At 39.3% G+C, this 72,089-nt stretch overlaps 2 protein-coding genes across 4 annotated transcripts; one reads left to right on the top strand and one right to left on the bottom strand.

The window, feature by feature from the left end:
* Positions 1–15,330: 15,330 nt before the first annotated feature.
* islr2 (immunoglobulin superfamily containing leucine-rich repeat 2) lies at positions 15,331–20,040 on the top strand. The gene is made up of 2 exons (XM_041226851.1): positions 15,331–15,582; positions 16,936–20,040. Exon 2 carries the CDS (start codon positions 16,945–16,947, stop codon positions 19,009–19,011), a length of 2,067 nt encoding a protein of 688 aa, XP_041082785.1. The 5' UTR covers positions 15,331–15,582; positions 16,936–16,944; the 3' UTR covers positions 19,012–20,040.
* Positions 20,041–20,060: 20 nt separating this feature from the next.
* stra6 (signaling receptor and transporter of retinol STRA6) lies at positions 20,061–59,473 on the bottom strand. 3 transcript variants are annotated; one of them, XM_041226852.1, is made up of 19 exons: positions 59,396–59,473; positions 59,138–59,221; positions 50,964–51,236; positions 49,157–49,223; positions 46,484–46,569; positions 46,164–46,303; positions 45,357–45,523; positions 43,137–43,262; positions 40,810–40,877; positions 40,224–40,300; positions 39,830–39,891; positions 39,326–39,488; positions 38,471–38,546; positions 36,063–36,196; positions 35,099–35,216; positions 34,189–34,290; positions 33,326–33,489; positions 31,489–31,626; positions 20,061–25,387 (listed from the first exon to the last, which is right to left on the bottom strand). In XM_041226852.1, exons 3-19 carry the CDS (start codon positions 51,053–51,055, stop codon positions 25,158–25,160), a joined length of 2,010 nt encoding a protein of 669 aa, XP_041082786.1. In that variant the 5' UTR covers positions 51,056–51,236; positions 59,138–59,221; positions 59,396–59,473; the 3' UTR covers positions 20,061–25,157. The 3 variants fall into 3 exon arrangements, with proteins under 3 accessions (XP_041082786.1, XP_041082787.1, XP_041082789.1); XM_041226853.1 differs by lacking the exons at positions 59,138–59,221; positions 59,396–59,473 and adding an exon at positions 54,506–54,771; XM_041226855.1 differs by lacking the exons at positions 59,138–59,221; positions 59,396–59,473 and having other exon boundaries at positions 50,964–51,550.
* Positions 59,474–72,089: the final 12,616 nt, after the last annotated feature.

Below are 72,089 nucleotides of genomic sequence, written 5' to 3'. Positions count from 1 at the left end.
TTAATCAACTGACTTTCTAGTGAAGCGCTTTTAATAGGGTAATGACGGTGTGTTTTGGATGTGGCGACTTCATCATCTGTTTGCGTTAATAACAAGAAGAAAACATGTTCTTATCCAATCAGTTTTTAGCAAAAGAGGAGAAAGCCAAGCAGACCATCAGCTTTCCCCAGGGTGCTTTCTGAGTTCACTACAATCCTCATCTGAAAGGTTGCTGCTTATCTTTTCAGCACCTTGAGACTGTACATCTGCATTTTTAGTCCAATGTGGGAGTTAGTTACTAAGTCTAGCTTTCCGGCAGATGCAGCCTGTATGAAACAAGAGCTACATTACATTTGCTGAATAGACAACCACTTCTTTATATTTGAAATAGATAATAAAGGTCACGTATCTGAAATACACTTTCAATTATCTATTTAAAATTTGTGGGAAAAAAAAAAACGCTTCTATGAAACCCAGGTTGCTTCTTGCTAGTTTTATAACATTAAGATTAGTGGTGTGCTGCTGATACTCATCCTTGCCTTTGAGAAGTATTTATTGGCAGGCATTAAATAAATCCATGTGTGTTGATTTCAAAACAAGAAAAGCTGTCCTGCTGTCAGCTTTACAACCAAGTACCAGTCAATGGCAATTAACTAACACTTTCAGTGTTTTAAAAACCATTTGGGAGTGAAATTTCCTCATCGGGAGCACTGACTTATCCAAGTTTCATAGAAATGGACACTTTACCATAGAAATATCCATCTTGATTCACTGACAGTGAAATTTCACAATAAGAAAATGATTTCAGATAAAGATAAAGATTGCTCGGTTCGCCATACTCAACTGCATTTAATCTTGTGTTATGGTGTGTTTTCCTGAACAGACGTAGAAACCAAGAGGCAGTTCATATTGGCTGACATCCTTCAAAAATAAATTAAAAATAGCTATCAGAAGTTGACAGGATCAAATAAAATTTCTGTTGGCTGTCTTCAAATGTACTAAACTTCTTTCCTGTGCAGATTGCACCAAACATAATATTTTTGGAGTGTGAAGTGTTCACTTCATGCCTGAAAAGGCGTTGTTGGCCTACGTTTTCCTGGTGTGTCTCTAGGCCATGTGTACAGGAAAGAGAATGATGTGTCTCCTGTGGTTGCTTATTGAACTTATCAGGGAGGCAACCAAGCTAGTCATGACAAAGCCTTCAGATGAAAATGAACACATTCAGAAACCCAGCAGAGTGCCTACAAATCCACCCATCATGGACTCCTGAACAAAGCTCTTGTGTTGTCTGACGCATTGCCTCCAACCCTGCATTCATTCGCACACAACATTTGGACAAAGAAAAATCATTTTCAAATGTCATTTTAATTGCTGTTTATATTTCCACTTGTGGTTCTGTGTTCCGTTGCTATTGAATTACTACCATTGCCTGGCTCTGAGCTGGTCTGGAGAACCATAAGTGCTGTCATTAATGGATTTCCTCATTCCATTCCACTTATATGATCATGTAACCTTTCAACACTATCAGGCCAATCCATTCCCTTCATCTATATACTGTATATGTAGTAAGCGGGGCTAGCAGAGTTCACATTGTCATATGATTCAGGATACTCCAGACTAGATCAATGCAAGTTTCAAACCAGGTAAAGCCAGCAGGAACCAGAAGCACTCAGAATAACAGAAAGGTAAATGAAAAAGAAAAAAAGTATTGTGAAGCGTGTGACCACCGCATGTAGCTTTGATTCTACATGACAAGTGATCGGTGTGTTCCAAGAGTTCTGGAAGGATAAGTGACCATTCATTACTGCTTCGAGATTCTTCAGGGAAGCTGGGGTTGAAAATTGGAGTTATTACTTTGATGATGACTGTTTCTAATTAAACAGCAGCAGTTTGTGCAGTCCTAATTGAAGCAACCTGGCTATCAGCCCTCTCTCATAGTCTCATTTGCAGACCGTATGCAGTGGGAAATAGCTTTTTTCAAGCGCTTTGATCTTGTATACAGATGTTCTGCAGCTGTAATCATGTAGCTACTTAAACCAGCAAGCTATATAAACCTATAAAAAGCTATATAAAAAGAAAACCTATTTGTTAAATGCAACAACATTTCAATATATTTTAGGTTATAATGTTGTCTGTTCTTTGTTTCTGTTGCTTCTGCGGGGCCTACCAGCATCTTTACTGCTACTCTGATTAAACACTACCAACTTAAATCAAAGTCTTCATGTCCAAATGGGTCTGAATTCAATCCAACTTTATAGCACTGCCATAGCTATATCTAGTTATGTTTATGGCTGTGCTATAATTTAGATTGTAGGGAGGATTCATTTCATGTTGACTTCACCCCTTTCCCAGTGCAGTTAATTATGCAATGTCCCTCCTTCCTGACTTGTATCTAGCATTGATTCGTTCTGAGTACTTTAAACCCGCCCCAACTACTGAGTGGCAGCCAATTGCTACATTTCTATTGGAGACAGGGAGGATTGTACGTGCTTGTGAGATTTAACACTATGTTACAGTTAGATAGGGAGGACAGTAGACACTTGTGGGATTTGAAACAGAATAAAAAATTGTGGTGTCATTTAAAAAAAAAAATGTCTAGACACACACAAAAAAGAATATGCCCGTGACCTTAAGGATTTCGTTGTGCAAAACAGCAAAAGAAAGAAGGTAAAAATTAAGTGTGCAAGTACTGTTGAGTTACTATACATATTGGGCCAGAAAACAACACCCAAGAATTAGGAGGGTAACCAAAAATAATCACCTCGTACAGTATATAAACAGCGAAAGCCCAGAACAAAAAATAAATAAAAATGATTTGAGGGGTATGTACATAAAACTCAAAAAGAGCTAAAAATAAATACAGAAAAATGAAATTAATAAATTAATAAATACCAAAAAACAGAAGCTGTAAGCATGGGATCGTGTGAGAAATACATGGGGTGAATTAACTGAGTGTGTTAGATCCCAGGTTGTGAAAGCTGTGATGCGTAAGATTAAACTGTAAAGCACCCGTACCATAGTAATTATTATTAAATAGATACAAAAATAGCATGGAACCGCAACACTAACGCCTATCTTTGGTTACTACCAGACAAACAAATGCGAAAATACAGGCATGAATAAGGCACACATTGTAGCAGTTAGATATGTAGGTTATATACTGTATTTTGTCATAGATAATTAAACTAATTAACTACTAGTATTATTACTCCTTCAAATATTACTACTACTATTACTACAACTATTAATATACAATTTACCAAAATCATCAAATTATTTTTGACATTCCAGCCTCGTAATCTATAGTATAGAATTCAGTGCAATGACATCATTGTCCGATTAACTAGATGAGATGGATTCATTATATGTTGCCTGATATTTTATTATTGAGCATGTAAGGCAATTTCACAGATATGTGTGTCTCTCAATTCAGGTCCAAGGCTTGGGGTGTCTGTATGTGTCAGCACATAGCCTGCTTTTAAAGCTCCTAGAGACATGAGTCCCTGAATAGTCAAAGAGACGTCATTCATGTACACTTTGTAGTTCTTATTGTCTACTCTGGATACAACAACGTTTAATAGTGTAAGAGATCTGGATAGTTATAAAAAGCTGACTGATTAATATCAACAGCCTGGCTGTGCATAACACTGTGTAAGACATTCTCACGATATATCACGAGAGATTTGTGACATACACAGCCTCCCAAAAGAAAGAGATTACATTCATTATCTTGTGCTAAAGAAGGTCATTAGCACGTTTCATCTCTGACTCACTGTGTGATTGAGGAAGTCACTTAACCTCCTTGTGCTCCTTCTTTTGGGTGAGATCCTGTTGTAAGTGACTCTGAAGCTGATGCATAGTTCACACACCCTAGTTGCCTTAGATAAAGGCATCTGCTAAATAAAATCAAATAATAATAATAATAATAATAATAATAATAATAATAATAATAATAATAAGCATATGTATATAGATAACTTGGTTAAACCTGATCAAGGATCTGTTTAAACAGATCTTTACTCAAAAACCTACAGATATGCATCAGTATGTAAAATAACTTTGCCCAAATGCTTGTGAGAGCTTATTGAAATAACAGCAGAACACAAGGCAGCTCTGTTAGTTTAAATATGAGCATTTTGTTGTACTGTGGTTCCCAAAGATAAAACTGAGTTCCCAGTACGTGTGCATTTACATAATGTTTCACTTCTGTTTACAGTAAAGGGTAAGGATAGCAGGCGTGGTGATTCTGTCACTTCCTCACACATCATTTTGTTAAATTCTGAGTAAAAGGATGTAAACAGATTACCGGTATATACATAAATACATTGTACACAGTCACATGGTCACAGTGATTCTTTTCACAATAGTAAAACTTCCAAAATATACTTCTGTCACTGATGTCAGTGTAATCCCACTGCGTTGAATCTGAAACTAGAACTAGCATTTCCCTTTCAATTCGAATGACAACCATTACCGAATGGGAAGAGCCTCTCTGACCGTCAATCTCTGAGCAAATATACAAAAGCTGCCCTATCAGGGACCTGCTGTGAGGGGGAAGTCCCGCCCGCCTCCTGTTGAAGAGGGACATCCTCACAGTAGCACATCGCCATTTTCTCTCTCATCTCTCTGAGACAGGTCGTACACAGGTCTTGCTTTTGCTTTTATGTACCAAATTTGGCAAATTTGTTGGATTTATCCACAAACTAAAGATTAATTCACGGTAAAACCACGCTTCAACTGTGTCTAAAAGAGTGCCCTTGTTTTCTGACTTGAGCTGGTTTCAACCCCTCTGAAGAGATTAGCGAATGGCCATTGCTCTTTTCACTACACAAGGCCTTGTGTAGTTGTTACACCATGTGAGAGCTGTTGTGGTGCTGTAATCGGCCACAGCAACCAAAAAAAAAAAAAAAAAAAAGCACCCCTCTCAATCCTCGGGCTTTCTTAGCGCAGCTGTGTTTGCCCTCGACAACCACGGCAATTGAATCGGCTACATACCCCGGCATCAACCGCGGTTTATCCCGCCAATCGCGAGTTTGAGAAAACAGCGCCTACCCGGTACTGACTGACTTGGCACCGGTGTAAACATCTTCGGCATCGCCTAAAGCTGGGACCCGACCGTGCCTACCATCGGCACCAACCTTGGAACAGGTCCACTTGGCACCGATTGTCTCAGCATCGACAGCACTTTTCTCTGCGCCATTTCCGGCTCCGTTTGATTCAGCACCAGCGAACCTCTTCTACAGCCCGGCATCTACCCCAGCGCTGATTGATTCAGCACCGACCTCCTGGTACTGACCGCGCTCTTTTCGATGCCGATCCCAGTAGCTATTGATTCGGCACCTGGGAATAGCTTTGAGGCCGTCTACAGCCCGGCACCAACCGCGCTACACATCGGTATTGACATTGGCGCCGATCGACTCGGCACCGATCTCGTGGCACTGACCGCACGCCTCTCGACGTAGACAGCGCTCGCCTCGACGCTGATCCCGGCACCGACTGATTCGGCACCGGTGAAAAAAAAAACGCATCTGCAGGCTGCTCATTGAGCACAGCAGTTTAAAAAAAAAAAAAAACAACTGCAAACATGTCAGTGCAGTCAACTGGGTCTTCAGCTGGCTTCCACCAGTGTGACCGGTGCTCAACTAAGTTGCCCAGGCAGGACGAACATCGATCCTGCGCCAGGTGCCTAGGACCAGAACACTCGACCAAGGGACTGGCAGGTGAGCTGGACTGCTCTCCATGTCGGAAGTTCTCGAGGAGAACTAAGCGACGGGGAGCAGCCCTATCCCCAGCAGTCTCTCTCCTCCAACCGGGGGAGAATGAGATCAGTGGTCCAAGAGCCTCCACAGAGGTCATCCAGGACACCCCCTGCTATAGTGACCAGGGAGCTCTCACGCTCATCTGGGTCACCCTCCCCTACCCCACCACCAGCACAAAGGCTCAGACACCTCTCAAGGGAGGCAAGATGGTCACTGCCGAGGTGGTACCACTCAAGGGGATGCTCACCAGGGGACAGGACCCCTTCTCCACGCAGGCATAGATGTTCACCGTCACATTCGCCTCGAAGGCACCCAAGCTCGGCTGAGCAGCGCTTCGTGGAGCTGGCAGAGACTGTAAGGGCTCAGCAGACCATGCTGGAGACCTTATTGAAATCTCAGGGCAGGTTGCCCCCTACCACCGGGCAGCTTCAGCCCGCACAGTCTCGTTCCCCATCCCCTCTGCCTAGATCGTCCAGCCAAGGCGAACTGCCCTTGTCCGTGTCCAGATTGGATGTCTCGGACCCAGCCACCTCCATCTGGCAGGCCACAGTGGGAGGCTCCTTAACGCCCTTGCCACACGTGTCGCAAAGGGAAGAGTTCCGGGCCCTGATGTAGCATGAAGCTGCAGCCACGGATGTTCCCTGGCCGGCAGAACAAGAGGGAAAGGGGAATTGCTTCCGCCAACAGAAAGTGCACCCACAGCATGCCCTCCCCGTATGCCAGGACTTCCTGGAACTGGTGTGCTCCTCCTGGAGGATCCCATCATCTGCACCCTCAGCCTCCAGAACAGCAGAGTCTCTGCTTCTTACTGCAGGAGCCCAAGAAGCGGGCCTAGGCGTATTCTCCACTATTGAGGACACGGTCACGGTTTTGGTGCAAGGTTCCACCTTCACCAAGTGGGATAAGGACTCAAGCTGTCCCTCCAAGCCTTGCAGAACAACAGATGCGATGCTCAAAAAAGCTTATGCATTGGCAGCGCTGTCAGCCCAAGCAGCTCTTGCCATGGCCATACTGGTGCTCTACCAGAATCAGTTGGCAGAAAGGCTGCAGGTGAGGGTTACACAAACAGACATGGGGGAGCTCCAGGCATTGGCTAAGGCGATGACAGACCTAATAGGGGAGTTAGATCAGGCATCAGCAAGGTTGCTGGCAGTGCTGGTGGACGATTGTCTACCTGGACGATTGGCTAATTTGCGCTCACTCAAAAGCAAGTGCAGAGACGCACACAAAACAGGTCATAGATCATGTGACGAAGTTAAGGCTCAACAGAAGAGCAACTAAGTACCGTCTCAGTCAAACTGAACTCTGTGAGCATGCTTGTCTCACTGTCAGAAGACAGGATTTGGTCGTTGGAGGCATACCTGTTGGTATGAGTGTCCAAACAATGCCAGAAAACACTGGAGTGGTGGCTCTGTCCCGGCAATCTACACCTCGGGTCTCCCCTCGGATCCTCTCACAGAAGGGAAGTGATCACTACTGACACCTCCAGCCTGGGCTGGGGAGCGGTCTGGAACGGGAGAGGAATAAAAGGTCAATGGAAGGGACATTGGCAGCAAGCGCACATAAATGCGCAAGAGCTGGAAGCAGTGAACCTGCTGTTATCTCATTTTTGGCAGCAATTAGCGCAGCGCACAGACTCCTGTCCTGGACAAAAACTAGCTTTCCATTAGGCAGTTCACCTCTCAGGTGTGGACAACAAGGCAGCAGACCCCCTGTCCAGAAGAGCTCCAGACAGTTCGGAGAGGAGGCTGCATCCTCAAGTGGTGAAGCAGATTTGGGAGAGGTTTCGACCGGCACGAGTCGACCTCTTTGCCACAGCCGAGTCAACTCATTGCCCCATATGGTTCTCCGTGGAGAGAGACGGGGGCCCCCTGGGAGTAGATGAACTAGCTCACCCCTGGACACAGGGGCTATTGTATGCATTTACTCCACTACTATTATTACCCCTGACACTAGAGAGGATCAGTGTGGAGAGAGCACAGGTTTTTCTGGTTGCACCCAGATGGCCAAGACGCCCCTGGTTTGCTCTCCTCTCTGACATGTTGTCCGAGCAGCCGTGGCAGCTCCCGCTGCGCAAGGACCTCCTGAGCCAAGTGGAGGGGCTATTATGGCACCCGAACCCAGCCCAGCTCCAACTCTGGGTCTGGCCATTGAACAGAGCCATCTATTCAGACAAGGTTTGCCAGATGCAGTAGTAGAAACATTAAGGTCTGCTAGAGCGCCGAGCACTAGATCCCAGTACTCATATAAATGGAAAGTTTTCCAAGACTGGTGCCTTGCCAAAGGTCATGATTGAGATGATATTAACCTTCTTACAACACCTGTTTGATGCAGGAAAATCAGCATCCACTTTGAAGGTATGCCTGGCAGCAATATCAGTGTGCCATGGCAAAATTGACTCGATGTCCTCTGGGGCACATTTCCTGGCAGTGCAATTTCTTAAAGGGGCTCAGAGGCTTAATCCTACCATGAAAAGTATGGTCCCCAAGTGGGATCTAGAACCGGTATTGCGGGCCCTTATGGGTCCCCCATTTGAGCCCATGGTGTCAGCAGAACTGCGCCGTTGCATTAAAAGTGGCATTTTTAATAGCTACTACCTCTGCCAGACGAGTAAGTGAGCTTCATGCGTTGTCCATCGATGACATATGTATGGCTTTCACTGGAAGTGACTCCCAGGTAACATTAAGAACAAATCCATCCTTTTTGCCAAAGGTGGTATCCTCATTCCATATTAACCAATCAGTGGTTTTGGAAACTTTCAGACCTTCCCCGCACGAGTCAGAGGAGGACCATAGACAACACACGCTATGCCCAGTTCGGGTTCTGCGCTGTTATTTGGATAGGATGGAGTCCTAGAGACAGTCCAACCAGCTGTTTGTCTGCTACGGGTCCCGTTGTAGAGGTCAGGCTCTATTGAAGCAACATCTAGCACACAGAGTAACAGATGCGATACGCTTGGTGTATGAACAGACGGACTCCCCGTTACCGGGGGACATTACGGCCCATTCTACCAGGGGCCAGGCAACTTCATGGGCTTTCCTTCATGGCGCCTTCTTAGATGAGTTATGCAATGCTGCTACATGGATAGGTAGTCTCTGTTGCTATTGCCGTGGGGCTGTACTGTCGGTAATCTGGAGCCATTCGGTAATGGTTGTCATTCGAACTAACGTTAGGCTATTATCATAACGCTGGTTCCCTGAAAAGAGAATGATAACCATTACCCATTGAAGTCGTCAGAGAGGCTCTTCTCATTCGGTAATGGTTGTCATTCTCTTTTCAGGGAACCAGGGTTATGGTAATAACCTAACGTTTCATATGGAAGGCCAATATACTTGTAGTGACCTATCTGCTAGTGCCATTCCAACAATGACGCAACAGCGCCCCTTGTGTTGCATGATGACAACATCACTATTTTCTTCCCAACAGTCTGGTGTTGCTACCTGACAAGTTTAATTGTGCTACAGCGCTTGCTTGTTCCCATCAATATGTACATTGGTTTAAATTACCTGTATTCGTTAACATTTAAACACAGAACGCTAAACTGCAAATCACAGCCAACATTCTCGTCAAATTTAACCATGAACATGGGGGTTGATTAGTTTTTATATTGTAATATGATTTTGAAAGTACTAAATAAATACATACATAAACAGCACTGTACCATAGATCGATAATGAATATCTGAGTATTTGTATATTAAAACATTAATAAATACTTATTTTAGACTACCATTTCATGTTCCTATAATGTCTATAGTGTCGGTGCTAGCTGTGGTGCGTCCAATAGAGGGCATTACACAGTAATTGAAATACTATTTTCCAATTGGTTTCGCTTAAATCTGTAAATACATTTACTCTAAATAAACCTGAAAGCCTGAATACCCATATCCTCCAGATATCTTTCTATAATATTGTAAAACCAACCTTTTACAATATTATCTTTGTATTGATGATTACAGTACTAAAAGTTAATGGTCAAAAAAACAAGTTTCATAACAGTTCACTTAGTTAGACATGTTTGCGTGTAATGAAATGACGCGCTGAAATATTAAACAGCAAGAATACAACTCTTTTAAAACATATACTGTAGTGTAAACTATTTTAAAACGTGCAAATATAATATAAAACTCAATATTCTGTTTGACCACCATGTCTAACATTTTTTTATGAACTGTGAAACAACTGTGCTATCACTTGGTTTAGCCAAGTGCAAGAATTATACAGAACATTTTAGCTGTAACTCCCTTCATTATACGAACCTGGCCCCTGGACCCCAAATGAAAATTAAAAATATATATATTAAAAAAGATAATATAAACACACACTGTCAACATCCCGGTCTGGTAAAGTAAACTATTTTGTCTTAATAAAAACAGAGTGCCGTGTAACTGCCTCCGAAACGAAAATCATTTCACGTTTTAATAAAGCTGGAAACTATACTGACCGATTGAAAAAAGGAGTAACGCAGTCATATTGCTGTCGTGAATACAGGGTGTCAAAAAGCACTCCCCAAGCTAAGAGATACGCACTGTACGTGACCAAGCATCTTAGCAATTAGCACGGATTCTAATTCAATCCCCATCTGTATCCAGTGGCTGATACTACCATGGATATAGTAACCAAAACACCACAGGAGGTCGCAATGCCGAACAATGCTCAGACAGTGATGTTCATTGGACTAATTAAGCAAATTAGCTTGTTTAGACAGGCTGATCCACCTTGCAGCTACCCTTCTCAAGGAGTTCACTGACATACACCCGTTTCTTTTAATAATTGCTGTACATTTCAACATAATTATCTGAAATAATTGTGCGATTGTCACCTTAATAGATGCCTTTATTAGCATGACCAATAATGTAATAGTTTTTTTTTTTTTTTTTTTTAATGTATTATTGCAGATAATTATTATTATTAGAACAAAAAATAGATCCTAACTGCCAGCACTCCTTCACTTTGACTTTAGATGACTGTAATATGGTTACGTTTTGGGTTACCCACGTATCATATTGTCAAGTTTGATCGTAGGCATAGTGCACGAAAAATGTAACTGTTTCAGCAATTTACAAAACCGCGCTTGTCAACATGACAAAGCCTTATATCACAAATGGAGCCTAAATAGCTGTTACAGAAACAGCTTTATGTCAGAAGTGATAATGAAATGCACTGTTACAAAGGGCGGTGGTATAAATGCCTCTAAAATCAGAAGTGGAGACATGGAATGTCTTCAGGGATGGATTCGCCATTCCGAGCTGTAGTACGGTAAACAACCACACGATGGCAGTAGCATGCTAGTACACTGCTAGTATTGGTAAATCCAGAATAGTATTTCTTTCCGAGAATCAATTAACCCCACTAACCAGAGTCGAGACTGATTATCAGAATAAATGAATCAACCTCCATTCGCTGCAAAATTGTACATGGATATTTGCCTTTTCGTTGTTTTTTTTTGTTGTTTTTTTTGTTTTTTTTAAGCTATAGAGGTTACATTGGGTTGCAATGTACTGATAGTCTCTACAAATCTCTACAAATACTACTACTACTACTGTGTATTGAGAAATGCCTGACCAAAATACAAATCTGCTCAGAATAACGTAACGTTAAATAAAAGCTACAGTCCATTTATTGCATGGCTTTCCTGGTGGGCCTATAGCATGTCTACAGGGTCCTGCATCACGGGCTTCAACATTCCCTAAACTGAATACCGTGGACAGTAAACGGGAATGGGCTCTGCTTCAGGTTCTACAGTGTTACGATTTAAAAATACTTGACTTGAACGAACAGAAAATCCACCGGCAGCTTTTCTGGACTCCTTATTACCAGCACAAATCCTACTACTATAGGCAGGGGAGACTGGGGACAGATTTAATATTTTTACCTTTCTCTCCATTACGGGCACACGATTTGGAGCCAGTTTAACACAACTTACACCTGTCCTCTACCAATCCCCATAGTTATCCTGTTTTAAGAGCTGCTAAACATACAGCAAGAGCGCTTCAAAGGTAAAGTGTCTGATTTAACATTCTGTGAAGAATAGTTAAATAAATAATAACACGTGTTACAACTGGCCCCGACCCAGGGAGCCATTACTAAACCTCGTGTTTCAGTAAGAAACAACAAAACTAAGAGCAATCAATTATGATGATTATAAGTATAGCGATCAGGGATGAGAATGAAAAAAGCTTGGATCCATAAACCTGGTAACACACAGGTATATATCACAAAAGCAACAGTGGGGAAAAATGTACTCGACTAGATTTTTGGAGATAAAATCTCAGGGCTTTGCCACAGGCACAGGGAGACCTGAACTGAGGAAGTGACGAGTGATTGACGGCATCTAGATTGCTTCTGATTGGAGGCCAAGGTCCCGGTAACCCCCTAATGCAAAAACTACTGCTGCCAATATCAGGGCTGAAGATTTATATGTGGGATTTACCCTGAGAGAAAGGAAAAAGGCGAATAAAATGTGTTTTATGAAACTACTGGAAATAGCAAAATTAGCTGCTATAAAACAAAATTGCCAAAGTAATTCATAAGTGTGTGATTATTTTAAACAATAATTATGTTATATAGCAATATAACTATGTCGAATTTATTAAATATTGTTTGAAGTGACCCCCTTGCATTGAAATGTGTGTAATGCAGGCCTCATGTAGCTCATATCGAAGAAGGTCCTGGGGCATTTCATTGCGTGATAATCTTCCGTACATGACATTCCTTCAGCTACCATTAGGAAGCACGGATACATCTCTTGTGACATTTATAGCAACACAAGTACATGCACCGATTGTGGCGCACACATCAAAACGTCTTCAGGAGCGTTTTAAAAAGAGAGACATTGTGAATGGGCTTTCGCAATTTAATCAATCGCATAGTGCTGCGCTCCACAGCTGTCAAAACGCTTTTGAAATGGTCACCCTTCATTAGAACATGGCCCGTTGTTCTCGAGACGATCTCAGTTATGACAACAATGGGCCTCGTTATTTTGAAAGGATGTACTAAAAACGACAAATGTTGTATAGCAGCCTGAGAGGGATGTCGTTATTTAGTGTGTAGTAGATTAAGTTAGACTTTTGACTTTTAGCTGAGAGACCAGACCACAGCTGCAAGGGTGAATAGTGGCGCATCGGTGAGGTTTGGATTTACAGTGACCTGTATACGATTCAGTGGGTGTTTTTATCTTGACAATAGCTAAGAAAAAACAAACATCGATCAATCAATCAATAGAAGCAATCAAAAGGAATTCACACAAGACAGGGCAAATCTGCATGGTCATATGCCATCGTATTTTTCAGTGCTGTAGCACGTATTAAAAGAATACTGAGGGTCATACTAGTTAGAGGCAGGTCAAACCACACCTTTCACGCGTTTTACACGCTTTAGTAAAACGGCATTAGTAGTAGTCCTAGTATGAGGTAGGGAAAGAGAGGATATTCCTTGCTAAGGCTTTACAATTATCCAAGCACCTATTGAGCTAATATCCATTGCAATTTCTGATCAATGTTACAATTGTATATATTGTATAATTGCATATATTTCTGATAATTCTATTAATTGCTCAGATAACCTGCTCTGTTTGGTCATGATCACAAGAAACAGGGACTTGATATTTCAGGGATTTCATTTCACTTGGCAACCAATGCCTCTGGGGTTTCATTCACTTAATGTTGTAATAATGAACAGTATCCGGTTTTCCATTAATTGTTAACAAATATTGGCAAAACAAAAATGTAATAGAGTGTAATACAAATGATGCACATTAATTATATTGAAATGCACCTATGAATATTAAAACTGTTGCATTTGAATTAATCAAGTAAAACGTACTGTATTTTCTGTTGATTACAGTTCTTTACTAGAGCCTTTATTTTATTAGTACACAATGGATAGCCTACTCAACAACACTGGGTTGGATGTCGTGAGTTATAAATAGACCCAGAGGAGCCTAGCAGACATAATTAGGGGTTCTAATTTCTATTCATATTTGGAACCCTTAATTAGGAGTTCCACAAGTGAACACTATAGTTAAATATAGAAACCACATGAATCATTGTGTTATTGTGTGTGGGTGCGTACATACACGCAAACCTGTCAAGTATGTTTCCTTGCTGCCTAAGACGATACAATAACAATGCCTTAAAGTTTCCAGACATCCACGTGTCACGCAACTGTCTGTATAGATAAATGCAGGGCATACGACTTGCAGAGATCTGAAAGCTGTATATTTATTTATTTTAAATAAAGGTTTTCACAGTCCTTTAATTCTCAAATTATTTAAAGTTATTTTTAATTATATATATATATATATATATATATATATATATATATATATATATATATATATATATATATATATATATATAAAAGCAATGTAGAACACGTTTCGTGAACTCAGTAGAAAGCTATACAAAATCATAAACACGATTAAAAAAATTAAATAACTTATAGTCTGTGACTGGAGACTGCAGTGCAACACTGAGGCGCCCAGCTAATCAAATGCACATGTTTTTTTTTATTCATGCTTTTAATATTGTATTTCAAGAATCGATAACATGTGGAATGTGAAATATTTGGTTCTAAGTTGATTGTATTGAGGCTATTGCCTATCTTAAATATATTATTGTGAACACACAGAGGCTATGTTTCCGAGGTCCAATACTTACTCCGTAAGAACGTTACTGAAAAGAAAAAGCGCAACCTTTCCATCGACCCGTTCAGTCCAGATGTCTTACAGTGCGCAAAGTGAACCCATAAGTAAAGCCCCATGAGCCGCGTTCCCACATTAATAGCAGTTGTGCGTGACTTGCAGTGATCTCTACCGAGTAATTCGATTATTTTCTGCTTGCGCGTCTGCGCTTATGTTTTTCTTCATCCGTCATTAAGTGTACATACCAAATAAAACTCAGAGTTGATCAAATACAACATTTTATCATAATAACCATAAGCACCTAAGTGTTTGCTCTAGCAATTCAATTTAAAAATAAAATCACATTAAATAATCACTGATTTTGTTCCATTGTCTCGTGGTCCACTATGAAAGGCGCTTGATTGATTGATTGATTGATTGATCCCTTAGTATTTTTTTACTTTATTCCAAAAACAAATGGACCAGAGGATATAATATTGTACAGCACCAATCAACTACAGTGGAACGTTGCAACAACTTGAAACCATTGCAAAGATGATAACAAAGAGACTGCATGTCAATTAAAGCTGCTCTCATTCACTTTTACAGTATATTGAAAATAAAATGGTAAGTTATTTCAGCAGGTCTTAGTATTTCATTTAAAACAACTGGCTATCTAGCAAAAATAAAAACGACTAAACATATATTCAACTCCGTAGTCTAGTTATTTGTGCTGAGATATTCGACATTCTCTAATTAAACATGAAGGTTAATGATGGGGGAATCGGGATTGAATGGGATTCAATGTGAGCCGGTAAAATGTGGTAAAACATCAGCTCATCGATACAATAAATATTTCATGTTGAGCAGACAATGCCTGTAGCTTTAACTTTGAAACATATTCAGTAGATGGGTGAGGCTGCGCGCTCACAATCCCACCCCCCTTTCTCTATGGGGGGGGGGGGAGCGCGCGATGAATGCGAGCCAAACTCGCAAAGCAGAAAACATCTTCCGGACTGCTCGGCTTCAAACTGGGAGGAAAATGCCTCTTCCGACACCTATAATCAAAGAAATACCAATTTGCCAAAAAATATGTAAAACAATCAACTTTATCAAGAAAGAAGACAGCAATTGTTAGATATTGTTTTATTTTTTATAAGCGAATTCTGTAAACCACCTGGCAAGACTTGTAGAATATCTAAGGATTATTCATATCTCAGAGGTAAGCATGTGTTCAAATAAAAGGAACGTTTTCAGTAGTCGGTACTGGTCCGTTGGTTCTTTTTAAACAAACTAGATACAGCTGATATATTTGTACTTATATTAATGCAATAAAGTTGTGTAACAGTACATTTGATCATTTCTCTCTCTCTCTCTCTCTGTCTCTCTCTCTCTCTAGAGAAAGAAGAGATACACTATCTATCTATCAATCTATCTCTCTGTCAACCATAAGAAGACTAGGGGGGGGGGGGTTATTGTAAAGCACTATATAGATTTTGTATTGCATGTCCAACGTTTTGACTGGCTTTTCTTTTCTCGTAGTGGAGAACAGCAGGGATTAGATCATAATAGCAGAATAATTAATGTCAGCAGCACGTTGCCATTTCATCAATTAATATTTCATAAATATGTCCTTATCTCATTGCTGATATAGAAATATACGTGGTAAAATATGCGAAACTTGAAAGCAGATTGCTGTCGTGATTATAATATAAGTCGAAGCAGCAAGATTTTAAAACTTTTTTTTTTTTTAACGGTGACTTGTTTTCAGCACCATAGACAGCGAAATTCGCGATCGTATTCCAGCATTTGTATACACTGTAACTAACATACATCCGGACAGACACACAGACACATTTGTTATGCAGGAACCCAAACGATTGTTTTCATTTGAACTCGTATTTTCTTTTATTATTTCACATCGATGTAAAATGTTGGATATACTTACCTTATGTAACAAATCTGTTATTTTGTGGGGGGGGGGTTTAAAATATATAATTTGATGGTTTAATTAACAATTAGGGTTCACTCAGATCTCTTAGAAATGCAAAATATAGTTATTTTACAACGAGCATAGTGATAAAACACAGGTCAAAAACAATGAGTTGAATTTGTTGAATTGTTGTTGGTTTGTAGTTATATGAACTACCGGATCCCAGTTTGCTGTAGCCTTCTCGCCATAGGTTTAAAAAACACCTAGTGTTTTTTAAGTGTACTGAATAGAATACTATACACAATTAAACATGTCAAATAAATGTTGCAAGTTCATGTTGTGTATTTTAAATATCACATTAAAAGGTAAGAAAGTGTTTGAGGGCAGTTTATTAATGTTGAAAGCTACGTGATTGGATATGTAGATTTAATGCTTAAGAATTCCTTTACATTTCTTGTGCGCTACAGATATAAAATGTTTCGCTTGATCAAGATTGCAGTTTAATTGGATGCCGCCCTGCATTATTGCCAAGCTAATGGAAATGCTCGCCGGAACTGTCCTTTTTCAAATCTACAATAATAGTCACAGCCTGATATCTAAGCTGCACATAGACTAATCTAAGAATATATTTGTTTCTTTCAGGCAGCGAAGATGACGGTAATATACCTCCGTTACATTTCCTTGTGTACTGTTTTCATTGGAGTCGCCCAGACCTGCCCGGAGCCGTGCGTCTGTGTGGACAAGTACGCTCACCAGTTCGCAGATTGCGCCTACAAAGATCTGCAGGTGGTGCCCGTGGGCTTGCCTTCCAATGTAACGACCCTCAGTCTCTCTGCCAACAAAATCAAGACCCTTCTGAAGAATTCCTTCGTGAATGTTACCCAGGTCACCTCTCTATGGCTGGCCCATAACGAGATCGTCACCATAGAGAAAGGCACGTTGGCAGTGCTGGTTCAGCTCCGTAACCTGGACCTGAGCCACAACAAGGTTGTGCATTTCCCTTGGGGAGATCTCTACAATCTCACTTCTCTCCAACTGTTGAAAATAAACAATAATAACATGGTGGATCTTCCCAGAGATGCCTTTTCTAACCTCAAAGATCTGAGATCATTGCGCATAAATAACAACATGTTCACCACCATTGTGAAGGGGTCCTTTGACTCTCTAAGCTCCATGTCCCATCTTCAGATCTACAACAATCCATTTGACTGCACATGCACTTTACACTGGCTGAAAGACTGGGTAGCAAATGCTCTTATCTCTGTTCCAGAGCCAGACCTCATAACCTGCGAAACACCTGAAGACTTAAAGGGAATCCGTATTGTGCAACTGCCCAACTTGGAATGTGTGGCCCCGACTGTTCACATAATGTCCCAACCTAACCTTGAAAACAACCAAATCAATGAAGGTGTTATGATTATCATGCACTGTAATGTCACGGGAAGCCCGAAACCAGAGGTTAAGTGGAAAATTCGCACTGGAAACCAGGAAATTGAGTTCAATATGCCCATTACTGAGACCAAAAAGAATGATTTGCCTTTGGAGAATTCGAAGCAGACAGCAAATCGTTTCTTGATGTTTAAGAATGGTACGCTGGTCATCCCCCGCACAAGTAAACGTGAGGATGGTCGATACACATGCTTAGCCACCAATGAGCAGGGTAGTGTGGAGAGCTCGGTTAACGTGGTAGTGGCGGGCACCCAGAAATATACAATCAATGCCATACAAGACGCAATCCTTGACAAGACCCCCACCTCTGCACGTAAACCTGGGGTAAAGGTTCCTAAAAACAATGTCATTAACTGGGCCAAACCAGACGACACTGGCAAGATGACCTTCCCAACCAGGGCAACTTCTGGGTCCTTTGGTACTCAGCGTAGTGGCGTGGTGATCTCATCTGGGCAGCCAGCCTTTGGCAAGAAATGTGGTGTCAGTGACAGCACCCAGTACATTTCCAATCATGCCTTCAATCAGAGCTCGGATGAGCTCAAGCAACATACTTTTGATTTCGGGGTCATTGCCTTGGAAGTGTCTGAAACCGAAGCTAAAGTACAGCTCAATCCCTTCCAAGCACCCACAGAAAAGGCACATCTGGAAATGCTATACCTGTGTATAAATATGGGAAATGGGCACTCTGTGGTTCAATGGTCCAAGATAGAGGATGGTATTAACGCTTATCGATTCCAGGGATTGAACCCCGGTACCAATTACACCCTGTGTCTCACCTATACAGGGGAAAACTGCCAGGTTCAAGTTGTTTTCACTACGAGGAAGAAAATCCCTTCCTTGATGATCATAGTGGTAGTTAGCACCTTCTTGTTGGCTCTTGCCACTGTTCCACTACTGGGAGCCACCTGCTGCCACCTCCTTTACAAGTATCAAGGCAAGACTTACAAGCTGATCATGAAAGCACACAACCCAGATCAGATGGAAAAGCACATAACCACTGATTTCGACCCCAGGGCTTCTTATGTGGAATCGGAAAAGAACTACAACCCCAGTGATTCGGAAGAAGAGGAGGTTGAGAGGGAAGAGGGGGAAGGGGAGGGGGGAGTGGAGGGGAGTATAATAAATGAATCCATCCCTGGGTCGCAATCCAAAGCCAACCAAGAAGAATTCGAAGTGGGGTCCGAGTACAGTGATCGATTACCACTAGGGGCCGAGGCTGTCAATATCTCCGAAGAAATCAATGGCAACTACAGGCAGACGGCCCGCTGACTTCCTCACAGTCACCCTGTAATATAAATACTAACAAGTAGGTTAAACAAAGGAATTTTCTCAACCATTGCTTTATGTGAGCCCTAGTAAAGGAGATGCGTTTTTTTCAAACCCGTCGGACTATTTAGAATTGAGGGTATGAGAATAGAAACAAAATTAAAAGGTCCGACTAGGGTTTTGGGAGCTAAATTCCGCTAAATAATCGTGCTATGACATAAACTTCAGGGAAATAATTGGTTTATTTTTCAGATAAACAAATACACGACCCTTTTGTAATTATGTTTCTTATAACACGTAAAAGTACAGGACATTAAAGACATTAAACATCAGGCTACTAGTGAACGAGACACGATTTACTGCTAATGGCTGTGCAGAAAGTGTGCTCGTCTATTATAAGCGCCAGTTTCCTTTATTCAGGGCTCTGGCCAACATAACTCCATTGTGGTTTACGCGTGCCCTTGTTTCAGCCGTTTGAGGTACTGGACAGCGGCATCTCACCTGCGTTTGTTCATCGACTGTTTTCATGTTCTGGGAGATCTAAAGGGTTTTACTGTTAAACCGTAGACAGGCATGTGAAAGTGCTGGAAAAAACTCCATGTCACTTACAACCAGACAGTGTTAAATGTTCCGTCGAGTTCCGAAAATGTGTGACGTTACTCGTTCAGTATATGGGTGCTTAATACCCCTCGCTTTTCTGAAGCAGTGTCTAATCTCGTGTGCGCTTTTTATTGAATCTTGTCCATGGTATGTCACACATCGATATTTTAAATGTGTGTTTTCGATATATAGTGTATAGGACATGTTGAATATTCTTAATGTCAGTCAATGTGATGTAAATGGTGTGTAAGGTAAGTTTTTTTTTTTTTAAATTGAAATTAAATAGTTAATTTTGTCTACAAAGTTATGCATTTGAGCGCTTAACAGAATTCCGTGTTAAATCATTTAAAATAGTGGATTTTTTGGTGACTAAATGTCAAATGTTGTTATTAAAAAAAAAAAAAAAAAAAAAAAAACGGTTTTTTCTTATGTTTTTTATGTACTTGGAATTAATAAAAATATTGGGAAAAAAAGTGTGTTCTTTTTTTCTTTTTAAATTCAATGTTATTTAAATTACAATACAAGTGGCAATCATAGAAAATGCAATACTTAGAATGTGGAATACATATAGTCATTTTTTTTTTCTTAAGAAAAGCATAGCATCTTAATTTTAAATATATACAAGCATGAAACGAAACCAGTATTTAAAATGTGTCGGAAGCAAACCAGTATTAAAGTTGAATGCTGCAAACGAAAACCTTTTGGTTACGATCCTGTATATTTATACAGCATAAAGAAAAAAACACCACACCCTTTCCCACAGCATTGTTCTTGTCTTTGTTCATATGTGCAGTAGCCTATATGTTACAGAAAAAAAGTTTTAATGTAATGTTTTTTTTTTTTAACAATTGTGTTTAATTCTCTAAGCATTAGATACTATTATATTAGAGATCTGCTGCAGTTTGAAGTATTTTAAGATTCTGTAGGCCGATTATTTTGTTATGAAAAATAATGAAACGTTTTTGTAAAATAATACTGTTACTGTTTTGTTTTTTTTGTTTTTTGTTTTTTTTTACTGTCTAACAAATGTAATTTTTTTTCTATACCCCATTCCCTGTATTTTGGATCCACTTCTTTGGAATGTTTATATTTTTAATTCAGTTCTAATCTATCGCAGGACATACTATCTAAATGAATACTGCAACTTTTCATTTGATAACATGTTATCTATATATATTAAAACTAATACTCTCACTTCTCCTTAAATACAGATGTGCTAGTCTTCAATAAAGACTACACCGCCCTATTTCATTGAATGCATGCTATGCAAGAATAATACGCTTTAAAATGGTAAAGGACAAATCAACTTAATAATCTACCAGTCCAAAAGCATGCATAATATTAATAAATAAAAAATAATAATACGCGGTAGTGCTAGTGATAAAGATATTTTAGAAATTACCTGTTTGAAGTAAAAGTGATCTAACCTTCTCCAGTTTTAGATTCCATTTGCAAACTCTAATACTGTGCTGTATAGAACCATATGCTGTTTTACATATCTTTGGAATCCATAATTGTGTTAGGTTCTATAAAGAACAATTCCTATTATTCTGAATAAAATACATTTATATTTATTGGGTTCCAAATATAACAATTTTCCGCGGGAACCTTGAATTACCTTGAATTACTTGAACAGATACTCTTGTCATGTGAATGTGCATCTATTTGAAATAAAACAGTAGTACAAATGTACATTTAATTACTTTTAATTTTAACAATGTGGATGATGAAAAACGCGTAGCCGAGTAATATTGCATATACTCAACCCACGTATTATATCATTTTGCATAACGCCTATATATTTTATAGGCGTATCATTATTGTTCACATATATACACTCCTAATGCGATCTTAGCTGCTAATCAGCGGTCTATGAAACCTGCCAACTATCTTTGTAAACAATATGTTGCCAAAAACATTTTTAGTAGGAAGAATATGGGACCAAACGAGCTAACTACCCATTTTCCAGGATATTACAATATCTTATGAATCAGACCCTTGTTCAAAGCGTTTAGAAATTCTACCTATACACTGAAAATCGAAGATTTAATAAAACAAAAATCTTACGCAATAGTTTTTAAACACATCTTAGTATTAATAACACCATAAAGTGTATTTTAGCCAACTTTTTTTTGACGCTCAAATAATTCAAATAAACACCAACATTGTGTTGACAATTTTTTTTTATTTGGCTTTACATTATAACGTATATAAAATCAAACCAATCAAAGAACTGCTACTTTGCTTTAGCGGTTCTCTTGCCCAAATTGCACGAGATGACACAATAAGAGACATCTTACACACGACTTATTAACTTGTCTGAGAACCAGTTTAGGCCCGTCCTCTTTTGAGATACACCTTGCATGGGTCACGTTTAGAATAGGAACATGGGTTACACGAATACTCCACTATCTGCAATCAAGCAGGTACACATGGATCCAGATGCAGCATGTCACAGCAGAACGCTGTTAATGCAAGTGTTTTATACCACCAGCAAGCTTTACCGACAAACCCTAATCGGTCCAGGTTCCAGACAACGCAGACGTATTTTTCAAAAATCTCTTGATAGCTGGGCTACCACTATGTCCATTTAGGACGTTGCTATGTTACAAGAGATTTAGTTTACGTGTTACTATGGAAGAAGTGAAATGGAGTTCTCCGTCAGCAATACAGGTACAATAACAGGTAAAGTATATAACCCGCCTCAATATTTATAACATCACTTGGTTTATTTTTTAACACCACACACTATACAGGGAACTGCACTTATGTTAAAATAACTTATGGCAATTTTAATCTTTTTTCAAACCGACCTTGGTGTTTACCTTTGATATTGTAGCATTTCGTGTTGTTTTTTTCACACATGACATTAGACTCTTGGTTTGTATTAGAAACGCTGAACAATAACCTATTAAATCAGAGAACCTAGTTGGTATGATTCAAGACTAAACAGCATGTCTAACATTTCTAACAATACCACCAGTCTATCCGATTCACTGAACTGAACAACAGTTTCCTAAAAATGCTAATTCAAAGCAGACAGCCTAATTACACCGCCAGCTTATGAGTGCGGCTTTTATTTTAAGTGCTCTCTGACAAACATGGAAGAAATGTATTATTTTTCTTGCTATTAAGATTCCTCCTATTGTGCATCATTGTGGTCTATGGTCCCTGTTTGCTTATGGACTACCCTTGTGAAAATTGCTATTATCATTGTAATAAAACCGACTGCAACATAATGTTAGGAGATGGATAATGCCCACAATCAAAGTTGAATTAACCCATGCAGATACCAATGATGTTTACACCACTCAAACCAGTCCAGACCATCTGCAATGCTGTTCAAAAAAGTATTGACTCTATATATTAGTATATCACTTCACTGAGTAGCATGCAATTAATGAATCAATATGTTTGAACAATGGGGTGGAGGCATCACAGTTTATGTTGATAGCACAACTTATTCATCTCCAGTTCAATCACTGCTGGATCACATGAAACAGGGTGGTGAAATGCAGACATTTTCATGTATTGAGCCCTTGAAACGTGTTAGTTGAGAAGAGTGGCAAATTATATCCCACAGGCTTGTGCAAAAATCTTGTACATACAGTACTATGACAAGCTGTCTAGATGCTGCAATAAATCGAAAGGTAATTTTAAATTGTAATAAAGGTGAATGGGTGTATGACTTTTTCTGTACTATTTAAAGTTAATTAAGTATTTTATTCACAGGACCCATACTGCAATAAATTCTACAGTATAATTCAGACAACTATATCATTGATTAAATGAAACCATGGGGGTGGAGGTATTTTAATAATCTAAACAGCAAGGACTTTAATACCACCACCATAAAATTATATTTGACCTCTTCCCACTACATTGTTGTTGTGTGTAGTGGTCAATAATGGTGCTCAATACATCTCCCCTGAAGGAAAGCACAAGCTGGATTAATATAGAACTGCTATTTAGATTCACCCCGGTTTACATTATTAAAACAGACCTGTGGTGTCAATAGCAAAGTGTGTAAATAACTATGGGCCTCTATAGGTATTCAGGTGTAGGCACTTTTCTTTACAATCATCCTTGGATATTGCAAATGGCTAAAGAACATCCCTGGCAACAGACTAACATCAAAAAGGCATCCCATACTGAAAAGCAACATGTCTAGGATACATATATGCCATCTACATTTTCTTACATGTGATTTATAATTTATATTTCTTAGCTATGTGTGTTCTCTATATTCTTTAATGTTGTTTGTGATTAGAACATCATAATTACTAACGAACACCATTTTCCACCACTTAAAGCTGAATTTCTGAAGTGCGGTGGTTTTTAGAAATTACCACTAGGGGAATGCACTGTAAAAAATATATATATATATATATATATATATTTTAAATATACAAGATGTCCCTTCTGAAACTTAGAATTTGAATACACACATCTTTTAAGCCATCTCACCTTTTTGTTAGTTAACCTGGTGAACAATGATCTTGGCAAAAAGGACAATAAATAATGATAAAGAACACACATTATAGGACATTAAACAGGTAAGACATTACATATCAAAGAATAACCCACTTTAAAAAAAAGTTAGCATTTTCCTTACTATTGTATTGTGTTTGCTTGCATTATTCCCCAATATTGAGCCATTATAACCGTTCTCCAAATCTGTCTGTATCTGACTAAGTTTGTCTGGAGAATCCCAAGTGCTGGGCCTGAAGAGCCTTCTTCATTCCATTCCTGTCATGTGACATTAGGACCTTCTAACACGGCAAGCCCCCCCTGCTCTACTTATATATAGACAGAGGAAGTAGGAGGGACTGACAGCTGAAGGGTCCCAGTGCTCATTATTGGAATGGAATGTCGAATCTGTTCAGAGCAAGCATTTGATATTCTTCAGATTAACTCTAAGTAGCTCAAAGCCATGTAAGGCAGATTTAGAGAAAAATAATAACTATTTTTTAGGCATAAACCAGAACACTCAGAATGACAGCAAATACATTTGAGTAATAAGGGAAACGAAGAAAAGAAAATTTGAATCTACTTACTCTTTAAGTAATGTGGATGGGATCTTTTTTAATAAAGGTCTTGTAATCTTGAAGCCCTTCTTCAGTGTCCATACACAGTGTTCACAGCTTAAAACACTCTTACCTTAGGAGAACGTTCAAAAACACTCTCAATGAAAACAGTTCTTAAATAAAGCTTGAGCTGGTTTAGTGAATACAATCTGGCATCCCATATTTCAGGGATCCTTAAAGCTGTGCTTGTGGTCAAGTTCAATCCACAGTTTGGTGCCCATAACACTGATATACTTACACTGGAACACTAAAGTCACTTCAATACACTACTCACTGTTCTTGGGCCATTTGATAAAATCTGTACTTTAATGTAATTTCTTTTTTTTATTTAAATAAGCAGACTTTGAAGACCAAATTGACCTTAAAACATATATAAATCAAATACATTTGCAGTGCACTTTGAATATATGTATTTATTTTTCTTAAGTGCCGTTGCTTCAATATTCTTTTCATCTCAGTGTTTCACATGTAATTTGATTTTGGGTCTGTTTTCTCTGGTTCGGAGACGCTTTCCTTTGAGGTCTCATTCAGTGTCCCGTTCAGAAAGGCCTCGGAGCTCCGCGCCTGGAAGTGCTTTCGTGACGCCACCAGTGAGGGGTTGTTGACAAGGGTATAGATGAGCCACCACCTCTCTCGAGCCCTCCTGGAATTGGAGATCTTCTGCTTCTTGTCTTGCTGCACCAGTTGAATCCCTGTAGGCACAACATAAACATTACACCACCCCAGCAGCTTGCACAGTAAATCGACTCAAATGCCATTTCAAAGATGTTTTGTTCAACAGCTGAAATGTCTTATGGTGTGGTTACGTGAACAAATAATGATTGTGGTGGAAGTTTACCCTTTCTGGAGATATAACCAAATACATAGTGAAATTGTAATGGATAGTGTTGTGTGAAGCAGCGTCGTTGCAGGTTTTGACCTCTGTTGGTTGGTGAGATGCTATATTAAAAGCGCTAAAGCCACAAATGAAGATGAGCCTGGCTCTTTTGCAAAGTGGTTAAGGGCAACATGGGAACTGCATGCAACACATCCCATGCTCAGAATGGTAATGTAAAGAAGATGACAGTCACCATGCCCACCCATGTCAGTGAAAACTGAAGGAGTGCTGCACCACACTGTGTGGCTGGTGGTGCACTATGGTCGCATGTACCACCAATTTCATTTCACCAAATTCACTTAATGCAAATTCCAGCCCAGTGCTCCAGAGGTGAAACATCAATGCATTATTCCACTATACCACCTAGCCTGCAGTGGTTTCTGATCATTAAAAAAAAAAAAAAGGTTTTAAACTGGTAAAATACTTTGAATGGTTTTGTGGAGAATTTCATATGGGCAACAGCATGTCTGTTACAGTCAGTTTTCATGCTTGAACGACAGCAAAGACCCAGTCTCCTCAGCCATATCCCCAGACACACAATGAACATATTGGCTGCACAGACAACTCATTGATTTTGCCCTTTGGGCTCCAGGAACGGGAAGCACACTCAATTAGTGACACCCATCTGTGTACTAAAATGATCTACATAGTAATGTGTTTAAATACATCTCTCTCTAGTACAATAGAATGATTTCTTCATGTTAAAATAATCAGATGCATCTCTGTATCTATGTACAAATCTATGATTGTTCAGAGGCGATACATGAACATCCCTCAATGATTACCGGCTCCAATTACTTCAGGTGTGGAAATCTGCAGCAAAGTCTATTCTCCAAAACTGCTGACAGAGAAATCACTTTGGAGACTGTGCCTCATGATACATCTATGCCAGCAACTCTACTGTATATCACTCTTTCTTCATGTCTGTCATATCTGCTATCTTGCTCATTGTGACTGAAAGTAACCATTGGGAGATGCTACCAGAGACAATGCAGCGCTCCCTGTGGAATGTCCCGTGAAGACTGACAACTTTGCTCAGCCAGGATGTGAACCTACCGCTCTCCAGACTATAGGTCTCCCCCTGCACACGACACACCCCGCCTTTACCACTGAAGCCACTTTAGGGACCCTCATTCAACTGTTATACATTACAGAAACACACAGAAGGGTGGCCACTTGTTTAACAAAATAATCAGTCATGTTGGACTTTATTTTTTTTTTGTCCAACACCTGTTGCCTTGCTCCCAAAGGTCCTGAAAGAGCAGAAAGTACTTTGCGTTGCTAAGATGGCAAAAACTGTCACCTAAAGCAAGGATTGAAGTGGTGTGTTGCTAAGGCTCTGGATCTACATAACAACCTGTGTGAAAAAAAAACATAATAAAATACTAAAGCCTTATCACTGTATAAACTATTATAAAATACTATCACCTTTATTCTTAAAACTTTTTTTTTTATTTATAGGATAGCCTATGAAACAATCAAAAAATGTTTTGTTCCCATCACATCCCCTAGATTGGTTAAAAGGGGTTACAATCAGTAGCTGCTATCTATTATTCACTACATAGGTGCTGCATATATAAATCTTAATATTTAAATATAACAAACTTGCATGAATGAGGCTTAATGCATGCATGTATGTAGGGAATGTTTTATATGAAGCGTGTACTGTATCACAATATGCACAGTACAGTATGTATCATATTAAATACAAATACCCTACTACTACCTCGCTTTCCATATAGAAATGTATTCCGATCACTCCACAATTCCACGAGCAGTTCATAAAAGATGTTTAAGACAATGATATGTTTCAGTTTTCTTGATCTCTCTGTCCCCGCCCAGATCAGACGCATTATTGAGTGCCTTTGAATTCACCTATGGCACCTACAGCTCCCTTCTCCAGTCAAGCAGGAGAGCGAAGGGACCAAAGTATGAACACAGAACAAATGGCTTCTATTTTTGTTTTTCTCCTCACTAATCAAGCTGTCCAGACTGCCAAACCCTCGCCCCCTTAGAGTTTCTTTATGTGGGAATGCTGTCTGAGCCGAGTCTGTTTTCACTTCTGTTTTATAAAAGCTTAATTAGCTTACAGTTTAAACAGCCCATTTCAGGTCTGTCCTCACAGTGACCCGTGCTTCAAAGGCAACATAATGTATCTTCAACCATCTGAGAAGTCTGAATATCTCAGCATTACTGTCTAAAATCCATGAAGTGTACAGTATAGAAACATGTCTGTGTATTGGAATACAGGGAAAAAAATATAGGGCAGCTTTAAATTACCCTTAACCAATCAGATATAAACAGTCAAGTTCTGCTCTAATTCTTGAAGGTGAGTGTGTATTTGACAATAGTGACTTTTTTTTTTATTTTAATGTGAACAGTATTACTATATAAGGAAGCACCGGTTCTCTCTCAGAACTGGTTTAATGCATTTTAAATTTCAAGGTGGTGTTATTATAACCTGTCTCTGTTTAGATCTTTAAAACAGACCCCACCGTGTATGTATGCAATAATAACACTATGTAACACAATTTTTGTTCCTGGGTAGTAAGTGTTATTTCCTAATTGCTTATGCCTCAAAAGTATAGAAAATGGCTATTATTCCTCAAAAACGTTGCTTTTGTGACCAGGACAGTGATATTTCAAAATATCACTATTTCCAATGGGAAAACAGGCAAATGTGTGTCTTTTCGTTCGCATAACGTCAGAAAAAAACAACATATGAATCCAAATTAACATGTATTTATACTAAAGTAATACAAAAATGACTACAAAAGATTTAGAAGTGAGTAGTTTTTCGAGATTTACGATTATACTGTATTACTTTAGTATAATACATGTTAATTTGGATTCATATGTTGTTTTTTTCTGACTTTATGTGAATGAAAAGACACACATTTGCCCGTTTTCCCATTGGAAATAGTGATATTTTGAAATATCACTGTCCTGGTCAAAAAAGCAAAGTTTGTGGGAAATAATAGCCATTTTCTATACTTTTGAGGCATAAGCAATTAGGAAAAAACACTTACTACCCAGGAACAAAAAAATAATAATAATTGTTACACGGTGTAATAATAATAATAATAATAATAATAATAATAATAATAATAATAAATGGCTGGAAGTGTATTATAACGCTTACACTGTTGCGATCTTATCGAGAAAAAAATGAACTTCCTAAAGTTTCTACAATGATGAGGGTTAAGTATTCAGTTTGAGTTCAGATCAATCTAGATGTGCCCAATGACATTACCCGTTCCCTCAGACAATTTAGAAGGAAAGTAATGAGTCTGATGAGACACAAGAAGGAATCATACTGCTCTGGTATAGCAGTGCTGTTACAGTGCTGTCCTGGTATAGCAGTGCTGTTACAGTGCTGTTCTGGTATAGCAGTGCTGTTACAGTGCTGTTCTGGTATAGCAGTGCTGTTACAGTGCTGTTCTGGTGTAGCAGTGCTGTTCTGGTATAGCAGTGCTGTTACAGTGCTGTTCTGGTATAGCAGTGCTGTTACAGTGCTGTTCTGGTATAGCAGTGCTGTTACAGTGCTGTTCTGGTATAGCAGTGCTGTTACAGTGCTGTTCTGGTATAGCAGTGCTGTTACAGTGCTGTTCTGGTATAGCAGTGCTGTTCTGGTATAGCAGTGCTGTTACAGTGCTGTTCTGGTATAGCAGTGCTGTTACAGTGCTGTTCTGGTATAGCAGTGCTGTTACAGTGCTGTTCTGGTGTAGCAGTGCTGTTCTGGTATAGCAGTGCTGTTCTGGTATAGCAGTGCTGTTACAGTGCTGTTCTGGTATAGCAGTGCTGTTACAGTGCTGTTCTGGTATAGCAGTGCTGTTACAGTGCTGTTCTGGTATAGCAGTGTGTGCTGTCCTGGTATAGCAGTGCTGTTCTGATATAGCAGTACTGTTACAGTGCTGTTCTGGTATAGCAGTGCTGTTCTGGTATAGCAGTGCTGTTCTGGTATAGCAGTGCTGTTACAGTGGTATAGCTGTTCTATAGCAGTGCTGTTCTGGTATACAGTGCTGTTCTGGTATAGCAGTGCTGGTATAGCAGTGCTGTTCTGGTATAGCAGTGCTGTTACAGTGCTGTTCTGGTATAGCAGTGCTGTTACAGTGCTGTTCTGGTATAGCAGTGCTGTTCTGGTATAGCAGTGCTGTTACAGTGCTGTTCTGGTATAGCAGTGCTGTTACAGTGCTGTTCTGGTATAGCAGTGCTGTTCCTGTATAGCAGTGCTGTTACAGTGCTGTTCTGGTATAGCAGTGCTGTTACAGTGCTGTTCTGGTATAGCAGTGCTGTTACAGTGCTGTTCTGGTATAGCAGTGCTGTTACAGTGCTGTTCTGGTATAGCAGTGCTGTTACAGTGCTGTTCTGGTGTAGCAGTGCTGTTCTGGTATATCAGTGCTGTCCTGGTATAGCAGTGCTGTTACAGTGCTGTTCTGGTATAGCAGTGCTGTTACAGTGCTGTTCTGGTATAGCAGTGCTGTTCTGGTATAGCAGTGCTGTTACAGTGCTGTTCTGGTATAGCAGTGCTGTTCTGGTATAGCAGTGCTGTTACAGTGCTGTTCTGGTGTTACAGTGCTGTTCTGGTATAGCAGTGCTGTTACAGTGCTGTTCTGGTATAGCAGTGCTGTTACAGTGCTGTTCTGGTATAGCAGTGCTGTTACAGTGCTGTTCTGGTATAGCAGTGCTGTTCTGGTATAGCAGTGCTGTTCTGGTATAGCAGTGCTGTTACAGTGCTGTTCTGGTATAGCAGTGCTGTTACAGTGCTGTTCTGGTTAGCAGTGCTGTATAGCAGTGCTGTTCTGGTATAGCAGTGCTGTTACAGTGCTGTTCTGGTATAGCAGTGCTGTTCTGGTATAGCAGTGCTGTTACAGTGCTGTTCTGGTATAGCAGTGCTGTTACAGTGCTGTTCTGGTATAGCAGTGCTGTTACAGTGCTGTTCTGGTATAGCAGTGCTGTTCTGGTATAGCAGTGCTGTTACAGTGCTGTTCTGGTATAGCAGTGCTGTTCTGGTATAGCAGTGCTGTTACAGTGCTGTTCTGGTATAGCAGTGCTGTTACAGTGCTGTTCTGGTATAGCAGTGCTGTTACAGTGCTGTTCTGGTATAGCAGTGCTGTTACAGTGCTGTAGCTGCTATAGCAGTGCTGTTCTGGTATAGCAGTGCTGTTCTGGTATAGCAGTGCTGTTACAGTGCTGTTCTGGTATAGCAGTGCTGTTACAGTGCTGTTCTGGTATAGCAGTGCTGTTACAGTGCTGTTCTGGTATAGCAGTGCTGTTACAGTGCTGTTCTGGTATAGCAGTGCTGTTCTGGTATAGCAGTGCTGTTACAGTGCTGTTCTGGTATAGCAGTGCTGTTCTGGTATAGCAGTGCTGTTACAGTGTGCTGTTCTGGTATAGCAGTGCTGTTACAGTGCTGTTCTGGTATAGCAGTGCTGTTACAGTGCTGTTCTGGTATAGCAGTGCTGTCCTGGTATAGCAGTGCTGTTACAGTGCTGTTCTGGTATAGCAGTGCTGTTCTGATATAGCAGTGCTGTTACAGTGTTGTTCTGGTATAGCAGTGCTGTTACAGTGCTGTTCTGGTATAGCAGTGCTGTTACAGTGCTGTTCTGGTATAGCAGTGCTGTTACAGTGCTGTTCTGGTATAGCAGTGCTGTTACAGTGCTGTTCTGGTATAGCACTGCTGTCCTGGTATAGCAGTGCTGTTACAGTGCTGTTCTGGTATAGCAGTGCTGTTCTGATATAGCAGTGCTGTTACAGTGTTGTTCTGGTATAGCAGTGCTGTTACAGTGCTGTTCTGGTATAGCAGTGCTGTTACAGTGCTGTTCTGGTATAGCAGTGCTGTCCTGGTATAGCAGTGCTGATTGAGTAGGCAGCTCCTGCTCACTGTCACGGCTGACGAAGTGTTGGGTCCCTTACCTTCCTCCATGGCGCTCATTTTCTGTCCCACAGTGCCCTCGGGGGCTGGAGGCTGGAGCAGCACGCTGCAGAAAGCTTTCATCACAGGGTGGGACTGGCTCACCTCAATCTTCAAGTAATGCGCGTAACAGCGGTAACCTGTCGCAGAGAAAGAATAGATGCGTTACATTGACTCGCCCAATACAACCCAACAGAGGGCCTTCATCTACAGCCATTCACTGCCAATTCATTTTCATGCTAAAATGTTTCCAGCTTCTTTGAATCAAGTGATCTCCCTTTAATAGCCTGCACTGAATATATCATCAGGGGAATGAGAGAGCTTGAATATTTCCTAATTATTTACTTCTTACCTTGTCAGTACATTTCCTATAACAATGAAGGAGACCCCTGAACATTAAATTTAAAATGGTTGACTACAGCTTTGAGGATAGTTTCTACTGTGATATTTGCCCTGTTACTAGTACCTAAAACAGGTAACTTCCTAGTTCCATCACCAAATTAAAAACATAGCTACGAATTCCACTGACATGTTATGCTTTTTACACTACCTTATTATCTACTTAACCAAGAGATTATGTAAAATCTTATGCAAAATCAGCCAATTTAGAAAAAAAAAAAACTAAAAGCGGCTTTTTAAATTCTGCAGTTAGAAGAAGTCAAGCAAATAATAAACATATCAATGCTACTAAATTCTCAAGCCATTAGCACAAATGTGCTGTGAAAAAAAAGCTTTTAAAAAATGAGCACAATCATTTTGTCTCCTGATTCACTGACACCCCAGTTATCAGATGCTTTAACAAATCTACTCCACCAATGTAATATTTATGTAAATGTAGCATGATTTTATTTATTTTTTGGTGGAAACAATATATTTGTGTGGCCATGATACACAAGCAGGTTGTCAAGTTTACTCTGCACCCTTCCCTAAAATAAGTGTCTATTTCGGTGATAGGGCCCCTCCTGTTCAGTTTTGTACCCCACTCCCTCAATATTGACTTTTCATTTATTTTTCTCCCTTGCTCTAATCTTGGTACCTCTGTTTCCCATAGAATCAAATCAGAAAACTCCCCACCAATCCTTCACAAAGCAGTGGGGATCCTCAAGCCAAAGAGAGCGCAGCGAGCCAGACGGTGCATCAAAGACACCCCACCCAACATCACACATGAATTCAAGTGGAATTAAGTATAATCTGGGTTGCATTTGTCTGGTATGTGGTTTGGATGCTAGCTAGCAGGGATTTTCATATGAAACAAACAGAACAAAACAAAACAAAAAAAAACTGCAGTGATATCAAAGATGTGATGTACCTGTAGAACCACACTCTCACAGCAGGGTAGACTGGAATAGAACAACGGCAATGCTGCCCAGCACATAATCTGGGTGTGGAAAAAACTAACAAGAATTCCGCTGTAACACTTTTGTATATCTCTTAATAGCACTAACAACATTATTACCAACAGAGGGTTTGTGAAAATCTGGGGGCAGTAATAATAACCATCAAAAAAGCTACCAATACTTCCTGGCAGCTAACCATTTCCTGTGTTGTAGGTCAGGTTCATTCCAATGGTTTATTTGACCTGCAGCACAAGTAGCGATTGGGTGGAGGAAGCAGCTCTTCAAATCTAAAAGCAGCAGAATAACAGGAGGGGAGGAGTGCGAACAAGCATGATGACACGGCTACGAAGCTATCAGTAAAACATGCACCTGCAGCGTACTACAGTTCAGAGTTCTAGGGTGGTTAGGCATTGCTCTACAATGGAGAGCTGCTCTACTACCAGCCCAATAGAAGAGCACATGCTGATACAGTGATAAAGACACTGGCAGTAAGCAGGCATACCTGGGTCAAAGGACTCCACGCCCCGGTTTAGCAGGCTAATATCCAGCCGGCCCAGGTGAATGATGTTGAAGAGGGCAGTGATCACAATCCTCCACACCCCCAGGAGAACCCCCACCAGAACATTGACAGGGAACAGCAGGTAGGTGAGCAGAAACAGCCCCTGTCTACATGGAGGTAGAGATGTTTTCATCAGCACAAGCTAGCATGGCATTGATCAACTTATAACAGTGTCCCATAGTAAAAACATAGCAAGCTATAATAAAGCATGGTAAAGCATTGAAAAATCTAGAGAGGTGTGATAAAGCATATGAATAAAACATGGCAAACTATGTTAAATGCACAGTATAACTGGGAAAAGCATGGGAAAACTGCAAAATGTACTGTGGCAAACTTCCATAAAGGTATATGCAATATCAATTTGTCCGTGTATAGTATCTTGTTAAGAGTATTTCCATAAAAACAAACTTTTATTTATTTATTTATTTATTTTTACCAGGTGTAACAATTGGGAACAGTTTAAAGCTTTATATTTCATTTTCTTATTAGAATTAGCAGCATTGTCCATCTCTCAATGCTGTTCATCTTTACAACAAACAAAACTCTAAAGATTCCTGTGACCCAATCACTTCCTGGGTAATAAGTCACAAGGCCCGATTGCATTTAGACCTTTACAGTAAATCTGAGCAACAACACAGGAAGTGATCGGGTACCCCTCTAAATGAGTGGGCACTTAATAGAGGAAAGTGGAGCTCTGTCCTTTTTAACCAGCCTTATGGATTTTTGGTCTCGACAGTTGCTCTGGTGCACAAAGAATTACAGTAGAACACATGGGGTGTTGAGAAGCCTGCTGTGAGCGCTCCTACCTGTTGTCCAAGTCTCTCTTCCCGGCATCCTTTTTAAGGAAGGCAAACTTGGCCATCACATGCTGAATAATCACAACTAAACACAGCATCAGCCAGAAGGGCCTGTGGGAAGAAACAAGGTAGCGATAGCTCTGGGAAGATTGTAACAGTGGTGCTTTACCGCAGGGCACCAAAACAGGCTCCAAATAAACTGTTTCAGTTATTCAAGTAAAGTCAAACTATTCTTATCTAGATCAAGTTAAAAAAACAAGTGCAGTTCAAATATTTAAAGGAGTGTTAACCCAATGGTTTAAAAATGTACTTTCAACCCCTGAAGATCCTTCCTGTTACTTAATTAAACGCAGAGTCCATACTCATGACAGCAGTTTCTGCTATTAGACCATGGTACCAGGATGAAGTAAATCATCTCAAACATATGGAAACATTTGCAAATCCGGAATAAACATTAAGTGAGGACTGAAAGTTTCTCCCTGCAGTAAAATCATTCTCTGCAGTGTGAAAATGTGCTCATTATCTGCAGAACCTGGGCAGCCACAACACAAAACTGTACATTTGTTAACTGTTGCAACCTTACTATACTAGTCTCATTGCTTTATACAGGGCCCAGGGTGCTTCACAAACTAACAAGCAGCTGAAAGTTAAAAGCATGATTTAACCCTAACCTTAAACATTCAATTTCTCTGCATTCCGAATTACATTAGACCGGGGGTTTCAGAGATGTGGAACACCATGTACATCGCCATGGCACTGGAGCTCTAGAATGAAGTTCCAGCAACTACAAGGCAGCTACAGAATTATACATTTCTGCCAAACACAGTTTTGTGCGAGACTGTGGAATCCATCCTTTTTTTCCCTATTAGTTGTGTAAGGAGAAATCCACATGCAAGGGGCACAGCTTCCCGATTCTTACCACATGATCTTGAAGATTCGGAAGAGAATGAGGTTTTGGCCATACAGTATGGGGCTCAGGATCAGGAACACGAACCACAGGATACAGATAAAGAAAACAAGCGTCTGAATCAACAGGGCTGTGGAAACAGTTAGTTTACTGTTAATTTGTCTGTTAATAATAAATGATTTTCTGAGGATTTCAAACCACACAGGGAGAGGACCAGCACTAAATATTATTTACAATTCAATTCCAAAGCAGTGATAATCAGTGCATTACCAATTCCCCTTTTTCCATTGCGAGAATGGCAGACAACCTGCATTAGTGCTGGACAGCAAGACAGGTGTCCTCAGCCTAGTGTGCGAGCCAGGAATTCCCTATGATGTTTGATGTTCCTGGCACCACGTTACCCTCTTGATCTCCAGCACTCAAATCCTTAAACTGTCTTGCTCATCACAGAGCCTCCAGGATAAGCTCGACAGAATGCATCTTGTTTTGTTTGACAGGCCTATTCTTTGTAAGGCTTTGAAATGGGATGCCTGCTTTTATAAACCATCATCCAATCTCATCAAACCTGAAATTCAGTGTCTATTCCCCAGGATGCAGATGCTGCTATTTGGCTATGATTTACTAACATCACATGAGTTACTTTAATGAGGAATTACCAAGGCTTTAAAATCCATTTTCTCAGCTCCTATTAGCATAAGCAATCTTGCCACTGGTGGCTGCAATACTTTAATTAAGAATATGCTGTTTTTTTCCCCAAGTACTATCTAAACTGCCTTACTGCGGCACTGGAAGTGATAAGGTACAACAGCTGCTAAACTTTCTATACAGCGATGAATTGAGGATATTAACCTACGATGTCATCGACATGGCCAATTTCAGATCATTATCACAGGCATGGCTCCCTCTGATATTATGTTATCACTAGGCTGTGTGAAGTGATTATGAGGTTGCTATTGTACAGTCACCATTGCATTACCTATACAGACGAGTGCAGCCTGGTAGCTTGTGAAACTCATCCAGCAGACGATGGCAGGCCGGGACGGTCGGATGCTCCTCTGGCGATTGTAGACACTGTAAATGTCCCCTCGGTACAGACCTTTCAGGTTAGATCTGAAAGGAGACATCAATAGAGAAACAAGTACACAGTGCAGAAACAGAAACTATTATGTAGGATAAATGAAGTATGCATGAACCAACAACAGTCTGAATATTTTCACTGTCATATACTGACAAATAATAGACTTACATCTTAAAGGTATAGCAAATAACGCATGAGGTAAAGCTTTGTGAATATGTCCAGATTTTTTTTATTGTACATGACGCTGCAAAACCAGTCACAAGCATACCAGTAAACTACGTTGTATTAATATTGTGTTAATGATTAACACTAAACACACCACTTAACATGACATGTCTAAGCTTTAAAACCCAAAGTAAAAAGTGCAGAGGCTTCACTTTTGAAAAACAAGGTGGGTTCACAGAGTTCAAACTAAAAGGGCACTACAAGACCGCAAAGTCAGTAAGACCTGTAAAGTTTTGTCGCGTGTTATTGTTTAGTTTTGTTTGAAAGTTGCTAACCTTTACAGTAATAAAGCCAAAGAAAAAATATATATATATATATATATATATATATATATATATATATATATATATATATATATATATATATATATATATACACAGTGCCTATAGAAAGTCTACACCCACTTTCAAAATGTTCACCTTCTGTTGCCTTATAGCCTGGAATTAAAATGCATTCAAATAGTTTTTTTTTTATCATTATTTAGCTACACATCCTACCCCATAACTTCTAAGTGAAAAAAATATTCCACAAATTTGTAGAAAATTAATTAAAAATAAAAACTGTAGCTTGGTTGGATACGTGTCCAGGGGATATTCAATATTTTTTATACCCATCCCCTGATCTGTGCCTTTCAGCAACTTTGTCCCGGAGTTCTTTTGAAAGCTCCTTGGTGGTCATGGTTGAGTCTTTGCTTTGAAATGCACTACCCAGCAGTGGGAACCTACAGTAATTGCTGAATTTATCCTGAAATCATGTGAATCACTCCAATTTAACACAAGTGGAGGCCACTTAACTTGGTGTGTGATTTTGAAGGCAACTTGTTACACCTGAGCTAATTTAGGATTGCTATTACAGGGGGTGGACACTTATCCAACCAAGCTATTTCAGTTTTTATTTTTAATTCATTTTCTACAAATTTCTAGAATATTTTTTCACTTGGAAGTCATAGGGTAGGATGTGTAGATAAATTAAACAAAAACTTATTTTAATGCATTTTAATTCCAGGCTATAAGGCAACAAAAGGTGAACATTTTGAATGGGGGTGTAGACTTTCTATAGGTACCGTACATTTTTTTTTTTTTTTGTAAATTTCAGTTAAAAATTAGTAGGACAAACTGAAGCAAAAGTTTAGTCAATCTGGCCCATTGTATCTAGAAATAATTTGTAAATCAAATCTAATTAAAAAGAGGAGCAGGGACTGTCACAGAACACCTATTAATTAAACTCTGTGAAAGGACACATTTTTGCTATGTTAACAAATTACTGTTATCTTGAGAATTACATTACATCATCAGGCTTTCCATTGTTTTTCTAAAATTATCTCTGAACTTGCATTGAACTAAAAGTTTGTCTTCAAGCTATTAAAAGCCTCATTAAAAAGCATCCCATGTATTGTACTCAGTGATGGGTTGGAGAATTTGTGCACGGAAATGTAGAATCTGAGCCGAGACAGCCGTTGGTCAAAACAAATGAGGTGAAACAGGCACATTAATAAGTTTGATTAAAAACAGAGTTCTAGTATTTGCCTCTTGCTTGAACTCATGGCCTATTTTCAGTGAGGTAACTTTCCACTTTTAATGATATAAAATTAGTAAGCTATGACTCGGAACAGTAACATAACAACGTATTCATGCAACCAAGTTGTTTCTTGTTGGTTTATATTGTTATAAATGGCAGAATATTAGATTTTTGCACTTCAAAATAAGCCCTACAATTTCCAGGAACCACCATCAAACACCAAAGCAAATCAACTTAAATGTGCAGCCAACACAATGTTGCATCATTGAAATGAAAGCAGAAGCACCGTGAGAATCAGTTTGCCTCTCATAGCTTGTTTATACGCACAGAATCTGTAGTCTTTTTATTGATATGCGTTCTCAATCATCACTATTTCTTCCAAAACTAAACCAAACAACAATGCCGAATTTAGAAATGCTCAAAGAAACGCAATACATTCAATGAAAAATGATCCACTATATGTCTTTAAGAGTAGTTAATAGTTACTTGGTTGTACAACCATGTTTACCCAGTGTGTCGAACCTGCTGTAGTGCAAGTTTTGTGGACACTGAAATGTCTTTACCTGTGCAAAACCATGGACCTCATGAGCATCACCAAGGTTACAAGACCAGACAGAGCAACAGTGGAGATGTAGCACACTGAAACACAAAGACACATCGCACTGTTGTCAATAAGAGTTTGGACATACTTAAACAGATACTGTATACAACATAAACAACATTAAATATTTTGTAAATTGTATCCTTTAAAATTCCTTGACCCATCATGACCTAAAACATTATTAGTCTCTTTATCTTTTACTGTTTTAATACCCAATACCAGCTGCACAGGAAGCAACTGATAATGTGGCAGACTGGTAGCAAAACAACATAAATACTGGAAGACTTTCGCACAATTAATTATTCCATTGGAACAGAATAGAACAGACTTTTTGAGAATGTTGTTACCACTGTATACAGGACACACCACATATTTCTGAAACCAACAATTAAAATCTAGTTTAAAGAACAACTATGCATTCTTCTTCTTGGTTACCGTGTGTGTTATTTCATGGATTTTAGTCATCATATACTGGCATATTAAAAAAAAAAAAAAAAAACTTAAGCACCCCCTGTTGCTTAACAGGGCTCTCAAACATATATTCTTTCGAAGTGCATCAGGTACACCAGATGGGCCTTTCCCCCTGCAGCACTCTGCCCCTAGTGGATGTAAGAAATACATCATCAAGAACACTCACTTTTGGCAGAGTGTTGCAAGTGTACAGGTTAACGGTTACAATGATCAATTTTATAAAACATGTCTGACAGCTCTATAGAGGCCATGGGGAGCTTTTAACTTCTACGTTTTAAGAAGTCTCCAGGATGTGAAGACTAACAACAAGAAGAATACATTACAAGGCCAGACTGGTGGCACCCACCTTCCACCGTCCAGAGGTAATTTTTGACAATCTCAACCACCTCGGCCCGGCTATCTGACAGGATGATGTTAAATCCAGCCAGGAGGAAGGCAATGTCTTCATTCACTCCCGCACGCACTTTCTGCAGGGTGGGAATCACCAGCAACACCAGCAACAGCATCACCTAGTGACAGGAAGGTGGAAGTGTCAGCCAGCAGGGCGTGGCTCGGATTTACTCAATGAAACTGTTTGAAACAGGAGAATACACTTCAAAGATTATCTAGAAACAGCTTCAAAGAGTTTCACAGCAACAATGATGATTGTAACAAAACAGGTAGTACTTCTGCCACAAAATAGTCTGTAGGCTTATTCACAAAGTTAGTTATAACAAATTGTACAATATTTAGTAAAACTAAAATGTTTTTATAGTCAAACCTGTTCCTATCCCCATGTTACAAACTTCCATGTGAAACAATTTACACCAGTTGTCTTTCTATATATTAATATAAAAATGTATCCTATTACCTGATACACTGAAATAATTGATACCACAGTAGAGATAACCAGCTTCAAAGGAAATCTGAAACCTGAAAAAAAAGCATTACCACGGCAATTAGCACTGAGGTTTTTTTTATGTATGAATATTGGTGCTCACAAAAAGGCCAGCAATAAAGCCTGAAGTCCTCAAATGTTATTCTGCAAAATATAGTAGAAGTAGAAGTGGTGGCAAAGTGAGCTTCCAGACATCGCCCAGTGTTGCCCAACACTCCCCAACAAGCACGCCTCAAGCCTGCCATGGAGGGACCTCTCTTTGTTGCAAAGCCAACAAATGGTGCCCTGTGGCCCAGCGAGGCTAACCCAGTCTCACCCCATTCTCAAGTATTTCTATAAAGCACTAAAGGAGTGAAGTTGCCCTTACCGTCCTCTGTAGCGTAGATATAAGACTGCAGGGCAGCAGAGATTCTTGAAGGTATCGTAGGTTTAGAACTGCCGGAACTGTAGATTTGCAAAGCATGCAAAAGCAATTCACTGGTTACCTTTCAATTCCAGACTGAAGAACCAGGGCATGGACAACAGTCTATTTAACTGTTCTAAACTGTGGCAGATCAAAATACCACCACAGTCTTTTAAACCATTAAAAAAAGAAAGGACCTCAAGTCTCTTTACTGTAATTGTCTTTTAAAAGACAAACAAGTAATTAAGAGACTTAGGACTAATAACCCCAAATCTAAGTGCTTCAATATTCCTAGTCTGCACAGTGGCACATAGCGTTCTTCATTAACAAGCCTGGTCCCTACCCTGGATCCTGCTGTCCTGAACCAACTTGCTCTGAATTACGTAGATGCACAGGCAGTGATCTTTCTACACCCTCAGTGGAAATTCACAGGAAATTACAGAAGGCTCTGTCGCATATGCTAAAGATGACATAAGGTAATAGGTTACATTTTTCTACTGGTTTGGAAGCCTTCAATATTAGATAAACATACAAAAAACCAGGGGGTCACCTGCTTTTGGCGACTTTTTTCCTGAGGATTTTCTGCACATACTCCTTGTAATAGCTACTGTGCAGGTCCTGGAAGAGAAGGTGGCTTGGTGTAAGTTTCAATAGAAAATGCATTAAACGTATTTCTAACACTTACTAAAGACAGTGTTGCAGGGGGTCAGGTTAATGGTGCACCAGGATGATTTTGGAGGCTCTGTTGAGATGTATGCTTTAACAGTCACCAGGATGTGAGGATTGAAAAACGAAATGACACGAATCCTAAGCAACAGCATTCGTCAAGATAACTCTAATATTTCATCCCAAGTTTCTCTTTAACTTAGTTTTGAAAATACTAAAATGGAATAAAATCCACTCAAAATCCCAAAAAAACAAAAAGGCCAGAAAATGCCAGATCACAGGAACACAATCCTCTTACCAAGTCCTCAAAATCAGACTGACATTCCTGATTTCTGCTAATCAGCCCTAGAGCTCCCTGATTGGATGAGAGCTGAACACCACACTTGTGAGCCTTTCCTCAAGACTGTGTTGTAACAAGGATTTTCCTGAGTTTATTAACGAATAGGCCTTGCATTGTTCCAGCAGCCAATACTCTGTGGGAAATAATCACAACACTGCTATAATCTGTTATGAATTTATGAAACACTGTGTAAACCAATTACATCAAACAGTAGAGCCATGAAGGTCTACTGAGGTAATTCAAGGAATTATAACCTGTTATTGCGGAACAGTGTTCTTGTCCAAGTCACACCCATTAAGTATTGTTTCCAGTTGACTGCAAGTTCCTAACCAAGATTGAATTATTCCATTGGAATAGAACATGACAAACTATGAGACCACAGCACAGAAACACAATGCATTTAGAACAAATATTGCGCAGTGGTACTGCAGCAAAAGGGTCATACAATTGCAGTACCAATACATGAGTAACGCAACACTGCTGTAGTACCATATACAAGTAATTAATAGCTTGTGTTATCACTGGCCCTTGAAACAAAACATTTTCATTGCCATGACAATGCCATAGAAGACCATATGATAAGGGCTGTTCTGGAAAAGAAATTAATACTTTGTCACACAAAAACTGTTTACAACAAAACTTCACAGTTAACACTAAATAAAACAGACAAACCACAAACCCGGATGGAGAAAATGGTGGTGGAATTGTCTCTATTGCACCCTGCAACACTGATTATCACACTGTAACAAAATCAAAATCTAAAACAAAATCCTTACCATGCACTTTAATGTGGGGAAAAAAACTTGAATAAATCTTGTGTTACCTGCTTTTTACCTCCTAGGCTATAGGTCCTATCACATTACAGGCATCTATCTTGACCACTAGGCTTTCCAATCTCCATCCAGTGTCTAGATCACCATGCCCATCAGCTCTCAGCTATGATCACCAGGCTACACTGCCTCTCAGAACCTTGAGCCGTGTCCAGAAGAACACACTGCTTCATAGGCTTGAAAACACCAAGCTTCCCATCTCTCAGCAGCCAAGATCACAATCAGTCACTTGCTCCAGTGCAAAGATTCTTAAATGAGCAACTTTACGGGTTCAGGTATGGGAAAAAAAAAAAAAAACACAAATCATAGTTACTTAAAAAATGTATTCTCCTGGTTTGCTTTGTCTGTAATGTTGTATTATAGTCATCACATCATAAATTTAAAGCACCCCAAGTGGCATCAATATAACTTTTGTTTAAATTAAACGACTGGTAACCTTTAACCTGTACCCACCAATCCCCCTAGAAATACAGCATTGAACAAATGTGCTATTTCTTACATCCACATCCAGTGTTGCAGAGGGACAATTTAATGGTTACCCTATGGTGTACCAGCTGTGCTTAGAGACTGAGTTTTTAAGAGCTCTATCAAGGCCACAGGCATGATTTAAAAATGCATAAAGTCACCAGGATGTGATGACTGAAACAGAAAATACACCTTGAATCTATAGAAAAACAACTTGTTATATAGATTTATATTCCTGGCCATACCAATTCATCTTACAAATCTCAGTGTGTTCATTTAATAGCTCATACATATACTGCAGTTGTTTAGGGCTAGTTCATAAGGTGCAAACTTGTTACTGGAGTAGATTCTTGGTGTACTTATGTTCTCTTAGCACATGCCTCACACTGCCTATCCATGCATGTGATCTCTATATATTTCATTGGCATGTCTTTTTCATTGGCATGGATACTTCGCAATACCTCAGGGGTTTCACAAACTGTACCCAATCAGATTATAGCTTTGGATACCTCTACTGCACTGGACTAATCCTGGCATTGCTGTAGCAACAGTCACTTCTCATCATGACACGCTCACCTCGCTGGTGTTAGTTTGCCCGGCACTCCCTGAATTCTTAAACAACAGCAGAGGGTACTGGAAACTGAGGAAGGCCAGGCAGATGATCTGTGGAAGACTGGACAGCAGAGTGTAAAATTTATAGATCTGAAAGAAAGGGAAAAATATTATTATTATTATTCCAGTACCTCTTTAGAAACAGTACAAGCATATTCAGAGGGTTCTCATAACTCCATATGATGTGTGTAAAATTAACAGTTTATCAGATTCTAGCCAAATGCAATAGAAGGCTAGGAGTGCATGATAAGAGCTTGAAGAAGACCGGTGCAAAACCAAAGCAGTCATTGCATTCACCAGGTAATGCGACAGACAGAGTCACGGGCATGATCAGTGCATTGTTTGAATGAGGACTTGAACAATCTGCATTCCCCACATTCAAATATAAAAAACAAGAACCAAAATATCAGTTAACAAAATAAAGACTTGGTTATCATACAAATCCTGAAATACGCCAAACAATACGCCACAATTAAAATAAATAGCAAAAATGTTAACAAAATTTTAAATATCAAATGCTGCAGGTCATGGTCGGCCAGAGTAAGGCTGACTTGCAGCATAGGAGATGTTAATGCATTCCATATCCACCTGGAAATACATGCATAGCCCTACAGCAATTCAAATAAAATAAAATGAGTTTAACACTGCGATTATGGGTTGCTTGCGATAATTTTCCTAAAACTAATGCAGATAAAAAAAAGGATTTTAAAGCCTTGCTTTTCCATGGTATCAGGAAAGTTGCATTTCAGCTCACAAAGAGCTCAAGATTAGCTGAGGGAAAGAAAGCCTCTTGATTGAGACAGGCTGTTGCAAAATGGACCAGAGCTTGAGTGCCTTTTGCTTCACAAACCCAAACAACAGAGCCACTGTGTAGCAGAACTGCAATTAGCTAAAGCTCCACAGACAAGGGTTTTTTTTGGGTTCATTTAAAACATCCAAGCAAGAAAAGTTCTCGAAAGAAAAAGAGTGTCATCAAAAACAGAACAGTAGCGGACACCCAAAATGGTGAACAAGTGCCCCATTACTCATTTAAATACACTACATGAGCTCATCCTATCACTGAGGCCCCAAGGAGCTCACTGAGTCAATGGAATCGAAATCAATGGAATCTAGAGACTGCAATTTTCAGTGCATTAACTTTCAGAGGTGATTGTTAGGAAACTTAAAATGTTTAAATATTATCAAGAAAATACAGTCCTTGTGTTCTATATTAGCATGTATCTGATTGTTTTTAATATGAAAACAAATGATTGATTGGGTATAAAGGTATCAAAGCTTCTGAACCCATGTACTTGGATTTGATAAAAATCCCAACTGCTTCCAGCTTGAAACTGGTTTACATGCAGAGGATTGAGTCCTCAAATCAGTGGCTCCAATCCGATTAGACTGTGCACATAAACGAAGCAACAGCTGACATTTAACAAACCTTCTGTATATATGGGTGTGTATTTAATTGAAGGGATTTTAATGTTAATTTGGTTTCTTCACCCTCAGCAACAGATGTTGACAAGCAAATGAAGCCTCTCATTGTAGTTTGATCCATTCCTGGTTTTACCATGTGTTTAATACGACACAACTGTGTTTGTTACCTAGACACTATTGCTAATCAAGCTTGTAATAAAATGCGAAATGGGAGAAACTGCTATGCAACAGGGGTCTTATTTCCATCCCTGTACTGGTATGTTTCAATTGGATCCACTTCTTTGTTGTTTAGATGGGACGATTTAGAAGCATACAGCCATGCTGATGATGACCATGTTATATAAGGTTGTTTGTTCCTGGATTACATGTCACATAGCATTTTTAATGAAAATCCACTCAACTGAGAATAGATTATCTAGCACTGATGGTGCAACCTGTTCCGGTGTCTCCTGAACTGTTCTTACCCAAACAGATTGCTGTAATAAACCCTTGCATAAGGACCCCCTATGATTTCCAATAGAGATGTCAAGATTTGCTCTGTCTCAGTAGCAGCTGCCTCCAAACTCCTGCTCAGCATCAAGGGTCAAGGTTCCTGCAGTGCTCTTCACATCAAGATGCATTTAACGCTTCTCGGTTTTTGTATTAAAGAAGTGTCAACCAATCATACCTCTTATTTGCACTGGCATACTTATCACTGGCCTTCTTTCTCTTCTGCTGGAACTGTTATGGATAACAAAAATTTGAGCAACCGCTCCTCTTTACCTCTGGCGTCTGAGGACAGTCCACTTTCTGCCAGACAAGGACGCCAAAGTGAGTCCAGGACAGCAGGCTCCCCAGGACGTAACCCACACGACTGTGGAGAGTACCGCAGGCCAGCAGGGGGTAGTAGAGAGCAGGGTAATAGAAGAGGGCCAGGATCTTCCAGTACTCTGAGGGAACAAGTGAGACAGTGCAGTCAGAACTAGAAGTATTACTTGGTAACTACTGTGTAACTTTGTAAGTAAATAACTGCCCTTTAACTGAAAGCTAGCCTTGATACTACTTAATTAGTTTCCCAAAGTAAAAGCATAGAAAAGTGCAATAAAAATGAGGGAAAGCATGTTAATGTATAGGTAAGCATTGTAACGAATAGAAAGGTATGGTAGAGAATATTAATAAACATGGCAGACCTGGGTCATCTATAGTAAATGCATGGTATTTACCATAGATAAATGGTAAAACTGCAAAAATACCATGGTAAACTTTTTTAAGCACACTCTCAATGAACACAACGTGAAAACTGAAAAAATTGTGGTTGTTTTGAGGGGGGCAAAAGAGAATGAGAACAAATGTCTACTGAAGTTGAGACCACCAGAGCCATTTCACCTGTGAGCCGAACTTGAACCGAGGCTTCTAGAGGTGAAAAGAATGAGAACCTATTGAGTTAACCCACTACACTGCAAGACCATGCCCCACACCCTGCCCTTCTTTGCCAATCTAGGTGCCCAACAATAACAGTTGCATTAGCAGCAATTGCCCTGTGTGTCACAGCCTTTACATCCCCATGTAGAGAGGGATTGTGTTCCACACCTTTGTTCTCAGGGGCAGGGTCCTCTGTGAAAGGCAGGGGATTCTTAGCCAGGACCACCACAACCAGCCTGCAGAAGAGTCCCCCAAAGACAGCCCCAGCCAGACTCTTGTGCTGGGTGTGATCGAGGAAGTTCACTGGGCTGGGGAGACAGGAGACAGGACTGGGCTTAGTGTGGGACTCTGTTATTAACATGGTGGCCGTGACAACTTAATACAAATAAAACAAAACTAAAACAACAAAAACAGCTGTCCTCAGGGCAAGTAACAAGAGATGTTGAATTTGTGATTAAATCACCCAAAAGGGTAAATAGTTTTCTTACCTGAGTAACCCTGGAACCCCTTCTAAAAAGCCTTGACACAGCCTTTTACGTTTTGTAAAGGCAGCAAGGATCAAGAGAACAACAAGCTAGGGAAAAACAATTCAGAATTAACAAGTTATTTAATAGATGATTACAGAGGCTCACACAACATTTCAGTTGTTCCCTGAAATATATTTGACACCAAACTGACATTTATTCGTCATGCTCCAGTTTGAGTACCAGTGTATAGGTCCTCATTTCTTACCTATAGGGCCCACTTTTTAGTACCCCAGCCCTACCCACAAGCCCATTCTACCTACCTCCCTAACTCTAGTATTTGCCCCCTGTCTGATTTTCTGCATTTCTTCACATTTTTCTCATTAAATTTTCTTTTTGTGGGTTGTAGTAGTATATAGAGGGAGTCTGAGTGAAAAATGACACCAATGTTTGGTGCTTCTTTCACTTGTTTGGTGTGTAAGGTAATCAAACAATCAATCTTCAGATGTGAAAAAGTTATTGCCCCCTTCCTTAACTCAACCCAATTAAAGGGATAATTAGGGTCAGCTGTTTGAATACTTTGGTTAACAATCAGGCCTGATTTGGGTCAGCCCTGCCCAATATAAATCTGACTAACTTTGGCCCTTACCATCAGAGCGAAGTTGTCAGCAACTCGAACATCATGCCACGATCAAAAGAAATTCCTGAAGACCTCCAGAAAAAAAAAGTTGTTGAAGCCTATCAGTCTAGAAAGGGTTACAAAGCCATTTCTAACGCTCAGGGGCTCCACCAAACCACAGTCAGAGCCATATTGTCCCAATGGAGAAAGTTTGGGACAGTAGTGATTCCTCCTAGGAGTGGCTGTCCTGCCAAAATCTCTCCAAGAGCAAGGCGTAAAATCGTTCAGGAAGTCACAAAGAACCCTAGAACAACATTCAGGGATCTGCAGACCTCTCTCACCTCGGCTAAGGTCAGTGTTCATGACTTCACCATCAGAAAGACACTGGGCAAAAATGGAATTCATGGCAAAGTAGCAAGGCAGAAACCACTGCTTACTAAGAAGAACATGAATGGTCGTCTCAAGTTTGCCAAAAAGCACCTGGATGATCCTCAAGAGTTCTGGAAAAATGTTCTATGGACAGATGAGTCAAAAGAGGAACTTTTTGGCCAACATCCCCGTTATGTCTGGTGAAAACCAAACACTGCATTCCACAGTAAGAACCTCATACTAACAGTCAAGCATGGTGGTGGTAGTGTCATGATTTGGGGATGGTTTGCTGCATCAGGACCTGGACAACTTGCAATCATTGAAAGAACCATGAATTCTGCTCTGTATCAGAATTCAACAGGAGATTGTCAGGCCATCTGTCCATGAGCTGAAGCTGAAGCAAAACCTGGGTCATGCAGCAAGACAATGATTTGAAACACACACCTAAACTCCATTGAGATGTTGTGGCAGGACCTGAAACAACCAGTTTATGCTCAAAAACCCACAAATGTCACTGAGTTGAAGCAGTTCTTCATGAAGGAGTGGGCCAAAATTCCTCCACGGCGCTGTAAGAGACTGATCAATAACTACAGGAAGCGTTTGGTTGCAGTTATTGCTGCTAAAGGTGGCGTAACCAGTTATTGAGTTTAAGGGAGCGATTTCTTTTTCACACGGGGGCATTGGGTATTGTATAACTTTCTTTAATAAATAAATGAAATAAGTATCAAAATTTTGTGGTATTTGTTCACTCGGGGTCCCTTTTATCTAATATTAGATTTTGGTTGAAGATCTGATAACACTCAGTGTCAGAAATATGCAAAATTGCAGAAAATCAGGCAGGGGGCAAATACTTTTTCACAGCACTGTACATGATGTTTCAGTACCTCAGATCCAACTACTACAGAGTCAAACTGCCTCCATGAATTAACCTACATCACTCTTGAATTTATAATGCTCTCTAAATAGAACCTATATCTCTCTTTTTTTCTACAGCAAGAGCAAGGCACCACTCAGGGATGAAAGGCCCTTAGCAGAAAGGGAACCGACTCATGTGTCCTAGGCCAGAGCCTTTACACCCTCTGCTCAGCGGCCCTTATCTTTGAAGGTCACTCGAAGACTCGACCCGGACTTCACGTCATGACATTCACCTCAAACATTCAGAGGAAACAGACTTGAGCAACCACACAGCTCTAGAAAGAGTCATTCAGGTGACTGACCTTTCAACTTGAACTCAACAGAAGCAGGACCCCTTGAGTTAAGCCATATTCTGACTGACTGCACAGAGCATCAATTATTCCATCAGCAAAAGATGACTGAAGTTGGTTAAAAACATAATAGAAACACCTGACATAATAGCCACCCAGTATGACAGTTGCAGGTGAACTGTAGTAAAAGTCTCCAAAAATGGTATACAATGATCTTCCTTCAGGAATTAGTGTAGTAGACAAGGACCTGCCAACTGAGCATCTAGTTTGTCAGATCTTACCAGTCATAACTCAAACTGACTTGCAAAAGGGAGAAGCATCTTCTATATATTAGAGAACAATTATCAGGCATTCTATTAAATCATTCATATGAAGGGCAACCCGTGTGCTACAGAGGGGCTTTCTTTTTTTTTTGGACCAACCTAGATCACTCAGATGATTATCGGCACACTAGTCACAAGCAACAAATGCTCCTTCAATACATACAAAAGAAGACATACTTACAGACAGTGCAGAGATACAGGTATGGTAGAGCTTGTCAGATGCAGTGGGGAAACATGGCAAGATAATTCTGAAAGACAAAGAACAGTTTCAAACATAGAAACACACAGTACAAGGTGGTTATAACAATCACTCAGCCAATTTGTGTTCCTATTGTGGTTGAAGACTGTTTGATGCTGAGATCACTAGATACAATGTCTGAGGATCTCAACAAAACCAGTTTGAAGTTATCTTGTGATCTTGACAAAACTCTTTGAAATGGAGATCCTGGAACAATGTATCTTTATAATTTTGTATTTAAAGTTTCACCTCCAAGTGTCCTTGGTGACGGTTGATAACCTTTTTGTACAGGAAGCTTGATTAATGAATTAAAACATTTTTTTCAAGCAGTTAAAACACACACGTATTAACTCAGCCCAAAGGTCTTGTGTTTTACTGCTTCATAAATGCATTTTTCAGACAACTGCTTTAAGTTATATCCTATGGCCTAAATTCTGGTAACACTGTGGTTATCCCATTAGAAATGAGGTCCGGCATTATCAAGATTAAAGAACCCCCTACCAATCTTGGCATTACTATTCTGTTTGGTGAGCATTAAAATGACAGGCTGCATCAAAATGATAGAACATCTGTTGCCTTGTGAGCTTCAGACGTTTATGATTTGAATTTATTTAGTTTCTTTTGTATTTTTTAAATCTTCAAGGGAAAGTAAAGTTTAAGGGTGTCTGTGTATGACAGAATGCCAGTCAAACCTAAAACCCACATCATGGGTTTGATTCAGGTTTAAGCAGTGGTTGACCAAACCGTAAAATCCTGCAGCAACTGTTTCCAACTGCAGGGTTTGAGTTCTGGTTTTACACAGCAGATGGTGGCGCACCAACTGTGGAACTGTCTGGTGGCTCAGATTCAGTCCCTAGTCTATTTACAAAAGCTGGATTTTCAGAATGAATAGATAGCAAAACACAAAATGGAGATTTAAAAAATATTTATTGTCATATTGAATGCTTAAGTCAACATTGAATGCTTAAGTCACCGTTATTGGGAATATTAGTACTTAAATATCTGAAGAACGGTGCCAAATAGACAAATGTTTCTGTCTTCTTCAGGAAAGTAGATTAAAATGTGACATCAGGCTTGTGCCTTCGAACAAACATATGTCATATCCTGCATACCATACATGAACAAACTTAAACAGAACAGAATCATAACATGGTACCATGACTTCTTACACGTGATTCAAAAAACAGTAAGAGCATGGCTGTCTCAATGGGATTAGCCCAAATGTACTGTTTTGGTGTAATAATACAGGGTGTCACTAGTAAATCATATTTAAAGAACTAGCATGACATCAAAGTAACCTTTGATTTTATTATTTTACTTTTTTTTTTTTTTTTTTAAATAGTGCTACAAAAATGTAAAACTTAAAAAGATTAAGTACTTTAAATGATTCCTTTAAAACTATACATACCATTTTATTCCAGTTTACATTATATTTCAGTACAAGAGACTTTTTTGGTTATCCGACTTTACTATATTAAGTTACTTAGAGCTGGAAGAGTTACACAAAGCCAAATGCAAGCTAACCCTAATGTATCAGGCAATTTACACGAACGGATATTTATCTCAATAAATCACATGCCCTATATCAAAAACCACAAGGTGCGTTTTAATTGCGTGTGCAATAGCTATCAGAGACCGAAGCGCCAGCTCCAGCTCCAGTATGAGGGAGTAGTTGATACCACGCATTCCAGAAATACCTACAGAGCCTCAACAAATAAAACAATGCAATGAAATGGGATGCAGTACTTACTCTTCTGGGGGCACAGTCGCCCGTGCAGGCTCGTTGCTGTACAAGTCTGCATAATCATAGTATTCATGAACTTCAGACACGTTAGAAGTCATAGTTTGTAGATAGGTCTCTACTGAGTTCCAACACTTCCCTTGGATTTAAAGTAGTAAAGGCAGACTGTTTTCCAATTGGTATCCACTCGTTTTGAGAAGGGCTCAACTTTACCAAACTTGTTGAAGCAGCTGCTCTGTGTCTATGTGTGCCCTTCTTCTAGTCTTCAGGTGTCGGCTCCCCCTGCAGTGGAGAGATGGAATTGACAGATTGTTGCTGGTACACCCCAACGCTCTCTCTCAATAAAACTCTTTTCAGGAAGGATTACATGGCTCTGGCTATATATGAAGTAAAAAGGGGAGAGGAAATTTAGTGAGAAACAGCCAATCTCCACTAGTGGCTACGGATTATGGACTTAAATAAACTTCAGGAGCTTTCTATTGGGCTGGTGAGTCACAGATAGAGCAGAGAGGGTGAAGGTGGCTTTTTAAAGTGGTTGTTGGAGTTGTCAGTGCACCCAGAGTCATTTAGTACTTCTGAATCTTCCTTTACCTATTTTTGGCTTCTACCTCAGCCTAGACAGGATATTATTGGATAATTAGCCAACCAAAATGTACCGATACTGTATCTGTACTGTCAGTAGAATTGTTAATGTCGACACCTGTCTACATTTATTCTTAACAACTGTTACTGCACAGTCATAAAAGTGGTAATAAAAAATAAATATCCATTTGTTTTTTTCACTCTTTAAACAACTGTATTTTCATTATGTAACTAACATCTTGTCCAAACACACACTGTCACTATTATGTCCCTTAATAAAAGCAGATTCCAATGAATTAGCCTGTAACGCAATCTCACTCTGCCCTGGCTCGGTGTGGGTGAGATGCAGGGGCTCATTCAGAATGCACAAGTCCAGTCACTGGTATTAATATTACAAATCAAATACACATTGTGGCATGTTATGTATTTAACACAGAGTCATGACCACATTTGTGGACCACTGAACTGCAGTGAATATTGCACAAATGGAGCTATTTTGGGCTCTTGCACGTTACTGCTTTGCAGTTTTCAAAAATGCCCATTTCATTGCTGGAAACACAAATGGATATGATGGAGAATATAAAATATATACATTGTTAGGCTTGCTCTTCCTTAGTCACTTCATGACAGCAGTGTCAAGTCAGTCACTGAAGGATGGGAGGGAGTTCAGCTCTCTGGTGAAATGACCTGCAAAGTGTAAGACTAACTACAGTATGGAATGCAAAATGCACAAGTAACATGACACTTTAGTTAAGACATCTGCAAAGACGTTACATCTACAAGTATTACAACAGTCTTATAAATGAATACACATATGCAGTAACATTCAGGGTTATTATTTCTGTTCATAATGTAGAGCTGTTAGTAGCACAACTAATAAACATGTCTACAGTTCGCATATATCCACTTATAATGGTTTTCTTGACTCACATATTTACTGTAAGAACTAAGAGCTACTGCAAGATGGAATTAATTCATTAGCCACTGCAGAAATGTTTGAAAGCATTACATGTGAAATTATTACTTCATAAATCATGTATGTAAACAATAAAAGACAACAGGCTGTACACTGTAATATTCAAACACCATTTGAAGGACAAACCCCCCACCCACACTTGGTTTAAGGGCCCACCACCAGACCGGCAGAACGAGGTGATAGATGCCATCTACGGCCGCAGAACGAGGATGCCTGCTCCCCCCCCCCCTCTGTTTTGCACCACAGAACAGCTCTGTTTACTCGACAGGCACTGCTGGAGCGGTGGCTGAAGGTTAGCTCTCAGAGAGAAATGCGGTCATGTGAATTGAGAACAGAAGGCTGGGAGCAAAGGTGATCGTGCTGTTACTAACCCTGCTGTTTGCGCCTTGAATGAGACATTCACTGAAGTGGGTGAACTTTGTGACCATCCAAAAAATATATAAATCAAGGCCCTTCAATTTATTAAGCAAAGATAAACGAAAAAAAGAAAACTTTATACCCCTTGAAATCAGCATAATATTTTTAAAATGTGTTTATCAACCCATTACATGTGTTCCTCATTATCACATATTACTGTGTGCACACTCACTGATATTTGCCATACTTAGTATTTAACTCATCTGTATAGTTCACTTTTGGGCCAGCTTGAGCAAGATGGAATGGTTAGGAAGCCAGTATAAAACGGTCAATTTGCAGTTTACCTAAATCTAGTAGGCACAATGAAGACCTCAAAATGTTTTTTTTTTTTTTTATATATAATTTAGAGCACCTTATTATTTTATCCTTGATTTTTGCAATTACGCTCGCTGACCATAGCGGTTCCCCACAGCATCTCAGGAGATCTGAAGGTCAGTGGGCGTCCACTAATCCCACAACATCTCCTGCCTGTGCCTTTAACAGGTGAGCTACTTGGGGACTCATGCATACTGCTTTTATGAAAGCTTCAAACGTGTTGGATTATATAAAACATGCATACTTTATAATGATGGTGAAACAAAACATGCACAGTTACAGATTGTTAACAAAGTTTTCACCCAGACACTGAAAACCATTCACCCACTGTCTCTTAATAGGAGCACAATCATTTTCCAGCTCATTGGTGTTATTTGCTGGGGCAAATAACCTTCCAGTTACTACTGCTCGTCACACTGCTTAAAGGGTTAACTTTTCCATTGCTACACAATCTGAGGTTTTATTTGTATTCATCATTAGGCAGGGATTAGGGTTAAAGGTCCCCTTGAAGAAAAACATCTATTTGTAACACACTAGAAAACTCTTCAGAAAATTATCAAGCCACCAATTTATAAACACTCTCAGATAAAGAATATAGCAAACAATGAAGAGATATACACAAGCAGTTCTTACGCCACTTTAATGAGCCAATTATTTCACAAGGCCAGGCTCAACAATAGCTCCTTCACGCACAAGCAAAAAACTACTTGTAATTGGAACAGAACATAGAACAGCCCACATGAGCACGAAAAACCTTTAGACCAGCTTTGTTAGACCAGCTCAATTAGAAGACATTATTAAGACATCCCTCAATTACAACCACCTCTATGAAAGAGCAGCTTGGAGCTTGAAATTGCACAGCTATACATGTATCTTAACTAATGTATCCTTCTTCTTGTTTCAGTTATTACATCCTGGTCACTTTTTTTTTTTACCTCTGTGACCTCAAAGGGGCTTGAAAACAGGTCTTCACTCTAATGTAATATTTCTATCTGCACCATGAAATCAGTTGTCACCTGGTATCATAAAACTCAATCTGTTCTCGTTCCAATATTAATCAAAGTCTGCAGTCACTTCCATCTGCAGTCAAAAATCTGCGACCGGACATTACAGAATGCAATCTGCAACAGGACATTCCACAAAAGTGTATCACGTTGCTATTGATAAATGAAGTCACTAGCCTCCAAAATTTATCCAACGATATAATATATGCACTTTCTGTCTGCAATCAGAGAATACAAACCCTCCTTCAGGCACATACGTTGGACACTTATTGGGTAGCTTCCTCCTTCAGCGCTAGTTAGAGAGATCGAGTTCTGCCAGCCCGCAATCCTAACTGAAATGGGTAGAGTCCTAGTTGAAATGGATTTGATCTCGATCTGCTACTGACGGAAATGAACAGGTCTGATTTCAAATCACTTTCCAGTTAATCCCAGTGGCAGATGGAAGCGTCGCTTTAGCTGGTTACTGTTAACCTGCCACCCTAAAGCACTCTGCCCTAGTGGATGTAAGAACTGCAACAGCAAGAGAACACACACGTATACATACAGTACACTGCCTCCTTTTGCCAGGAATAGTCATTCAACAGCGATTTCCATAAATACAACTACTATTTCAAATAAGCAAGTCTTATTTTTCTCTAAAATAAACAATAGTGAATTTGCGATGCTAATTAAACTGTAAAAGTCTGTGTCAGTTTTTGAGCTCTCTGGTAATAAATCTTGTGGTTTTCTTGTATTTGTGTTTCAACCTGCGTCTCCTGCAAATGCACATTAGGCGCGTGATTGTTCCAGTACAATTTAACCAATTAGAAATTGTGTTTGTGCCAATTGTGGCCAGTGTTTATTATTACAACAAATGTGTTGTAACCTTTTTAATTTAGAACCTGACTGAAAGCAAATTGGCACAATATATTACAGTAGTAATTTATGTGTGTGCATCAACAACAAACTTCATTATTACAGTTCATTTATTCAATTAGAAAAGCAGCCTTTTTAGTTATTTTTTTTTAATACTTTTTTTGGAAATGTGTTGGAATAAAGGCCATTGCACAATCAGTTATCTTGGTTAGTTTGTTAGTTTTTTGACATTTTTAATTAACTTCTTAAATGTTTAAACCAAAAATGTACAATTTTGCGAGAACTTTGCATTCAAAAAGTTTCATCGTTTATAAATTATAGTGTATGGCTGCTGTAATTGAGTAATGCGTGTGAAAACCAATGTAAAATTTGAAATAAAAAACACAAATAAAATATAAAAGATGACTATTAGCACAGCTTGGACTCATGCCCTGGCTGTGCAAACAGGATGACTCCGAAGGGGGTGCCACATTGGCTCTGACACTCCCAGTGGTCGGGGACGGGAAACCGACATTGACTCCTTCTCCTCATTGCGCAACAGCAGGGCTGATCTCTGTTCTCTGGGCTGGGTAGCCTGCCCACCTTTGCTCTGGATTGCTCAGCATAAAAGAGATTCTGGCATTTTTAGGCTTGTGAGATCAGAGGATGCTCACACACCCTCAGAATGTCTGCTTCTGGTGTATGAAAGAAATACATCAATTAGAAATACTACATAGATCCATTGTGTTTTTTCTTATATCCAATGGGGCAGAGTGTTGCAGGGGGACATGTAAATGTTCCTACTTTGGTGTACCATAAGTACTTGACAGTAACCTAGAATCCCGTTGAGGTCACAGGAGTACTTTAAACTTTTGAGTTTAAAAAGTCACCAAGACAAGAGAACTGAAACAAAAAATGATACCAAGTGAATTTTAACAAGAATAATCCATTAGTCAAGACAACTCCTATTTCAGACCTATAAAATATAAAAAATAGATGAAAATACCCTGATAAAACACAGGATTAGTCATTTTTTATTACTCGTTTCTGGAACATGTTTTTTCACAGTGCAGTGCCAGGATGACTAGGAAGAAATGTGATCCTCTCTATCTCACTAACCTTTTTCTGAGCAGAAAAAGCCTTTGATCAAACCGACACCACTGTGAATACTGGAAGATTTATATCCCCTGTAATGATCTCATATTCAACACAATCATTCACTGCCCCTGGAGGGCAGTTACATTGCCCATTAATAAAATGGGCCCTACGCTGTTTAACTAGGTGCCCTATTGACAAAGCAGAGCTTTTAATGAAAAAAAGATAAATATCTCCCCACTACGATAACACTGTCAAGTTAACCCTTCACTGAAAACACACCACACGTGAAGCAAGCAAAATGTATGAGCAAAAGTCAACAGGAAAATAGTGCTGCATTTTCTGATTGATTCTCCCCTGTGGGAGGACAGGTCTACTCTAGACTCGCCTCTGCTCTTGTAGTAACTGTTCAAGCCAGAAACCCACACTCACTTTCTGAAATTATGTTCATAAAAGGTCACAGGCAATGACTCACCACATTACTTTGCTGGGTTTATCATAAAGGTGTTGGGGTCTATTCCATGTTTCCCAACCCTGTTCCTGGTGGCACATTGTGTTTGCTCACTGTCGCTCCAATGCTGTGCTCAATTGCTAAATTGAAATGTATCAACAAATGAAGCACTTGAAAATAACACGAAAATGCCTAGTTTATCACTTTATTAGTTTAATGAAGGGTGTGCCGACAGGAACATGGTTGGGAAACACTTGTCTATTCCATTGATCTAAACAGTGGTGGATCTCAACACAGCCAGCATTTAAATCATTAAAAGAAAGGGGCTTTAAAAAACCAAACACCTCTAACACTGCGTGTGAGATTCTAGATGTATTGTATCTTTAAAAGTGGCTAAAATACCAGTTTTTTTCTATTTGCATTTTTTTTTTTTAATTGTAGAGGAATTTACCTTTGTTTGTCTGAAATAAACATTGTAGTGCATGGAAAGAGTTAAATATGAGTGCAGGAAGTGTTTTATCAGTAAGCAGTAGGTTTAGAACAGGTGTCATTAATTCATGTCATCTCAGCCGTGCTTTATTTGCCATTCCGTTATTAATAACAGAACAGCAGGCCTCCATATAAAAACAATGGGAGAGCAGCGTGTAGTTGGTAATACAAGCTCAGGGGGATTTCTGTACACAGGACAGGATGTACAGTATTAGAATTTCTACAAATCCTTAAATATAGAATTCATATCATTCCTTAGAAATAAATTATAGTTTTTCTTGTTCTCCCTGTGTTGCATAGGGATATAACAACCATCTTATGGTGATGAGGTCTCATAAATACGACGCCAACTGGTGTATACTTTCTGTTTTAACAATCCCTATATAATGAGCAGAAATATACTTTTTAAAGGGTTCTCTTGTAAACTTCTATTACTCTTTACTAGTCACCGATAACAAAATATGAGAGGGCTGTGCTTGGAGAGGGCTATGTTACAATCACACACCTTAAAATGGCACAAAAGACAAACTGCATGGCATGTTCACAAGCAAATGAATGTCTATGATTAAAGAGTCCAGAAGTAATTCTCTCGTTCAGCCCCTGTATTTGTACAGCTACATTAATCCTGTTCCTTAGCACCAGAACAAAGAGCCTCAATTGTCCTTCTTGTTTGGGATGTATACCCATTACGTTTTAATAAAGGGAACAGAAGGCAGGCAGAGCCCCTCCCGTTGAAGTCTCCTGTTTGATCTTCCTCAATGACAAACACAATGGAAGCCTTGAGGAATATGAAGCGGTGCCAGTCTAGCATTGGACAGGTAAACAAGGGCTGCCAGATTTCTGTGAGCCAGCAAACCACAAATCAGGGAAGACTGCCTGTGGCGCCCTCAGAAGAATAATAATCAAACTTAAAAGTTCATGCGAAATCATAGAGGAAGAATATTGTTTTAGTTAGTATCACATGTCTTAACGGGTTGATATTTTCCATAGCACCAGGCATTGGTCAGTGAAGTGACATTTGCTGAGAGCTTAAAATGTCAACAACAGAGTTCATTAGGGCACATGTCACGCTGCACACTAACAGCAAACCAAATGTTAATTATTCAACAAAATTCAAAACACTGGGGATTATTTGCAAAACTTTTTTTTTTTTTTAAATAAATGAGGCCTACTCACTTGAATCATTTAAAATAATAATAAACAAACAATAATAATAATAAATATATAAACATCTGCTTTTAATTTTGTTAGCATTTTTAGTAGCACAGGTTCTATATAAAGCATCACCAACTTACCACAGATAAACACATGTATTCATTTTTTAAATATGTATTTATTTAATCTGAATGCAAAATATAGGGCTGCACAGTCTACGTTTTTTTTTTTTTTTTTTTTTTTTTTAAATACAATTTCCACACATTAAATTATAAGACTGGGTATATATTAACCTCCAAACAACTAAAACGAGGTCAGAAATAAATTCGAGTAGGAGTTAATTAATATGAACGTCTGAGCAAATTATCTTTTTATAAAAAATACCTGGTTGCCACTTTCGATAAAGATTGGAGAGACCTCGATAATAAGGAACGTTGCATCTCTCGAGTCTGGTTTAGCACAGGTGTTCAGATTCTGCAAATGTCTCGAGTAAATTCACTTTTATAATTATCATTAAATAATTTACTCTAATCATCTAAATTGAGTAGATTTGGAGAAGTCTAATAATAACTTTTGAAAGTAATGCGTGCAGAGTGATTTGCAATAGAACACATAAAGACATAATTCCTCTGCAAGGCTACCCAAGGCTAATCCGACAGGTGTTCACTTGTGCGATCATTACAGTAGTTAAACTCTGCAAAGATTATTTTGTTCCAAAGGCATTAGTTTGTTTTGTTAATTAAATAAAACAAACAAACAACAACAAAAAACGATGACTGATGTCGAAAAGCTGTCATCATTATGAAAGTAAGTTGAAAAAACAAACCAACTAAAATACACATAAATAAAATAAAAAAGCATTTACCTTTATCTCTGCGATATCCTCGTCTTGTTGCCAAACTTGCTTGTAAAAAAATACCTATCCAATAAATGTGGCGATATACCCCACCTGTTTTAATAATAATAATAATAATTTGTAACCTGTTTAGCAAGAACTATGCAGCACCCAAAGAGTGTCAGTTTACATTTATAACAGGATTGTCATTATGCAACTGCAGCTAGAACTTTATTATACTCTGTGTGTACAAACTTGTTCAGATTGAGAGTATTCTGTGAAACTCACCGGATAGCTGGCTGAGCGAAAGAAAGACTGACTTCAGTGCACATTACACCTGGCCCTGTTTGAGGGAGGGTGGCTTCGTTACTATTCATCACAAAGAACTAAACTTGTGAACTCGCAATACGTTCAACAGAAAAGGCATTATGAGCACGTCAATGAGTCGCGTACACGTACTCAAAATTACAAGATAAATAGTGTATATGTGCATGCTTTTCGGACGGTGTAATTGCTATTTTAAAAATAAACGAAAATGAAATACGTCAAAGTTAATATCGCACAACACATACTTGTTTTACAGGTCCTAGTAATCGCAGTTTGTCATATACCCTCCAGACTAAAAATATATATATATTATATATATATATATATATATATATATATATATATATATATATATATGTTAGCATTCAACTGAAACCAAAAACAACTTTGGTTAAATGGACCGAGTAAGGAACAGTTTTACAAACGGAGTAAAGTTTATTGTTTATTATTATTATTATTATTATTATTATTATTATTATTATTATTATTATTATTATTATTATTTATTGTTTAGTTTTAATTGAATTGCTTAAGCTGCAATAGAAACAGCTGTAACTACTGCAGTGGTGTGTGCAGTTTACTATCTGTGTAGCAACATTGCGACAAGACAGTTTTAGCAGTACTCGCCACGACAGTAAGTTAACCCTGATATTTACTGCACAAGAACGACACGGGTCATTCCATGAAACGCTTCACGTATATACTTTAGGTACATCAAAAAAGTCTTCTTTGGTCTGATACCGATGACCTATCATTGCAATGGACCGGCCTTGCTTCTAATTGCAGCAGTAGGAGGTTATAGTACATCCGGCCACCTCAAAATGATTGGCTCACCCATGAAGGTGCTATCATTTCCCCCTCAAAAGATAATGCTGTTTTTGTTTCCTGTAATGACAACACAGTGTAATGAAGCTACAGAAAAAGATGATTTAGCTTCTGACTGTAATGATATGTCTTATGTGATGTTTTTCTTTCGGATATAATATATATATATATATATATATATATATATATATATATATATATATATATATATATATGTGTGTGTGTGTGTGTGTGTCACAGCACACACATTTTGTTGAGCACACACAAATTTGGTGTTGATAAAACCACTACACCCTAGGGGTTTTTGTGACCACAGTCTGAAATATACCAGGAAAATTACAAATGCACGTGAAGTTAAACAACCTAGTAGGCACTAGTTCATTTACGTCACTTCGCGTTTTAGTTTTTTTTTTTTTTTTAATGAGTTTCCTTCCCCTATTGTGTCCTGACTAATGGTAGACTCTGCTGGAATACAGCCACTCCATTTGAAATCCTTTACCTGTAATGTTTACTTTTCTGTCAGAAAGGGATCGGCTTAGCTGCAAGCAGCATAACAAACCCAACTCAGAAACTTTAAAAGACCAGCAGCAAGCAAGACTTCTTTGGCTGCAGAATGCAGCTTGCAAGGTAAGCTGACCCTGTGTCAGGTTTCATATTTGTGTATTGTGAACCCTGGAAGATGTGGTCCCTTGTTTAGCTTGATAACCAGGTAGCAACACATACAGGTGCTTCAGGATCATGAAGAAGTGATTCACACTAGTGCTGACAGTGTCTATGTCTGTATCTATTGCTTTATCTGTAAGTGAAAGGGCTTGAAAATCAGATGGGTAAGGCATGTGTTTTTTTGTTACGGAACCCTGTTTAAGAGTGTTATCTGTCTGTCTATGTTCGTGTGTCTCTGTATAAACACTTGCAATATTTAGCACAGACTTCTGGCAAGCGCTTGGGTGGCAGGTTCATCCTATTTAAAATCAACAATTTCATAATTCATCATTCTTATATAGATAGGCATGGAGATCTTCTTTATGTGTTTTTTATTGTAATGTAATTTTGGGATCTTTGGTGACAGTAAACCATGATGTGGAATCCAATTTTGCTTTAAACCATGCTTGCTTTTTGAAAGGATCTGGTACCCAATTCTGCAGGATTTTATGTTTTAGTAAATCTGCCATTTCAACAGCTATTTTAATGCTCTAAATATTGACAGATCTAAATACCACCACCTTAAATTTATTAAATTTATTAATGTTACTACACAGCATTAAAATATAGCAAAATGGGAATGGTGAGGAATCAAGTTTGTACATTTCAGGACACAGTGTTCAGATCCACTGTTTATATGATTAAAATTAACCTCAATAATTCATAAAACAATTTAGAAACTACTGTACCCTTCACTTTGGCCTTAGACATATTATGCTCTTTTAATTCTAAACCACCTCTCACTTATTATCTTTTACGTTCAGGCTACCATAAGTAAGTCACTAGTTTTAAATAAAACCAATAGGATGTCGTTAACTTAACTGTTTTTTTTTTTTTTAAATACAGAAAACAACCCTGTGCGTCTTCCTTGAGTGATCAAGCAGAGAACCCGGCTGAAGTTTGAGGCGAGGGAAGTGGACTTTGAATTCGAGGTGCTCAACGTGCAGTTCAATGAGCTGGGAAAGTATGTGCTGTAGCTGACCGTGGAGAACCCCCTACTTGAAGACTCCGGGAATGGGGTCCCGCTGCGGGTCAACGACGGGGCAGTCCTCTACACCAGCACAGGAACCACCGACATTATCAAACAAAGCAGCCTGGACGAGGTGTACACTTGTCTTACATACAAGTTTGTTTTCACACTGCCACAAGGCAACACGTATTTAACAGTACAGAGATCAGTACCCTGGCCTAAAACTAAATTAAACAGCAAGTAGCATGAGTCGTTTATTTATTGTTTCACCTTTACCTTGCCTTTTTATGATGTTAAGTGGTTTGGGTTCAGTTGATTCAATACTCATTAACTATGTTTTTTCTCTGTGTCTGTCTTTACTGGTCTGGGAGCTATGAGAACATTCTAACTGCCAAGGGCTGAACAGACTTCCTCATTCACTAAATGCGACTAAATGACCTTTCAACTTCATTCGCCCAATCCACTCCCTCTATATGCAGAGCAGGTTGGGCCAGCAGAGTTAAAAGGTCACATTGTCATATGGTATGAATGAAATGAGGAAGTCTTTGAATTCAGCTGTTAAAAATTGTTTTTTTTTCACATAATATACTTGGTATAGAAACAGAATACCCGATGAAAGTTCAGAGTGCTGTTTTTACTTTACAAAGGCTGTAAACGACCCATTTAACCCATTTGGGGGCTCATGGGTGATTCGGCTTTACTCATTCATGGAATACCTACAATAGCTACTCAATGAACGTTCATGGCGTTTCCTCTATATATACTATAGAGTATATAGACATCCACATTTCATAAGTGGTAACTATATCAACTTGAATTGCAGCATTTTGCATTGAAATTAGAAGAATGGCAATACTTTTGGTTGCCACTGTGTATAAAACTGTTTTTAAATTGTGTATGCTGCCATTGACCTGGCATCCATGCAATTAAATTTTGGGTTCCTTGTATAAATATTTTAAATAAAACAGTCACTGCACTCAATAATCAAGCAACAATGCCAGCTACATTGGATACTAACAATTAAATAGTCCTAGCTATGTTGCCTAGTATGAGCCACTTCATAAATCTATTATTAACGCAGGTGTAGCTGCATGAGCCCCTGTTTACATTTGTACTGGAAAGTGCTGGTTGGAGGGTATAGAGCCGTAATGCCAGCAGAGCCTGTGTGACAGTATTAAGATACGGCCCTATTGTGCTTCCCATGATGTCTCATTAAGTCTTGCTATTGATTTCAGCTACAGCTCAAGTCGAGAGTTTGACTTGAGTTTGACCCTGAGTTTGTTAGGCCCTTTAAAAGCCGGTTCTGCAGATAAGCTTGGAGCTGTGTATTGTTCTGTCTCTCAAGACTGACAGTCTCATTCAAAGCACCTCCATGGTACACAGGCTCTTTGCCTGCTATAATGAGATGATAATGCAGTGATATAGGTGCTGTAACATCAGAAATACTATTACAGCAGAACAGGCAGCATTATAATGAAAAAGTGCAATCCCATTATACCCGTACTGTACAGCTGATGCTTCTGTAGATATCTTTTGAAAAGAGTGCTTTAATATAATTGCTTTGCGAACCTGTGACTATTTACAACATGGTCTAACAAAATAATTCCAGTAAACTACTGATAAAATGATGCACTCATCTTGGTAAATGTGTATTTGTTTTTTTTCGAATGTTTTAATGAACTCCAGATATTTCCTCCAGATATTTCAATGCTGCATTTTTGTCATTTTGCATTCTAGGTAACATGTGAAAACATGTGAATATTTGGAAAGCAGCCATTGGTTAGTGAGGAGTTTTTACAAAAACTCCAACTCCCAGAAGCCTCATGCTTTGGCTCTCCTTCTCAGTAACCAATCAATACTTTTCCAGTGACTCCAGTGCTTCTGTGTCATATGACTTACCTGGATTGAATTAATAGGCAGGGACACGGGGCACAATGGGAATGCAGCATTGCAATGTTCTGAAGTTGTAATCAGTAAAATTATAAGTTCATAAAGTATCTTCGGGATCACTAAAATACATTCGTCCATAATGTCGTAAAAAAAAAAAAAAACTGGTCTTGACTGTCACCATTGCAGAGCCTGCTCCTGTTTAAATTACAGATATATTCCAAAAATGAAGTGCATTTTAAATATATATTTTAAAACCCCTTATGTTTACCTCTTTACTGCTTTGTTGTAGTTTCGGAGGATATATTGAAAAACAAAAGGAACAGTATAATGTGCATGGCCATGGTGTGTAATACTTCCTGCCAGCTTTATTCACATTATGGAAATAACACCAAAACAGACTGTTATAATTGTATTCAAAATTGTCTGCATTTCAGGATTCTACAAAAATGACAAAAACTACGACATGCGCCTGAAAATTGAGACCTTGTGCATGCCAGACTCCCAGGTAAAAAATGGCACTAAGGTCGGTGAGGCTTTCTGTGCCATCTACCCACGAACCAGCCCTCCCCGAATCAACCCATATGCCCACAAAGACGAAGAGCTGTACCACTACAGCAACACCAAGGCTCTGCTCTGTGTCCAAAACAACTACCCGGCCATGCACTGCGGCCGCCTGGCCTACACAGTCTCCTTTCACGAGGCCCGACCTCCCCCAGACAACCCCAACACTACCTCCCGCATGCCTTCCATCCAGGAGGAGGGCAAGGGGGGTGGGCAGACTCCACGAGCCCCCTCCACACTTAGTGTGCCCCCTTTAATCCTGGAGCCTACCCAGCAGCAAGACTCTGAGCCCCCTCCTTCAGAGCCCGCAGCTCAGGTACTACAGGGTAGATTGTGAGCCAGTGTTGAATCCAGGCAGGGCATTAGGTGTAACCACTGGGCTATTATCACTTACCGAGTGTTGAATAGGTATTTATTCTTTATCTTTGTTTTACATTAGTGACCGGTGTGATAAGTCTGTATCTATCACAAGCTAATAAAGAAACAACGAACAAACAAACGAAAAAAAAAAAACTGGCATGTTTTCAGCAAATATATTTGTTTGCTTGTTTTGTTCACTAGGACTACAATAAGAACATGGTTTTGTGCTGGTGCTGAAAACTAAACTTATTTTGTTGTCAAACTTAACAAAGGGATTTGTAACAAAAAATCACCAATACACACCTCACAGTTAAGTCTCCATAAAAAATAAAAAAACACTACTTTTTTTATCTTATTTTAAATCATTCACTTGAAGTGTTTTGTTGATTTGACCTTGCATTTCAAGGGTCAAACTTTTTAATGAAACATGTAGAAGAGCATCTTTCAGTTTTTCCTCTGAAAGCCAGAGCCTGAGTCAGAGAGGAGGTCCTCCCCTGAGTCGATGCTGGCAAGCCCTAGGGAGAGCCTGCCGCCCACTCCCGGTGGAGGCCTCTCATCATCGCGGCCCCACAGACGACCCAGCGAGGCCAGCCTGCACTTCCCCTCCCCCCAGGACACGCCAGGGCAGAGCCTTGAACCCCTGCCAGCTACACACGTGAGTGAAGCAGCCTGGCAGGACCACGGGACAGGTTTAGACAGCACTTGGTTCATGGGGGCGGTGCCCATAAGTTATTCAATCTAAATAATAACTGGGAGCAACCGGACAAAAGAGCCGCACTCGTTTTCCCAAGCACCTAAAGAGTTTGCAATCCTGCCTCATTTTCAGTTATAGCCAATGGACTGTAAATGTTGTGTGAACATTTTTTTCAGATGTCTTTGTTTTTCCACTTATTCCACTACTCAGAGAAAAAAAGGAGCTGCTTGTATACGTCTATTTGGCTAATACATCAGTTTTTTTGACTAGAAGTATTCCTTCCTATTGAAAATGCTTTGTCTTTTCAATTTAAATGCCTTTTGTGGTGAGCCTTTACTTTTCCGCTACAGTCACACTTCCAGACAGTAGTTTTTAGTATGTATTTGAGCTGCAAACCACCACAAGCTTATTGTACAAGAAGCCTGTAATTGTGAATAGTAAGTTACACAGATGCTGTATACTCGATCTCCAGGTGCAAGGCTTTTATTGTCCGAAAGGTAATCTGCAGAGACAATGCAGTGCTTATGTTTTCTGTCTCACAGCAGTCTTCAGAGCTGTTGTACTCTGGAAGAGGTTCTACTGCAAAGCCAAAGATTATGGTTAGTCTGTATGACAATGGGTGGCAAACAAACTTTTTGCAAAACAAACTTGTTTTCTAGATCAGGTTGCAATAACAGGGTTACAGTAGTAATAGTATGCAGCAGACAGCACAGTAATAATCACTATGCTTTCATTAAGCAGGAATTTTTATATTCATGATTCAGCTGTGATCAGCCTTGTGGTTGATCGTATTTCAATCCCACAGATCATCCTTGTGATTATGCTGTCTCCATATCACCAGTCTGTGTCTCACATTTTGCATTGATCTTTAGAAGTCTCTGTTGTTTTCTTTGTGTTTCGATGAAAGACTTTGAGAATACACTTTGAAGTCACACCCACATGTGGCAAACGATACAACTGTTGTGTTCAAAATCATTTTCAAAATCAGGACTATTGAGTCAACAGTAGTCAACATTTTTGTGAAGGAAACTAACATGCAAAGATGATTGCTTGAAGGGTTCTGTGTTAGGATATCCCAGTTGATTCACGGTGAATGGTAGTAAGTGAACGCGCTGACCAAAAAATTCAAACACTCAATAACTCAAGTCTGTGTCTTTAGTGCTCTATAATAAATGGTTGCATATTAACAAGATCAATTGTTTGGAAAGTTTGAGTGAGTTGAAAGCATATAAGAATGCACAAACTACCTCAGCCCCAGAGTTTCATTTCAGAGTTCGTTCCACCTCAGGTGGTGGTCTCAATTTCAATTTAGAGCTTGGTTAGTTGGCTTCAGTGCAATGTGGAAAGCAAAATTAGATTAGAAAACTGTGGCCACAAAGTGAACTGAGTGCACGTCCACGTGAACAGAGTTGGTTTGCACTGAAATGTGATGTGAACTGTGCTCAGCTCTTTACATACTGGAATACCCTCAGTGACCTCAACATGAAGTGGTACAATGCAGGAGACTCTGTTCAGCTGTTTAATTTATAGCCTAAACTGCAATCAATGAGGCTTGTGACACTCAATTAGAAAATAATTGGATTTGTGTGTGTTCTTGGAGAAAGACTTCACTGTAAGGCCGAACAGCTGATTAGGTAGGCAGCAGTAAAATTGTTATAAATTGGGCCTTGTTGAAGTTCACTTCATGCGATGAAGGACCATAAAAGCCAGCTGATCTGTGTCATCCCAACTTTTCATACATTCTTCATTAAAGTATAGGATCCATGATAGTTGTCCATAAGTGGTGGCATACCAAAAGTCTAGCCTGGTCAATTTGTCTGGAAAGCCAATAAGAATGGCCCCACTGTACTACAGATACCCTAACCTAAATACAATAATCTCTATGGGAAGCGGTTCCCATCCCTGGTCCTGGGACCCCCTGTGTCTTCTGGTTTTCATTCCAGCTGAGCTCTCAAATACTGACTCCTTAATTGAACTAATCCTTTTTAATTGTTCTCAGCTCCTACAAAGTTGCAGATTTCAAGTTACCTTATAAAATGTTAAAGCTAAAATTTGAAATCTGCAACTGTTTAAGAGCTGAAAAGTAGCGCAAAAGGTCTAATTAAGCAGATTATTGGTTCAATTAAGGGTTTAGTTAAATAATTGAGAGCTCAGCTGGAATAAAAACCAGAAGATGTATCAGAACCAGGGTTTGAAGCCCTGCTCTAGAGGTTCATTAATGAGCTGATGTTTAGGGATGATGGTGATGGAGCTCTGATTACAGCAAACATGAGCCGACAGTGCATGAGTCTGTGTGCTGGGCATGCAGGAAGCTAACAATGTGTACTAAACCAATCTGTGCAAATACTGTGCAGAATGATCTGTTCTAGGACTAGAAAACTAATTTCAGTTAAAGGAAAAGATTTGTATCTTAATTATAGACAATTAGTTGAGGCCAATTGGCCTATGGAAGCATGCCCCTTGCTAGTGTAACAGTACTTCTAGCCTCAGGGCAGTATATAATTGACTCCCTAGTGTTTCAGCTGCATCTTCGTCTGTTAAACTATTCTGTGTAATTCAAAAGACCGGAGCGGAAGGAACAATTCAGCTGTTTGATTGCAATGTGTCAATGGTTCTCAAGTTGGATTTTAAAGGTTTTATTCCATTATTTATACCGTAGCTCAGATCTGGAGTCTACAGCGAGTTGGACGGGCTAGTCATATGAGTAACCCATGAGAGAGAAGCTAGCGGTTTACCTGTCAGGAGTGAACAGTAGCATACAGGCTAAGATATAAAGTATTGCTCACCTATTATGGCACACGTTGAGATCCTCCCCACAAGATAGTTGCCCACTAGTGGCTTTGCCAAGAGTGGGCTTTTTGGCCAATCTGATCTTGAGTGGGGTGAAAATCAACTTAACATAGTGGCCTATACTAGTTATAATATATAGCTAAAAAGAATAATTTTAATGTAATATAATTTCCATCTGTGTATACAGTCCATTATACAGTATTTACATATCAATATTATATTATGTACATAGTGTGTATATTTAATGCATCATTTTATGCCCACATTTCTGGACCCAGGGGCCAAAGGGTATATGGACAGTTGGACACAACAGAATGGTTTATGCTTGAAAGATGTACAGCAAAGATAATCAAATCTTGAAATCTTGAGCCCATAATTATGTCATGAAATATAATCATGATTGGATTCTCAAAACGAAGGTCTGGACTAGAATAAAACTAATGAAAAAAAAAATCAATTATAATGAACACAAACCAATTTCTGTTGTGGTGCTGCGTAGTTAGAAAAAAGGGTGGGAGAGCAAGCTATTCATCCAAGTCAGCTTTGTCTTTATAGCCTGCATTGACCGAGCTACAGGGGCCAGGTTAGGATCAGATCAGTGAAATAGCATGAATACCCTGACAGGCACAAATCATTGTAACGTTTATTAAACCAGAAGCAATCAACAGCACTTCAAACAAGCCACTGGACACGCCTCCATCGGCAAGATTAATGCGGAGGAATATTGAGAAGCATTGAGGATGATAGAGGATAGATTGGAAGTGATATAAAATGAGTTTCCTAGAATAATACTGTTATTACGCATTATATTTAAGTTATCTTTGCAGATGTTTACATTTTTACACTGTTCTGTATTTTTAAGCAAGCAAACACACATTTTGCATCTTTATATGCGATGCTGGAATACATTTATTTGAAGAGTGGTGTTTGTGTATTCTTTGTATAATCGATTTCTACAGAACATCATACTGTACGGAAAGCAAACATTTGAAATGCCAATTAACCAATAGAAATGTGTTTTAATCTAAAGCGTCGTCTTTGAGCTATGCCTATGCATTTTGAAGTATCAAAAAACAAGCAAAGAAACAAAAGATCTTTAACTAAAAAAGGGTTAATATGCTAATAAGAGGTAGTAAATAATTGTAATCTAAAATCTTAGTTAGCTCTTCAAGGTGATCTATGAATTTTATGTGAAATATAATATCTTTACCTGCATACTGGGATCAAACCTATATTAAATGATGATCCTATACTAACCACTAACTTAGACTAATTACTATTTCTCAGTCCACCTATTAAACACAGACTCCCTTTAGCATTTTAACACACTGGTGCATCAATGCAATAGTGTGCCAGTACTGTTTGTTCACCCCTCATGTGAGATTCGCAGAGAGACAGAGTAAAGGAAAAGATGTGGAAAATAGCCACCACTATTCCTCCCTCCACTGTCTGTCTGCAGCAAGTGTTAACAAAGCTGCTCTCTGGCATATTTATGTATCGCTGGGGAGGGGCGCTGATTAATTCAGCAGTGGCTGCCCGAAGGGTCCAGGGCTGTCGGATAGGGCCAGAGGCGATGTTTAACGAGGAAGAGTGTTGATGTGAGCACTCCTCAGCGAAGACAGATTAAGCCAGGGTTTTAACAGTGGCTGTGAATGATTAATTCTTAATTGCAGCTTGTTTTGCACAGCAGCATTATGGTGCAGTTTTGAGGGTCACTAATTGTGGCTTGTAGAACAGGACAGAGATGCACGTGGCACAGTACAGATATTCCAGGCGGTTGTCTTCTTGTAGTGCCAAGCGTGTCCTGACACTGAAGGAAGCAGGAAAGAACTGTGATGAGACATCTCTGTCTGCTTTGCGGAGTGCTGTGCTGCTCTGAAGATGGGAGTGGGGTGTAGTCTTGCAACTGTCAAGTCACAGGGCACTGTAAAACACACAGCAGATCAAGCCACAACCCCTGACAACAGTTGAATACAGGTGTAATGATTCACTGTGTAGTGATCAATCATCAGGCTTCTATTAAATGATATATCTAATGGTAACAGAGGTGTTTATTGTTTGTATTGTGATTCATGACCAAAAACACTGCTACTACTTGCCCACCAAATGGTTAGATGTTACCCCATCATGACTAGAACCTGTGTTGTAATATTCGTTACTTTATCAATTTCCATTCCCTGCACTTTCTTCAAGAGCCTAGAAGTACGTTTTTGTTGACGTCCCAATCCCGTTGTGGCTTTCTGTCCTTGATGTCTATGCTATTGTGTTTTATTTATTAAGTAGTCATTTAGCAGATGCTTTTATCCAAAATGACTTACACTAGGGGGTGAACTATGCATCAACAACTGTTGCTGCAGTCACTTACAACAGGACCTTGGTTTTACATCTCATCTGAAGGACAGAGTATTCAGTGTTGTGAGTAATAGGTAATGCTACAACCGTGACATTACTGTTTCCACGCCAATACTCCAATAAATGAGAATACTAATTAAACTGGAGACACCAGTTTGACACCAGCTATGCAGTAGTGTTTTCCCCCCGGAGAGTCCATGTTGACTAATTTGGTTGAGCAGAGCAGCAGTGATGATTGGGTGCCTGCCAAAGCCTTCAATATTGTGACAGGTTCAGGCCTGTGTGTGCACCCCTCAATAATGAGCCCTGAGTGGGGTGTAAACGTAGTCCCCACCGCAGCACTAGTGGCCCTGCCTGTCACAGCTGCTGTTCAACCCCGGGGTAGGAGGGTCTCATCACAATGGAGGCTCACTTATTGGGTCAAGGATCTGTGCTTTGCTGAGGTCTCCTGAGCACCCAGCTTTTCAGTAATACACTTGGCCTGGAATTATGATATTGAAGTTTGGTTTAGATATAGTTTGGATCATATACAGTGGTGTACAAATGTATTAGAATATCCATTGCCTAATGAATCGTGCTAGTAAAGTCCTTCTAGTAAAAAATAGTTAATATCTATATTGAAATTTACTGTAGGTGGCTTCCTGTTTTGATGCTGACCTCATGTGGTTATTACATGTTTTATTCATACACTATAGAAACCTGCATTCGTGATACGTATTGTGACATTAGTGTATCAGTACACCGTATCCAGTTTATGAAGATTTCCCATAATTGGTGTCATTAAAGCAAAGGGAAAGACCTCAGTACTTAGGATTCATTATATTATTAATGCAATGCAGTAACCACAGACAAAAGACATTCATTTAAACCTAATTGAATTATGATTTAAGATAATAGTAAGACATGTATTTAATCTGTTACTATGTATTTTCCTTACTGTAGAAGCCAACATGCAAAGTTGCTTGGCAGCGATACGTGACACTCAAATAGACTAATATGTACAGATGGGTACAAAAAATAAACAGATTGCTGAAAAGCAGAGAATAGAAACAATACTAACAGCCAATTATAACGAGGCCTGAGCACATTTTAAGAGATGGATTTTCTTCAGCAGAAATACCCATAGGCTTCCAGACAGCATTTAAATTGTTGCCTCAGTCTTTAATTATGTATGAAATTTATACCCAGCAATGCTCACTAATATAATTGGTATTAAAATGAAGGATTAGTAACTACATCCCTGAAGGATACCACTTTAAACATTAATAAGTAGGTCCAAGGGATTCAGAGGCTTCTCTTCATATTAAAAAAAAAATAGTCTTAGAAACAAATGTGGGCTTTGGGTATTATAGAGACTTAATTGCCAAAACAACACACTGCTAGTTAGTAGTCTATTTACTTGCTAGATTGTAGTAACACCTTCAAATATATTATATGTACAACATGTTACTAATAAATTAGTCACAATCGTAAAAAAAAGAAAAGAAAACTACGGGGGTACCCTAAATATT

The sequence above is a fragment of the Polyodon spathula genome, chromosome 24 (genome assembly GCF_017654505.1).
Source record: "Polyodon spathula isolate WHYD16114869_AA chromosome 24, ASM1765450v1, whole genome shotgun sequence".
Classification (NCBI taxonomy): Eukaryota; Metazoa; Chordata; class Actinopteri; order Acipenseriformes; family Polyodontidae; genus Polyodon; species Polyodon spathula.
Note: the sequence above shows the minus strand (reverse complement) of the source record. Positions and strands in the feature narration are given on the sequence as shown.

Excerpts from the sequence above, each read along its gene's own strand:
- islr2 (XM_041226851.1), top strand. The coding sequence starts at position 16,945 with ATGACGGTAATATACCTCCGTTACATTTCCTTGTGTACTGTTTTCATT.
- stra6 (XM_041226852.1), bottom strand. The coding sequence starts at position 51,055 with ATGACTTCTAACGTGTCTGAAGTTCATGAATACTATGATTATGCAGAC. Across the intron at positions 39,489-39,829 it reads CAATTATTTCAGTGTATCAG|GTGATGCTGTTGCTGGTGTT; the intron begins GTAATAGGATAC and ends TCCTGTCACTAG. Across the intron at positions 35,217-36,062 it reads GGCTGCACTCGTCTGTATAG|CCCTGTTGATTCAGACGCTT; the intron begins GTAATGCAATGG and ends CTGTTTCCACAG.